Source organism: Salvelinus namaycush, chromosome 36 (genome assembly GCF_016432855.1).
Source record: "Salvelinus namaycush isolate Seneca chromosome 36, SaNama_1.0, whole genome shotgun sequence".
NCBI lineage: Eukaryota > Metazoa > Chordata > Actinopteri > Salmoniformes > Salmonidae > Salvelinus > Salvelinus namaycush.
This window is the reverse complement of record NC_052342.1, coordinates 15,499,803-15,571,891: the sequence shown is the minus strand read 5'-3', so window position 1 is coordinate 15,571,891 and position 72,089 is coordinate 15,499,803. Positions and strand designations below refer to the sequence as shown.

The 72,089-nt window shown below is 40.3% G+C and overlaps 3 protein-coding genes and 1 pseudogene across 3 annotated transcripts; all 4 read right to left on the bottom strand.

Moving 5' to 3' along the window:
- LOC120030266 overlaps positions 1–10,575 on the bottom strand; it is a 16,212-nt pseudogene extending 5,637 nt beyond the window's left edge.
- Positions 10,576–25,018: 14,443 nt separating this feature from the next.
- LOC120030582 lies at positions 25,019–26,930 on the bottom strand. Its single transcript, XM_038976005.1, has 6 exons — positions 26,888–26,930; positions 26,373–26,738; positions 25,842–26,192; positions 25,596–25,727; positions 25,309–25,355; positions 25,019–25,150 (listed from the first exon to the last, which is right to left on the bottom strand). The coding sequence occupies exons 1-6, from the start codon at positions 26,928–26,930 to the stop codon at positions 25,019–25,021; spliced, it is 1,071 nt and encodes a 356-aa protein (XP_038831933.1).
- Positions 26,931–45,601: 18,671 nt separating this feature from the next.
- LOC120030265 lies at positions 45,602–57,962 on the bottom strand. The gene is made up of 7 exons (XM_038975608.1): positions 57,926–57,962; positions 56,065–56,139; positions 55,550–55,912; positions 55,020–55,370; positions 46,061–46,192; positions 45,874–45,923; positions 45,602–45,751 (listed from the first exon to the last, which is right to left on the bottom strand). Exons 1-7 carry the CDS (start codon positions 57,960–57,962, stop codon positions 45,602–45,604), a joined length of 1,158 nt encoding a protein of 385 aa, XP_038831536.1.
- Positions 57,963–58,530: 568 nt separating this feature from the next.
- Positions 58,531–71,267, bottom strand: LOC120030264 (immunoglobulin alpha-2 heavy chain-like). The gene is made up of 4 exons (XM_038975607.1): positions 71,225–71,267; positions 70,711–71,073; positions 70,250–70,600; positions 58,531–58,535 (listed from the first exon to the last, which is right to left on the bottom strand). Exons 1-4 carry the CDS (start codon positions 71,265–71,267, stop codon positions 58,531–58,533), a joined length of 762 nt encoding a protein of 253 aa, XP_038831535.1.
- Between the last annotated feature and the right edge of the window lie 822 nt (positions 71,268–72,089).

Genomic DNA, 72,089 nt, shown 5'->3' with positions numbered 1-72,089 from the left:
AAGGACCAGGATTCTCATCTGTGGATCAGCAACTGAAATGATAAGAATTCTCAGGCTAGGTTGGTATAAGATGCCGTTGTACTTTATTTCTATTCTGTGGTACTTTCATGGTACATCATATTAATTCATTTCTGAAAGATTCTCACTTAAAATTACAGAATGAATATACCTTCTTCATAGTGCTCTGTAGGGTCCTTGTCATAATCTTTCTGACCTTTTGAACGATTAGGTGAGTTAAATATAATATTCTACTGTTATTCAAACTGTAATATGATAGTATTGTATCTCATTAAGTCAAAATATATCTGATACCTAGAATACATGTTTGTGCATTTGGTGTCATAGCAGACAGTTTATTGAAAAGATTACCTTGGACCTTCAGGACAGTCGCGTTGGTGAAGATGAAAAAGTTATCCAACATTCCACAGAAGTACAGACCAGAATCAGCTACATCCACCTCTGTGATTTCGAGAAGGGTAGTTATATTGGTGATTAACATTTTCATATGATTGACCTGAAATCCATTTTGATGATTAACAGTTGGCAAAGAGCTCCACATAGATGTGATGCACAGGGGTTCTGAGCTGTTGACTTGCTTGAACCAGCCAACGTGTCCTGGGGTTTGAAGGACATTGATGCACTGCAGGGTGACATTTTCCCCTGAATGGACCAACATTAAGGGCGGAGGAGAGACAGAAACAACATGGGTCAGATCTGAAAGAGAGAGAACAAAAGTTACAAAAGTGTTGTGAGTAAAACGTATTCTTCATGCACATTACATACACACCTAAACACAGTCACAACTATGTGAGAGACCAAATCTACTGATGAATCACAAAATCTGAACTGAGGATACAGTCACTTACAGAAGCCGTAGAGGACGAGAGCTGGTATATATATGCGTTCCATTCCGTGTTAAGATCTGCACTGCCAGACCATGAATGAAGGACTGAATCTTCAAATAAGAGAGATGAAAGTAATTTGAGATTATGGGCGGGACATAATGACAACCATCGCTGTATACGTTGACCACAGATAAAAACAATCTTATCACCAACAACTGATGTTCCACTCTTGTATTTGGTTTGATAGAGAGAATGATAAGATATTTTAATTATAGACTGTAGTTTATCATCATAGATGTTTGCAGAATTTTAAATAGTCAGAATTGATCAAATATTTTTCAACAGACCAGTTGGTCAAACATATTTTGTCCATTTTAAAGTAATAACCTTTGAAAAGGGTCTGGATGACAGTAAATATTCTAAATCTAAATCTGTTCTCACTTTGAGATTCCCCTCACTGTTGTGTTTATTTTATTTTAGTGGGCTGAAGGACCTCCTGGAGTGGGTAACTATTGGCTGGAATTGGTGATGGTTGGTGTAGGAGCAAAACTCATGACAATGATTACATTTCCAGTATCCACAGTATCCGGACTGTCCACTTTGAACTACTGAGACAGAATAACATGTATAAGGGGTAAAACATAGGTGAGCTGAACATAGGTAAAGGGACAGAGCTAGATAAACAAAGAGTTAAGCATTTGTCTACAGTAATGCATAATGTCAGCAGAAAACAGAACTAATACTGGAAACATATGTATGCAATAAATAAATTAATGTTTGTTATTATAACCTCCTGGAAATAGGGGGCGCTGTTTTCACTTTGGGAAAAAATCGTGCCCAAATTAAACGGCCTCGTACTCTGTTCTAGATCATACGATATGCATATTATTATTACTATTGGATAGAAAACACTCTGAAGTTTCTAAAACTGTTTGAATTATATCTGTGAGTAAAACAGAACTAATTTGGCAGAAAACTTCCAAACAGGAAGTGAAAATTCTGAAAATGGGGCTCTGTGTCAGGCCTTGCCTATTCAATTGCCTTATATTTATGGATCTGTATGGACTTCATACGCCTTCCACTAGATGTCAACAGGCAGTAGAATGTTGAATCGGGTGTCTAGCTTGATGTGAGACCGAATGAGAGCTTTTGGAGTGACAGGTCCGCCCTATTGGCAGTATTTAGCCGCGCACCAGGGAACCCCAAATTGTCTTCTGATATGCGTTAGGTAGACACAACGAAATGCTCCGTCTTGGAATTTATTGGATACATATGAGAAAAACATCATAAAGATGGATTTACAACCGAGTTTGACCAGTTTATTCGACGTTTATTGTGACTTTTGGAATTTTTCGTTCCATGCGCCAAGAGTTGATGGACATGTGCGCACCACAATGCTAGCCAAAGTTGTTAATTCGACAGAAGAAATGGACATTCTAAAACAAAACAACGATTTATTGTGGAAATAGGACTCCTTGCACTACATTCTGATGGAAGATCATCAAAGGTAAGAGAATATTTATGATGTTATTTTGTATTTTTGTGGAATATGTTGGCTCCAACATGGCGGAGAATTGCTGGGCGCTGACTCAGAATATTGCATGCTGTACTTTGTACTAAAGTTATTTTTAAAAATCTAACACAGCGGTTGCATTAAGAACCAGTGTATCTTTCATTTGCTGAACAACATGTATTTTTTAGTAAAGTTTATGATGAGTTCTTTGGTTAGATTACGTGACTGTCCAAAATTTCTCCGGACAATTTGGTGCATTATGGCGCCGTATTCACAATGTAAAATCAGGATTTGTAGCTATAAATATGCACATTTTCGAACAAAACATAAATGTATTGTATAACATGATGTTATAAGACTGTCATCTGATGAAGTTGTTCAAAGGTTAGTGATTAATTTTATCTCTATTTGTGGGTTTTGTGAAAGCTACCTTTGCGGTGGAAAAATGGCGTTGTGTTTTTGGATATTGTGGTGAACTAACATAAATATATGTTGTGTTTTCGCTGTAAAACACTTAAAAGATCGGAAATATTGGCTGGATTCACAATATGTTTATCTTTCATTTGCTGTACAACATGTATTTTTCATAAATGTTTTATGATGAGTATTTAGGTATTTCACGTTGCTCTCTGTAATTATTCTGGCTGTTTTGGTGCTATTTGTGACGGTGGCTGCAATGTAAAACTACGATTTATACCTATAAATATGCACATTTTCGAACAAAACATAAATGTATTGTATAACATGATGTTATAAGACTGTCATCTGATGAAGTTGTTTAAAGGTTAGTGATTAATTTTATCTTTATTTGTGGGTTTTGTGAAAGCTACCTTTGCGGTGGAAACATGGCGTTGTGTGTTTGGCTATTGTGGTGAGCTAACATAAATATATATTGTGTTTTCGCTGTAAAACATTTTAAAAATCGGAAATGTTGGCTGGATTCACAAGATGTTTATCTTTCATTTGCTGTATTGGACTTGTGATTTCATGAAATTATATTATATGATATCCCTGTGGCGCTAGGCTAGGCTATGCTAGTCAGCTTTTTTGATGAGGATGATCCCGGATCCAGGATGGGGGGTCCGTAGAGGATAAGCAGGGCCCCGCCACCATTATAATCTAGACCGAAGCAGATGTGGACGTTAACAAGCAAAAACTGAGACTGGAAGATAATGGTGGCGAAAGGCCAAGGGGAGTAATTATCCATATGGAGGGAGGTGGCTCTATGTGTTATGTAAAGAAGAACAACTATAAAGACAGAGCTCTGTGATAAGAAAGTTGGTCATCCCATGGAATCGCTCGGCTCTGTTACTTTGTAATGAAGTCTAACTGAATCTACAAGTTCCGGTGTCGGTGCAAATATTTGACTCACTATTTCCACAACATTGGCCAATAGGGGGGTAACTCTTCTTACTGCACTTATATATCAATGAATTTAGGAACTTTTGGGATTGCCAGGAGCAGTGGCTTTAAGGTATACTATGGGTGAGGTACAAGCCACTGCTCCTGGCAATCGCAAAAGTTCCTAAAGCAACAACAGCCATATTGCTTACACAACCTATGGTAGCCTAACACCATCACACTATCACCAAAACAGACAACAGTGACACATGAAAGGATGTGAGTTTGACAGGCCCGTGATCCTGAAAGGACAACGACCGTAATACCAGCTCACTCCATGTAGGAGAGTGCACTTCCTGTAAAACACTTAGACTGATAGAAAGACAGCAGTCACAAACAGGATGATGTTAAAGGTATAAGCAGTCCATTTACTAGGAAATAATAAGCCAATAGCTCCCAATCGTAAGATCACAAAAACACAACCATTAGGCTAAACATTTACAAATAGACATGTACAACTATTACTTCCCATTGCAAACATCATTATCACATTACGCACACACACTAACCATTGATCTAAAGTTTCACACGCATAACACATTATTTTCAAAGGGATAGCTAACAACAGCAAGTGAACTGCAATAAAAAAAAACAGTTCCACGCACCAGATGATGATTTGATCATTTGAAACAACTTCTTGTTAAAAGTTAATTTCGAAAATCATGAGGCTAACAATTTTGCATCATCATCTTCATTTTTACCAACAACAGCAGCCACCGCACACTAGCCTACAACAAAAACTAGCTAGCTTAGACAGTGGGAAAACTACTGCTTGCTATTGCACGGGGACCTGTTGGGCCTTAAAGAATGGCGGAAGTTTCCATAGGTTTTTGTAAAAATGGTCCCACCCATTACAAGTCAAAATGTGATTGGTTGATTCCACTGTCACTCCAAAATTCTGCTCTAATATGGTTGAATGGCAGGTGCCTTCTATCAAGCTTCTGATGGCATAGCCAATGTTGAGCTATCTAGCTACATTTCTCCCCAGAGACAACCAAAGGGAAACCTTGAATGGATATTTTTTCTCCACAGTTTTAACCGTTTCCTTTTAAACGCAAACAGAAAAAATGAAATCAGAATGTCATTGAAAAAATAATATAATCAGAATACTTTATAAGTCCTTGTGCCTTCTGTGGAGACTCCTTAAAGGGGAGTGGGTTGTGAAGATGATCATTTCTGTCCCATAGAAATGAAGGCCAGGCTTTTGTTAAAACCTCTACCACTTCTCTCTCCCGGATCCGGGATCCTCCTCATCAAAAAAGCTAACTAGCATAGCCTAGTCTAACGCCACAGGGATATCATATAATATAATTTCATGAAATCACAAGTCCAATACAGCAAATGAAAGATAAACATCTTGTGAATCCAGCCATCATTTCCTATTTTTAAAATGTTTTACAGCGAAAACACAATATGTATTTCTATTAGCTAACCACAATAGCAAAAGACCCAACCGCATATTTTCACCATTTTTCTACCGCATAGGTAGCTATCACAAAACCGACCAAATAGAGATATAATTAGTCACTAACCAAGAAACAACTTCATCAGATGACAGTCTTATAACATGTTATACAATAAATGTATGTTTTGTTCGAAAATGTGCATATTTGAGGTATAAATCATAGTTTTACATTGCAGCTACCATCAAAAATATCACCAAAGCAGCCAGAATAATTATAGAGAGCAACGTGAAATACATAAATACTCATCATAAAACATTTATGAAAAATACATGGTGTACAGCAAATGAAAGATAAACATCTTGTGAATCCAGCCAATATTTCCGATTTTTTAAGTGTTTTACAGCGAAAACACAATATAGCATTATATTAGCTTACCACAATAGCCAAACACACAAATGCATTTATTAACAGCAAAAGGTAGCAATCGCAAAAACCAGCAAAAGATATAAAATTAATCACTAACCTTGACCAACTTCATCAGATGACAGTCTTATAACATCAGGTTATACAATACACTTATGTTTTGTTCGAAAATGTGCATATTTAGAGCTGCAAACCGTGGTTATACATTGTGAATATGTAGCATCGATTCACCAAATTTTCCGGAGATATTTTGGACACTCACCTAATCTGACCAAAGAACTCATCATAAACTTTACTAAAAAATACATGTTGTACAGCAAATGAAAGAAACACTAGTTCTTAATGCAATCGCCGTGTTAGATTTTTAAAAATAACTTTACCATAACAAACAGCTAACGTTATAGCGAGACAGCGCCCGCAAAAAGGGCGGATAATAGGACTCAACATTTTCCACAGAAATACGAAATAACATCATAAATTGTTCTTACTTTTGCTGAGCTTCCATCAGAATCTTGTACAAGGAGTCCTAGGTCAAGAATAAATCGTTGTTTGGTTTTAGAATGTCCTTTTCTCCTGTCGAATTAGCAACCTTAGCTAGCCATGTGGCGCGAACATGTCCATCTTCTCTTGACGCATAGAACTTAAAACTCCAAAAGACCCAATAAACGTTGAATAAACTGATAGAACTCGGTTGAAAAAACCTGCTTTACGATGTTATTAACACATGTATCAAATAAAACCAGAGCCGGAGATATTAGCCGTGTATACCGAACGCTTATCATAAGACAATATGGAGGTGTTTAGGTAGAGAAAGGAAATTCTGGACACGTCATTCCAAGAGCTCTTGTTCGACCTCAGATCAAGCTAGACACCCCATTCCACCTTCCACTGCATGTTGACATCTAGTGGAAGGCGTATGAAGTGCATGAATATCAATAAATATTTGGCAATTGAATAGGCAGGCCCTGGAACAGAACATCGTTTTCAGATTTTTCACTTCCTGTCTGGAAGTTTGCTGCAAAATGAGTTCTGTTTAACTCACAGATATAATTCAAACAGTTTTACAAACTTGAGAATGTTTTCTATCCAATAGTAATAATAATATGCATATTGTACGATCTAGAATAGAGTACGAGGCAGTTTAATTTGGGCACGATTTTTTCCAAAGTGGAAACAGCGCCCCCATATTGACAAGAAGTTAATTAAACTTCATTCTTCATCCAAAAAGTGAAATTCTGACCTCAGCTTCATTACATTTGAAAACATAGAACTACATTTGATGTTCGCACAATTGTACGCATTTTTTCTACTTGGAGAGATAGTTATGTTTTATTTACTTTTATTTTGATGGCATTTTCAATATACATTCGTTTTTTTTACTCAGCCACGTTTAAGCATAGCCTTCATCAGCGAGTACAATTATACTTTCAATAAATAAATGCATCTTTATTGAAATAACATTTAAAAAATATTAAATTCTGGAAAATTACACATTACATACATTGTGGTATGTTAATATATTCAAACAACACTATTTCACAGCTGTTGCTTTATTGGAGCATACACAAATGTCTCCACCCTGCCCTCTCCCTCTTCCACACTCTGTTTATTGAGAAGCTCAGTGCAGCATAATTCTCTCTGTCCACGTTCAGATTCTAAAATAGAGAGAGATACATACTTCATCCACAATTACTAAATTACTCCAGCTACCAATATGAAGCAGGAGAATGTGAAGCAATTTAACATCATGCAAAATATGTAATGCAAAATTACTCACTTGGACTGAGGGTGAAATGTGCTTGGTCACCCCTAGATTAAAAAACAAAACATATACTTTTTGTGTATTATTGTTTGCCATTAATACATTATATAATATACATTTATATATCATGTATTTTGTATAATGCATGACAAGGATACACTTTAACACACTACTTAAATTATTGCAGAACTCTCCTCCACGAGATTGTCAGGAGAATGTTTGTTACTATCAGGATAATAATGATAGCAACAATGTAATGTAGTTCAGCAGTTCTGTTTTTTTCTCTTGAGAAGGTGAACAATATATACATATAATAAGGGATTTTTGTTAATGTTGGTGACCAGAAAAACACAAACACATAATTTATAACACTGTACCTACATTTGGAGCCCCGTGTGAGGATAAGATGTTCAGAACTTTTTTAGAGATCAGCTCTTCAAATGTCTTACCTTCATTGTCAGACTTGGTTCCTTTCACTTGAGTAGACTCATTGGCTAAAAAGAACCACGCAACAATTAGAAATTCTTAGTGGGAAAAGAAATCTGAATATTTATACTCAATGTTTTTTCTGTCTTGCATTCTCTTCCCATTTCTATACTGACCTTGAATCATGAGATAGGCACCATTTCCAAAATAGCATTCATTATACCAGAATATTCCACAATGATACGATCCAACATCAGTGAGGGCAAAGAGTCAGATTAAAGTTTATTTAATCCTTTGCAACATGAAATTGCACTTTTTAATAGTAGGTTGTTACAATGAGTCCATGTCCTTGGGTGTGTTTCAGCCATAACCAGGATAACACTGAGTCTAATGTGGAGAAGCATTCAAGGTTCACAGAACCCCCTATGGTCACTGGTTCTGTCCTCACAGGCTGAGATACATTCGGATGCATGCACACGTCTGGAACTAACAGGACAGAGTACATAGATGGAGAGGAAAATATCTGCCCACAGTGTAAACCGTTCAGAGGTAAAGGGCTCACTTTTTGCTAAGATTTAGACATAAAATAATCAATTTGCATTCTTATTTGCATAGGTGTTACAGTATGGGAGTTGTGCCAAGGTAGAGGACAATTTCAGTTACCTTACAGTCAAGGTTGGGGTCAATTCCATTTAAATTCCAGTCAATTCAGGAAGTACACTGAAATTCCATGTTGTTTACATTCTGAATCGATTGGAATTGAAATCAAATTGACCCACACCCTGCTTACAGTAAATAGCTAGTGAAACAAAGAGGAGAAATGGACTTGGCAGTTCATGCAGGTTACATACAGTACTTACAAGTGATATGCAGAATCACCATACAGATGGATAGTAGAATCATCTTGCAGTCCATCTTGAATATTTACTCTCCCCTGCCCTGACCCTAGTCCAGCTTGACTGATGTGGTATGTGATGCACTGAAGTCAGACCAGTAGGCTTCTTATAAGAAAGGCAGAATGTCACCTCTTTTCTCTGAATGGTGGCCGCAATAACAGTCTTCCTTGTTGGTGGGCGAACAGACACTGTACTTCTCACAAAGAGAGCATTCATTGTAAATAATATAATATATGATATATATATTATCTATGAGCTAGCACATTGTGGACCACACCTTTCACGTCGTTCATTATTTTCCACTGAACGCATAGCCCCTCTGTAACGATTGTCGTCGGGAGAAGGAGAAGAGGACCAAGGTGCAGCGTGGTAAGTATTCATAATACGTTTAATAAATACGAACACTTGACAAAATAACAAAGCGCACGAACGAACAAACGAAACAGTTCTGTATAGTGAAAACACAGACACAGAAAACAACTACCCACAAACACAGGTGGGAACAGGCTACCTAAGTACGGTTCTCAATCAGAGACAACGATAGACAGCTGCCTCTGATTGGGAACCATACCAGGCCAAACACATAGAAATACAAAACATAGAACAACATAGAACACCAGACATAGAATGCCCACCCAAACTCACGCCCTGACCAACCAAAATAGAGACATAAAGATCTCCAAGGTCAGGGCGTGACACCCTCGTTCATTATCCCTTACATATACGGTACCAGTCAAAGGTTTTGACACACCTACTCATTCAAGGGTTTTTCTTTAACTTTATTATTTTCTACATTTTCTACATCAAAACTATGAAATAACACATATGTATTCATGTAGTAACCAAAACAGTATTAAATACATCTAAATATACCCTTTGATTGATGACAGCTTTGCACACTCTTGGCATTCTTTCAACCAGCTTCATGAGGTAGTCACCTGGAATGCATTTCAATTAGCAGGTGTGCCTTGAGAAAAGTTTTCAAACAGTATCACTGTATAACATGAGACCACCGCACAGTAGTAAGTCCCAGCATCAGAGAGTCTGAAGTTCCTCTTGGGGAGGTTGTAGAGACAGCTCTGTGTAGGAGACCCAGCCTCAGGGCTCTTCTCACACTGATTACTCCTGTCTCCATTGTTGTATGTGTTCTCCTGCGTTCTCCTGCACAGGTCTCAGTGTGTATTGTACAGTTCAGAGTTACAGAGTCTCCTGGCTGGACTGACTCAGACTGAGGCTGTTGAAGCACAGACATGCTTCTGGACCCTGAACCTGACAAGATGGCCAATAAACAAATTGAATCTCTGGAATATTAACATTTGTTCAATTAAGATCTTAATCATCTGATTAAGATAATACTTCATACAGTATTTACACAGTATGTCTGTAAATTCAGATTAACACAAACAAAACAAAAATGGTCTCTTTACCTTCTACAACGAGAATGGCTCCTCCAAACTCCGCCTTATTGCTGTAAGAGCTCCCACAGTAGTAACTGCCTGAATCAGAGAGTTGCATGTTGAGATCCTTAGGTGACTCTTGTTTTGGCCATTTTCCACTGAGAAGCGAGGGTTATCCTTAAACTCATGGTAGAATGTTGCGTCCCTGTCAAACTTACAGACGGTTGAGAAGAGCTGAAGTTTACATCCCAACGTTTGCTTGTACCAGGAGAAATGCATGGCCATGTCACCTGCATAGAAGCATGGCAAAATCACTGTGTCTCCAATGATGGCTGACATTAATCCATTCTCTTAATGTATGGAAGACGACTCACCCCCTTCTAGAACATAAACTAGAGTGCATGAAAATATATTGGCTGTTACATACCTCAATTACAACTTGTATTGTCAAAGTGTCTGTAGAGCAATAATGGCGTACCTTTGGTCTCCAAATCAGGTGTGGACATCACATAAGCAGAGAAATATTAAAGATTGACTTATCCATCTCTAAGAGAAGTGGAAATATCAGACACAGTCAGCTCTTCACAACTTGGGTCTTGAGTGGAAAGAGTCCACCCATGTAGACAACGCTTCTACAATGGAGTTACAGGTGATTGGTCGAACTGGACCACCATCGAATACACAGTGTCTATGGGGCAATATTGCACTTCCTAAGGCTTCCACTAGATGTCAACAGTCTTTAGAACCTTGTTTGATGCTTCTACTGTGAAGTGGGGGCGAATGAGAGGGGAATGAGTCAGAGGTCTTCCAGAGAGCCACGAGCTGACCATGAGCGTTCACGTGATAGTTAGCTTGCGTTCCATTGCATTTCTGAAGACAAAGGAATTCTTCGGTTGGAACATTATTGAAGATTTATGTTAAAAATATCCTAAAGATTGATTCTATACATCGTTTGACATGTTTCTACGGACTGTAACGAAACTTTTTGACTTTTCGTCTGCACCTAGTAATCGCGCCTCATGAATTTTGATTACTGTGCTAAACGTGCAAACAAAAAGGTGGTTTTTGGACATAAATGATGGACATTATCGAACAAATCAATTTATTATATAACATTTATTGTGGAACTGGGATTCCTGGGAGTGCATTCTGATGAAGATCATCAAAGGTAAGTGAATATTTATAATGCTATTTCTGACTTCTGTTGACTACACAACATGGTGGAAATCTGTTTGGGTTGTTTGGGCTCTGATCGCTGTACTCAGATTATTGCATTTTGTGTTTTTTCTGTAAAGTTTTTTTGAAATCTGACACAGCGGTTGCATTAAGGAGAATTGGATCTAAAATTCCATGCATAACAGTTGTATCTTTTAGCAATGTTTATTATGAGTATTTCTGTAAATTGGGGTGGCTCTCTGCAAAATCACCGGATGTTTTGGAACTACAGAACATAAAGCACGAATGTAAACTCAGATTTTTGGATATAAATATGAACTTTACCGAATAAAACATACATGTATTGTGTAACATGAAGTCCTATGAGTGTCATCTGATGAAGATCATCAAAGGTTAGTGATGAATTTTATCTCTATTTCTGCTTTTTGTGACTCCTCTCTTTGGCTGGACAAATGGCTGTGTTTTTCTGTGACTTGACTCTGACCTAACATAATCATTTGGTGTGCTTTCATCGTAAAGCCTTTTTGAAATCGGACACAGTGGCTGGATTTACAACAAGTGTATCTTTAAAATGGTGTAAAATACTTGTATGTTTGAGGAATTTTAATTTAGGGATTTCTGTTGTTTTGAATTTGGCGCCCTGCAGTTTCACTGGCCGTTGACGAGGTGGGACGCTACCGTCCCACATACCCTAGTGAGGTTAAATTACGAGCCTTGTAAGTTAACTTCTTAGGTATAGGGGGCAGCATTTTCACATTTGGATGAAAAGCGTGCCCAAAGTAAACTGCCTGCTACCCAGGCCCAGTTGCTAATATATGTATATTAGTAGTAGATTTGGATAGAAAACACTCTGAAGTTTCTAAAACTGTTTGAATCATGTCTGTGACTATAACATAACCTATTTGGCAGGCAAAACCCAGAGGACAAACCATTCAGAATTTATTTTTTGAGGTCACTCTTTTCAATGGGATTTCATTGGGAATCCAGATTTCTAAGGGACCTTTCTGCATTTCCTATCGCTTCCACTGGATGTCAACAGTCTTTAGAAATTGGTTGAGGTTTTTCCTTTGAGAAATGAAGAAGTAGCCATGTTCAGAATGAGGCTCGAGTGAAGTGTACTGTTTGTTAGAGGCGCTTGACCAGAAAGCATGCTACACATTCTTTTCCTCACAGATCATCCCGTCTTCAATTTTATCGATTATTTACGTTAAAAATACCTAAAGTTGTATTACAAAAGTAGTTTGAAATGTTTGGACAAAGCTTACAGGTAAACTTTTGTAGTCATGTTGAGCGAGTTGGAACCGGTGTTTTTCTGTATCAACCGCACCAAATAAATGGACATTTTGGATATATATCGACGGAATTAATCAAACAAAAGGACCATTTGTGATGTTTATGGGAAATATTGGAGTGCCAACAGAAGAAGCTCATCAAAGGTAAGGTATGAATTATATCTTTATTTCTGTGTTTTGTGTCGCGCCGGGAGGGTTGAAATAGGATGGTCTGTGATTGTTTGCTGGGGTGCTATCCTCAGATAATAGCATTGTTTGCTTTCGCCGTAAAGCATTTTTGAAATCTGACACGTTGGCTGGATTCACAACAAGTGTAGCTTTAATTTGGTATATTGAATGTGTGATTTCATGAAAGTTTAATTTTTATAGTAATTTATTTGAATTTGACGCTCTGCATTTTCACTGGATGTTGGCCATGTGGGACATTACCGTTCCACATATCCCAGAGAGGTTAACCTCTTGACACTAGGGGGGCGCCATTTCGACTTTGTAATAATTCGTTCCCAAATTAAACTGCCTCGTACTCAATTCTTGCTCGTACAATATGCATATTATTATTACTATTGGATAGAAAACACTCTCTAGTTTCTAAAACCGTTTGAATTATTTCTCTGAGTGAAACAGAACTCATTCTGCAGCACATTTCCTGTCAGGGAGTGAGATTTCAGAAATCGAGGTCCCTGTTCTGAGGTCAGTTTATAAGTCCCCATGTAAGCCATCGGGCTACATGCACTGCATACGTCTTCCTCTAGATGTCAGTAAGCGGGGAGAATTTGAATGGAGTGGATTGCGCAATCTGTGGCCCTATATAAGACCGTGGAACGGAAGTACCGTCCTTTTCAACGGTGCGCCTGGCGCAAGAAGACATCACAATGGCGTCCTGCAAACGCTTTCGTTTTAGCAGTTCTATATCTCCGGTCATGTTTTTATTCGTTATAGGTGTTAAAGACATCATAAGGTAGTTAATTTAAACCGACTTATAGCAGTTTATAGCAGTTTATTGCGATTTTCCTGGATTTCTTTGTGATGCGCTTTCACGAGTTGGACACCTCTCCAGTGGGTGGCTAACATTAGCGGCTATTTCGACAGGACAAGAGGACATCTTTCAACCCAAAGACGATTGTTCTGGAGAAAGGACACCTTGCCCAAGATTCTGATGGAAGCTCAGCTAATAGTAAGCAGTCTTTATGCTGTTAATTCGTACTTATGTTGACAAATGTCAAATAATAATTCTGCCATGAATTATGGGGCGGTCTCGCTTTAGCGCACGCTGTATTGCGCAGTAACGTTAATTTTAAAAATCTAACACAGCGATTGCATTAAGAACTAATTTATCTTTCATTTGCTGTCCAACTTGTATTTTTTAGTCAAGTTTATGAATAGTTTTCGATTAGAATAGGTGCCTCTCCAAGATGGCGTCGGACAGATTGCTTGAAGTTTTGGCCACTAATCACATTGTATAACCACGATTTGTGCCGCTAAATATGCACATTTTCGAACAAACTCTATATGCATTGTGTAATATGATGTTACAGGACTGTCATCTGAAGAATTCTGAGAAGGTTAGTGAAAAAATTAATATCTTTTGGTGGTTTATACGTTATCGCTATGTTTGGCTTGAATCAATGCTGTTGTGATGTTTGCTATTGTGGTAAGCTAATATAACGCTATATTGTGTTTTCACTGTAAAACACTTAGAAAATCTGAAATATTGTCTGGATTCACAAGATCTGTGTCTTTCAATTGCTGTACGCTGTGTATTTTTAAGAAATGTTTTATGATGAGTAATTAGGTAATACACGTTGCTCTCTGTAGTTATTCTAGTCGCTTTTGTGAGAGTTGTGATGGTGGCTGCAATGGTAAACTATGATTTATACCTGAAATATGCACATTTTTCTAACAAAACATATGCTATACAATAAATATGTTATCAGACTGTCATCTGATGAAGTTGTTTCTTGGTTAGTGGCTATTTATATCTTTATTTGGTCGAATTTGTGATAGCTACTGATGGAGTAAAAAACTGGTGGAGTAAAAAAAGTGGTGTCTTTTGCTAACGTGGTTAGCTAATAGATTTACATATTGTGTCTTCCCTGTAAAACATTTTAAAAATCAGAAATGATGGCTGGATTCACAAGATGTGTATCTTTCATCTGGTGTCTTGGACTTGTGATTTAATGATATTTAGATGCTAGTATTTACTTGTGACGCTATGCTAGGCTATGCTAGTCAGCTTTTTTACTGATGGGGGTGCTCCCGGATCCGGGTTTGGGAGGAATTAGAGGTTAAGCGACATGAAAAAGCTGGCAACCTTCCCACTAGCCATGATCGGCTGAGATAATGAGTGTGCTGGACATGCCGAGAGAGGAGTTCGAATTGGTCAGCCATATTGAAGGCATCTGTCTATTTGAGTTGGTCAGTCTGTGTTGGTAATCCTGTTGAACACGGCTTTAAAAAAAATGAATTGTGTAGTGGAGCTGCATAAGTGTTGCTCTCCATTTTCTGGAGGATGAAGTTTTGAAAACAGAGGAATTAGAGCACGATAGCTAAAGAGATGGAGAAAACACCTGTCTCCAGATTACATCTTCAAACTAAGGGCAACCATGGTATGTCATTTCTGACAGAGAGACACATCCATGATGCGTGTTGATGTTTTCAGGTAAGATAGTCTAGCGTCAGCTAGCTACATTTTCAGATATTACACATTTCTAATTTTGAGTTTGGAGTGTGACTGTTTGAGGTTGTGGACAGGTGTCTTTTATACTGATAACAAGTTCAAACAGTTGCCATTAATACAGGTAACGAGTGGAGGACAGAGGAGCCTCTTAACTTCTTATGGCTGCAAGCCCGAGGCCGCCCACAATATGACAACAGCCAGCTCAAGTGCAGGGCGCGAAATTCAAAATATATATTTTTTAAATATTTAACTTTCACACATTAACAAGTCCAATACAGCATTTGAAAGATAAACATCTTGTCAATCCAGCCAACATGTCCGATTTTTTAAATGTTTTACAGAGAAAACACCACATATATTTATGTTAGCTCACCACCAAATAAAAAAGAGGACAGACATTTTTCACAGCACAAGTAGGATGCAAGTAGCATGCACAAGCCAACCTAACTAACCTAGAACCAACCTAAATAACCTAGAAAAAACTACCTCAGATGACAGTCCTATAACATGTTACACAATAAATCTATGTTTTGTTCAAAAAATTTGCATATTTTAGCTATAAATCAGTTTTACATTACTGCTACCATCACAGCTACCGTCAGAAATAGCACTGAAGCAGCCAGAGTAATTACAGACACCAACGTCAACTACTAATTACACATCATAAAACATTTCAGAAAAATATATGGTGGATAGCTAATGAAAGACAAAGATCGTGTGAATAGAGCCAATATTTCCGATTTTTGAAGTGTTTTACAGCGAAAACACAATATATCGTTATATTAGCTTACTACATTAGCTAGCACACAGCAGCATTGATTCTAGTCAAACGGTAGCATAGCACAGTTCGACAGATATATGAAAAAGCATCCCAAATTGGGTCCTTATCTTTGTTGATCTTCCATCAGAATGTTCTCCAAGGGGTCCTTTGTTCAGAAACGTCTTTATTTCGATCCAGAACGAACGATTTCCCTCTTGAATTAGCAAGCACACTGGCAGTGCGACGCTAACCTCTCCATCTTGACAAAATTCTTGCGTCGCATCACGTCTAAAGTCCAGAATAAATTTCAATAATATAATTAAACTATATTGAAAAAACATACTTTAGGATGATATTGTGACATGTATCAAATAAAATCGAAGCCGGAGAACATATTCACCTTTAACGAGCGTTTTCCAGGAGCCGAGTCCAGGTTCTACTTCGCGCCCAGAAAAAAAAATAAAGTGCGCAAGTCTCACTCCAAGAGGCTGTATTCAATCCCTGAACGAGATATTCAAGTCCTTTCTGCTCTCACTTCCGCATGACACCCAGGGGAAGGCGTATGACGTGTTTCTATGGTCCCAAGTGACATGCCCTTTTATAGACAAGCTCTTGAAAAGAGACCTCGCATTTGGAAATCTCACTTCCGGATAGGAAATGGGCTGCAGAAAAAGTTCTGGTTCACTTAGAGAAATAATTCAAACGGTTTAAGAAACTAGAGAGTGTTTTCTATCCAATAGAAATGATAATATGCATATTGTACGAGCAAGAATTGAGTAGGAGGCCGTTTGAAATGGCCACCTATTTTCAGGTTACTCAGTGCTGCCCCTTGCAGCCATAAGAAGTTAAAGAAGAAGTTACAGGTCTGTGAGAGCCAGAAATCTTGCTTGTTTGTAGGTGACCAAATACTTATTTTCCACCATCATTTGCAAATAAATTCATTAAAAATCCTACAATGTGATTTTCTGGATTTTTTCCCCTCATTTTGTCTGTCATAGTTGAAGTGTACCTATGATGAAAATTACAGGCCTCTCTCATCTTTTTGAACTTGCACAATTGGTGGCTGACTAAATACTTTTTTGCCCCACTGTATGTCTTAAAATACTATAAAGTCAGAGTTAATGGTTTGTATTTTTTCATAATTTGGGTTGGTGGCTGAAACTACTGATACATATGTCCTCTTTGGCCCTGTCCGGGGGTATCGTTGGACAGGGCTACAGTGTCTCCCAACTCCCGAATTTAAGTATGCTCTCTCTAATTCTCTCCCTCTTTTTCTCTTTCTTTCTCTCTTTCTTTCTTTCTCTCTTTCTTTCTTTCTCTCTCTCGGAGGACCTGAGCCCTAGGACCATGCCTCAGGACTACCTGGCCTGATGACTCCTTGCTGTCCCCAGTCCACCTGGTCATGCTGCTGCTCCAGTTTCAACTGCTCTGCCTGCGGCTATGAAACCCTGACCTGTTCACCGGACGCTACCTGTCCCAGACCTGCTGTTTTCAACTCGGTAGAGATACTGGGTGGCTACTTTGAAGAATCTCAAATATAAAATATATTTTGATTTGTTTAACTTTTTTGGTTACAACTGGTTTTGAAGTCTTCACTATTATTCTAGAATGTAGAAAATTGTAAAAATAAAGAAAAACCTTTGAATGAGTAGGTGTGTCCAAACTTTTGACTGGTACTGTATATATTCAGCAAAGCTAGGCCCCTGCAATGACATCCTACAGTAAATCAGAAGTGTACAAAATAGCCAGATCACAAGGACACAGTCAAGATCAAAGTGGAGTTCAGAGGAGGGGTGGGGCTTAACTTAGAATGATGCTGATTGGATGACCCTACTCTGTTACACCCTGTCTTGATGACTCACACTTGAGTAGATGGTTTCTTCCTCTCTCTGTTCTCTCCTCTGTCTCCTGGCCTGGTACTATTCTTGAACTTCAGGGCAGCATAGTTCAGGGCATCATTCCCATCCTGTAGCTACAGTATGGTGATGAAACACAGACTCACTCAATTAAGACTCTGGGTCAAATGTAATGGTGTAATATTTTGCTTTAATGCTCTTAAACAGTCTCATTCTTGATACAGCAATCCTGTTGACCTGTTGGTCTGACGTGTTGGCATGAGGATTCCAATAATGGCTCTGCTGAGAAGGGGTCCCCGCTAAAATATGAATTATAAAACATTGAAAACACTTGAAACATACTCTGTATGTCATTTTATTTTTAAAGTCAAATGTCTGCCCTGCTAGAGCTGCCCTGGTCAACTGTAAGTGCTGCTATTGTGAAGTGGAAAAGTCTAGCACCAACAGTGGCTCAGCCGCAAAGTGGTAGGCCACACAAGCTCACAGAACAGGACCGCCGAGTGCTGAAATGCGTAGCACGTAAAAATAGGATGTCCTTGGTTGCAAGAACCTCTGGAAGCAACGTCAACACAAGAACTGTTCGTCTGGAGCTTCACAAGCCTAAGATCACCATGCTCAATGCCAAGCGTTATCTGGAGTGGTGTAAAGCTCCGTGCCGTTGGACTCTGGAGCAGTGGAAATGTGTTCTCTGGAGTGTTGAATCTCGTTTCACCATCTGGCAGTCCGACAGACAAATGTGATTCTGGGCTTCCAACTTTGTGGAAAGAGTTTGGGGAAGGCCCTTTCCTGTTTCAGCATAACAACGCCCCTGTGCACAAAGCGAGGTCCATAAAGAAATGGTTTGTCGAGATCGTTGTGGAAGAACTTGACTGACTTGCACAGAGCCCTGACCTCAACCCCATCGAACACCTTTGGGTTGTATTGGAACTCGGACTGCGAGCCAGGCCTAATCATCCAACATCAGTGCCCGACCTCAATAATTTTCTTGTGGCTGATTGTAAGCATGTCCCCACAGCAATGTTCCAACATCTAGTGGAAAGCCTTCCTAGAAGATTGGAGGCTGTTATAGCAGGAAAAGCGGGACCAACTCCATATTAATGCCCATGATTTAGGAATGAGATATTCAACGAGCACGTGACCAGATACTTTTGGCCATGTAGTGTAGGTCACCATATCAGATGAACAAAAGTAAGGGAGAAACACACTACCTCCCATCTCAGATCAAATCCCAGGGTCTGGTTGGATAATGTCCATAGACAATGCTCAAACTGTAAAAGATCTGATCAAACATAATTTCTACCCATTATGGAGACAGTACATCTCATTATACTTTTCATATGCATACTACTAATCATTTAAATGGAATCAAAAGACTATGGCATGAAATTATTTGAAAAAGCATCCACATTTAAAATTTGTACTTACTGAAGTTGGTGTTTAACAAAAACATTGACCAATGTCTGATCTTCATTGTAATGTCAAACCTTTCTGCATTGTACAGTGTGAAGGTCTGACAACAGGAAACCTCTTTTATGATGACACTTTTCATGTAGCCGTCATACAGTAGGAGGGAACACTGAACTGAGAGACTTTATTGGCTGTCTGAACAGGAATAAAAGCTACTGTTTAGCAATTGTGTTTACCATAGTTTGAGCAGCCCGGACAGACTTTTAAAGAAGACAATCAAGTCAGAGTTATTAGATAAAGCTGATTAAATCGTGGCTTGATACACTGCTTATTGATTTGTGAAATAAAACGTATTAAGACCTGTTCTCTTTTGATGTTTGCACCAACAGTGAAGGATCCTATTCCCCTCTCTAGTGTCTCTATTACTGAGCCTATCCCAACCCAGCCCAGCCCAGAGGTTAAGTTAAGTTTCTCCCCCACAGCATATACAACCTCCAATTTTCTCTCTTGGTTTTCATCTTAGGCCTCCAACATGACATAGTATTACTAGATCATATAATTATGCAATAATTATGGAATTATAGCATGGTCTATTAATTTCAGACCTTTGTTGGTTGTCAATGTCCTTTTAAATATGGAATGGCTACATTTTTTGCCCTTTTTTAATGTGTTAGCCCATATACTCTAATTAACCTCAGTAGTGCCACTCAACTGTGTAAGTGTATTATGTATCAATAAGTGTATTATGTCTCTGTAATACTTTGTCTCTGTAGTACTTTGTCTTTGTAATACGTCTTCATTGACACAAATGTAACTAAAGTTTTTGAAAGAAAATAATAATATTATTTTGTCCAGCTGGTAATTCAACAGTTACAATACTCCAGATGACCCATAGAAGGTCTGTTGTGTCTAGAACATGTCTTGTCATTTACAGTATAAAGGTGAAGGGGGGAAGAGCAGAGTGCATTTTGGAAAACACCAACAGAATGAAACAAGTCTATTGTATGTCAGTCTCATTCCCTCTATATCCTTCACAGAAACATGCACTGACTGATGTGTAACACCCGAGAGTGCATGTCTGATTGGACACCAGTCAACCAGCCAACCAATACATGACACACTTCATCTAGTCTGTTTCACTCTCTGTTTAGTGTTTTAAAATTTGATTTGATTCTCATAGTTAGCAATCTATCAGAATGAGGATCCTCCTCTATTGGTCTCCTTCTGACAGAACATCCTGCAGTAGTCTTATAAGGATTGTCTGATTGTGAATATACTGAAAGTTCTCAGACGACATCATCATAAACCGGCCCCTCCCCCCTTGTCCATAGATCTAGAATAGATGGTGTCACACATTAGACAGTTAACTCAGAGAGTTCAAATAGGGTTAATCAGTAATTCTTTGTTGTTTGTAACTGATATAAGATAACTAATACTGTATATATACATCAGTCTAACTTTATAAAGAACAAATTGTTCTTGTGTAAAAATTGTGAGATGTAAAGCTTGAGATGTAAAGCTTGTGAGATTATGAGAACAACAGTGACACCACATAGACATCCTGCTTAAAACCACATAAAGACACAGAGACACAGAGAGCAGGTAGGAGGGTCCTGTGTGCACAAAGCCAGCAGGCCCACCTGACCAAAGCGTAGATACGACCTCGTTTTTTGCTAACAGAAGACCGCAGAGTGCTTGTGAACTTGTTCACTGTGTGGGGGTGTTTGTAAGTGACACGCTATCAACACAACTAAAAGAGGACAACACATTACAGAGGAGAGATGACTTGAATAAATAGGTTGTCTCCCATACTTATTCAACTACTCCCTGGAACTCAATACAAAACTACACGTCAACACAAGTCATTATCTTTGTCATATACAGATCAGATGCTACCAAATTGTTTTTGAGTATTTGTGACTCCTTGTTACTAAACTTTTAATGAATTAGCTGATGTTAGTAGTAATAATCTAGTGATGATGACACCCTATGCTGTTCGATGCATGTGACTTTATGACTCTTTAATGGGTTTATAACATGATATAGATGTGTAATAAGAATGTAATAACTATATAACCCATGTTTTAGAGTCTAACATACATCTTTGTTGGGCATTTGCATTTGTTTGACAGCTATTTCGACTACGCACATGAACCATCACAGGAAAGCAAGTTTTCAAAGATTCTTCATCAAATTAGTGAACAATTTGAACCTTTTGACAACTTCTTAAAGTTGCTGCGACTCTACTGGTGAAGCAGTCACAGGGACTTGTATATGCACTGCTGCTCCCTATTGAAAGATAAATGAATTGCAGTCCTGCAAGGTGGACTTATATATTCACATTCTGTCAATAGTTAACATTTTACATTTGAGTAGTTTAGCAGACGCTCTTATTCAGAGCGACATACAGGAGCAATTAGGGCTTTAAGGGCACATCAACAGATGTTTTCAAATAGTTGGCTTGGTAACTGGCCCAACGCTCAACGCATTTAATTAACCACAAGTTTACATGCAGTTTTGATAAAACTGCTCAGTCACAATGTGCACATTGTCATATTTGAAACCAGTCTCTCAACAATATAAAATATGTTGAAAATGTACTCAGATAAGAAGTTTATTTTTTTTCAGTCTTTTCTCAGTAAAAGAGAGTCGTGGTCTTAGGGGCCGATTCCGACCCAACTTAAATGGAACATAATTTCCTTTTTTATGCACCTTTCTCTCTAAGCGTCTTCTTACTTTGAACTTAAGCTTGAGAATAGCTGTCACGGCCGTCGTAAGGAGGAGACCAAGGCGCAGCGTTGGAAGCTTCTTTATTAAAAGAATGAACACTGAACAAAACAAACAAAATAACAAAACGAACCGTGAAGCTAATATGGATAGTGCAGACAGGCAACTAAACATAGATCAAGAACCCACAAAACCAAAAGGGAAAATGGCAACCTAAATATGATCCCCAATCAGAGACAACAATAAACAGTTGCCTCTGGGGCCTCCCGGGTGGCGCAGTGGTCTAGGGCACTGCATCGCAGCGCTAGCTGCGCCACCAGAGTCTCTGGGTTTGCGCCCAGGCTCTGTCGCAGCCGGCCGCGACCGGGAGGTCCGTGGGGCAACGCACAATTGGCCTAGCGTCGTCCGGGTTAGGGAGGGTTTGGCCGGTAGGGATATCCTTGTCTCATCGGGCTCCAGCGACTCCTGTGGCGGGCCGGGCGCAGTGTGCGCTAACCGAGGGGGCTAGGTGCACGGTGTTTCCTCCGACACATTGGTGCGGCTGGCTTTCGGGTTGGAGGCGCGCTGTGTTAAGAAGCAGTGCGGCTTGGTTGGGTTGTGCTTCGGAGGACGCATGGCTTTCGACCTTCGTCTCTCCCGAGCCCGTACGGGAGTTGTAGCGATGAGACAAGATAGTAATTACTAGCGATTGGATACCACGAAAATTGGGGAGAAAAGGGGGTAAAATTTATAAAAAAAATAAACAGTTGCCTCTGATTGGGAACCAATTCAGGCCACCATAGACATACATATACCTAGACTACCAAAACCCCTAGACTTACAAAACCCCTAGACAATGCAAAACTAGCATACCCACCCTTGTCACACCCTGACCTAACCAAATTAATATAGAAAACAGAGATAACTAAGGTCAGGGCGTGACAATAGCATGCTATTAATCCGCTATTCGTTTTGGGTGGAGATCAAAGAAAGGAAGGTGTGTCTACAGACACGCCATATTCTGACCTCATAATTTCACCAACTTTATGCACAATGAAAAGTTTAATAAGGTCCAGCAACCTATCATTTCTAAGTGGAACAACACCTACTTTAGAAATACAATTTTCCATACACTGTAATTTACAAATTGATAAGGGCTATTGTTAAGAGCAAGATATATTAGTAATATTTTGGGATAAAGGCATTGTAAATATACATTACAATTGTTTTATATCTATTCTAAATTATGATCGCTTGAGACAAATATGAAACCAGTCACATAGCAGCAAACTGAAGCATATCAACATATCACCTTTTCCAGAGTGAAATTCTGGCCTTTTAACTTGCAAATATGAAATGTCAAGTTAAAGGCTTCTGTAGTCATGTGCAAATGACAGTATAGCGCCAAACTTACCGAGTTGATTTATGATTTCTAGAGTGTTTATTAGATGCCCAAATTGTTCACTGAATTTTTTTACATTTGTATCGTGTTACACCAACATACATTTATAACTGTCACTTTAATGTCAGTTTCCTTACTTTTTTCATCATTCCATTACATCGTTAGTTTACCTTTCTTTCCTCTGTCACGTTCGTGTGGTTGTTCCTGAGGATCGCTAGCAATAGTGGATCATATTAGGCTAATGTATGACAAGTTTGGAAATAGTCTGGAACATTTAACCTATTTGAATCATTATGGAACACAGACTACGTGTAGCAGTTTAGACCTGGAGCCTGGCGACGACTGGACCGCTGTCATCACAGTTCCATGATAAGTGAGGATTATTAGGGTAGATTTATAGGACTACTGGTCAACCCCTATTGTACACTTCTCTCACCTTCCAATATTTCATGGATTGAACAATTGTATATGGCAACTGTCAGGATGAACCAAACTACTGTATTTTGATTCACCAATATATTTTGTGTGTAAAGGCTCTCCAAACTGGTTTTATTTTATTTATAAATTCTTTCCTCACCCTAAATAATATACAATATCATTTTTTTTTTTATCTACCAATTGGTGCTGAAAAGGAGATGAATATGTGTGTACTTACATTGCTTTCTTTGATCCCTAATATTATGAACAGTTCCCTCTATATATTCTAGTGAGACTGGCGAGAAATTCAAATAAAGGTACACCAAATTTAGGGATAGCTGTAAACAAATGTACTTAATACCTGATTGAATGAAAACTCCATAAGAAATTCAGCTGGCCAGTAAGCGGGAGGGTTTTCAGCGGTTGAATTGAATTTATTCAGCACACGCAAGGGATCCACGCCTGCAAAGCCCGTTACACACCTGCATGAGGTAAGTCTGAATAGCAACTACTGAGAAGTGCGTAGGAAAGGCATGCGTAGGAAAGGCTTGTATTGCCTAAGTCTGAAATAGGCCCTCAGTGACACGGGTGTGTTGTGGTTACAATGCACTGAGGTGTGTGTAGAGAGCGTGTGATGAGGACTGACTGTCATTGCTGGGGGTTAGAGATGAGTTTACATGAGTGGGAAATCTATTTAGAGTATTCAGAACACCACAGAGAGATGTGCTACAGGATACAGCTAAAAAATTAGAGATGACTGAAAGAGTTAGTCAATAGAATGGACTCTATGCATGCATATATGCACATATTGTCATCAGGATGAGCTAATGTTACATTGAGCATAAACCTCAATCTACTCTGATGTTGTTGCCCAAAATCAGTTGTGGGGTTATTGTTCTTCCCTGCAAACCTACCAGTGAAACTGCTGTAGAAATTTAAGATGAAGGGAAAAATCTGAGAGAAAATCACACAATACCTCTGTATGACAGCAGTTTAGTACTTTATTTAATCTGCACAACATTACCAATGTAAAAAGGAATTTGACAGAATACAAGGCATTGTAACACACTTCACTAATATATAAAGCTGTATACAGTGAGAAACACATACAAGCAGTTCAAGTTAATAAAGAGACAAAGCTGACGTTTCAGTCCATGTTTTCTTGTAAGACAATTACAATGACAACTTCACTGATATATTAAGTTTTATGAAGTGGGAAACACATAACATCAATGCAAGTTATTAAAGTCTATATTTCAGTCCATGTTTTGACGTCTCACACCAGAGTAAACAGTGTCTCTCTCCATGGTGCTCCTCTGTCTCCCGGCCTTCACTTTCTTGTGGACGACGTTCAGAGCGGCGTAATGGAGTGTGTCAACATCTTGATCCTGAGAGGAATAACAAAAATAAAATCAAAATATTTGGTATTAGACTAAAACATTAATGGCGAAGCAAAAAACTAAAGTGTACATTTTCATATTTTGATTAAATAAAAAAATAAAAACATTGATTCAGCAACAGCTCAACAAATGCTAGGTGTGTGTACCTGGTTATGACTGGGGACTGGCGGAGTACTTGGCTGAGGGGGCGTTCCTTTTAATCAAACATTATCATCATCATCATCATCATCAACAACAATAACTATAACATCATCATCAACAACAACAACAACAACAACAACAACAACAACAACAACATCATCATCATCATCATCATCAATAACATTATCATCAACATCATCATCATTAACATCATAATTATAATCAAACAATTTATTTGTCAAGTTTTATGATCAAAAAGTGTCAGCATATTGTGCACTTTGATAAGATTTACCTCTGCACTGTTCACATTCTCCCCTGCTGATCATATACATAACGCAACCAAGGACAATGACGAGGATGACACACAGACCCAACGCTACACCCAGACAGTACACCAAGAGAATCTGGTCCTCCTTACAACCATCTGTAGAAATACAGACAGTGATAGAGGAGATTCAGGACATTTAGCTCCACCAGACATTGAGTTTATTCACAGCACCATGAAAGAATATCAGAACATATCAGAAGTATCACTTACGGACAACATCCAGCTTGGTCCCGTTCCCAAACAGTATCTCCCCACATGAGGCCACAGCACAGTAGTAAGTCCCAGCATCAGAGAGGCTAAGGTTCCTCTTGGGGAGGTTGTAGACACAGCTCTGTGTAGGAGACCCAGCCTCAGGGCTCTTCTCACACTGATCACTACTGTCTCCATGGGTGTAAATGATTCCTGGATGGGATTCTCCTGAGACATGTCTGAACCAATAGACACTGTGTCCTCCTGCACAGGTCTCCGTGTGTATTGTACAGTTCAGAGTCACAGAATCTCCTGGCTGGACTGACTCAGACACAGACTGATGTATAACAGGCATATTTCTGGACCCGGAACCTGACAAGAAGGCCAATAAACACATTTCATCTCGCTAGCGTATCCCTATGGCAAGTGTTATAAATCAAAATTGATTCAATGAAGATCGCATCTTATTCAGTGAATGCATCATATTTACACTGTATACCAGTAAATTCAGATTTACAATAAAATTCATAATAGTAATAACTTTCTCTTTACCTTTTATAATGAGAATGACTCCTTGTCCAAACTCCACATTGTTTCCAAAAGCACTTCCACAATAGTATGTGCCTGAATCAGAGAGTTCCACATCTGCTATCATTAGATTATTTTTCCCTTGGCCACCTTCCACTGAGAAGCGAGGGTTATCCTTAAACTCATGGTAAAATGTTGCATTCTTGTCCAACTTATAGATGGTCGAGATGAGCTGAGGAGTATTTCCAAAAGTTTGCTTGTACCAGGAGAACATTATTCCCATGTCGCCTTTGTTGAAGCAGACCAAAACCACTGTGTCTCCAACGTTGGCTGACATGAGACCATTCTTCTGACTGATGGATGAGGACTCAGTCCGAGCTACTCCATGAACTAGAGAACAAGAAAATATGTTAGCTGTTACATACCTCAATTACAACTTTGGATTGTCAAAATGTCTGTAGAACAATAATTGGATATCTTGTGTCTCCAAATCAAGTTTGGACATCACATAAGCAGAGAAATATAAAATATTGACTTACCCATCTCTATGAGAAGTGGAAATATCAGACACAGTGCGATCATCTTTAAAGTTGTCAGCTCTTCACAACTTGGGTCTTGAGTGGAAAAAGTCCACCCATGTAGACAACACTTCAACAATGAAGTTACAGGTGATTGGTCGAATTGGACTGCATAGTATTTGTTTACGCCTCACTCAGGCATGACTGTGGTCTTTACGTCTATCTTGTACAGTTCAGAGTTTCAGAATTGTCCTACAGGTAGAATCTCATCATTTAGATTTGTCCAAATTGAGCACACATTTTTGAAGGACGGTTTCACTTATTATTTATCACTGCAGCTACTGTTGTCTAAGTGACTCAAATGTGTGGCCATTTTGGAATGTGCATGCTACGACACTGTCAACCACTCGGGCTTCTCTCACCACACAGTATCTTCATCTCACTAAAAACATTGATGAAAAACATATAACAAACACAGCAACGTAGTCTTTTTTTAGTGATCTCTCATTCATTCTTTACACTCAAATGAAAAGATGGATAGAATGCCCTCTCATGATAGTGTTATTGAGTAGGTCCATTGTTCTAGTGGCCTAACATCACACTCGAGCATAGAAGGTATTTAGATTGTCTGGTCGGCTTGCGTCACTGGACAGCTAACAGCTGGGTTTCCCTTTGTAATCTGTGATAGTTTGCAAGTCCTGCCACATTCGACGAGCATCAGAACCGGTGTAGTAGGATTCTATCTTGGTCCAGTCGGTGCTAGCGAAACAGTCGTTTAGCTTAGCATCCGCTTCATTGGACCACTTCCGCCTTGAGGGTGTAGCTGGTACTTCCTGTTTGAGTTTTTGCTTGTAAGGAGGAATCAGGAGGATACCGCTCCTGTCTCAGCCTCCAGTATTTATGCTGCAATAGTTTCGGGGGGCTAGGTTCAGTCTGCTATATCTGGAGTATTTGTCCTGTCTCATCCAGTGTCCTGTGTGAATTTAAGTATGCTCTCTCTCTCTCTCTCTCTCTCTCTCTCTCTCTCTCTCTCTCTCTCTCTCTCTCTCTCTCTCTCTCTCTCTCTCTCTCTCTCTCTCTCTCTCTCTCTCTCTCTCTCTCTCTCTCTCTCGGAGGACATGATCCCTAGGACCATACCTCAGGACTACCTGGCCTGATGACTCTTTGCTGTCCCCATTCCACCTGGTCATGCTGCTGCTCCAGTTTCAACTGTTCTGCCTGCGGCTATGGAACCCTGACCTGTTCACTGGATGTGCTACCTTGTCCCGGACATGCTGTTTTGGACTCTCTCTCTTCCGCACCTGCTGTCTCTAACTCTGAATGATCAGCTATGAAAAGCCAACTGACATTTACTCCTGAGGTGCTGTCATGTTGCACCCTCTACAACCACTGTGATTATTATTATCTGACCCTGCTTGTGATCTATGAACGTTTGAATATCTTGGCCATGTTCTGTTATAATCTCCACCCGGCACAGCCAGAAGAGGATTGGCCACCCCTCAGAACCTGGTTCCTCTCTAGGTTTCTTCCTAGGTTCTGGCCTTTCTAGGAAGTTTTTCCTAGCCACCGTGCTTCTACATCTGCATTGCTTGCTGTTTGGTGTTTTAGGCTGGGTTTCTGTACAGCCCTTTGTGACATCGGCTGATGTAAAAAGGGCTTTATAAATACATTTGATTGATACAGTTATGGTCATATTTAAATGGTGTGCCAGGGAGAGCTATGTATGCGTCTCTGTGTGTGGAGTAAAGGTGATCTAGAGTGTTTTAGCGTCTAGCTGCACAGGTGACATGCTGACAGATGTGAGGTAAAACGAATTTCAGTTTTCCCGCATTAAAGTCTCTGGCCACTAGGAGCTCCGCCTCTGGGTGAGCATTTTCTTCTTTGCTCATTGCCCTATCCAGCTCATTGAGTGTGGTCTTCGGTTTGTGGTGGTAAATTGACATCTATGAAAAATATAGATAAAAAATGTATTGGTAAATAGTATGGTCTACACATTACCCTGGGATATTCTAACTTAGGCGAGCAGAGCCTTGATAATTCCTTAATATTAGATATTGTGCACCAGCTGACGTTAACAAAGAGACACACACCCCCTCTCCTCAGTTTCCCCAAAATCACTTATTACAAATTCAATGCCGGTGACTGTTATCAGCACCTCACAACCCTGAGCTGCACACTCCACTCCTGTTCCCCCACGACTGGAACCTAAGAGTCTAGGGGGTACCATAAACCTGCCTCTCAAACTCGCCCTGATAGGTTGCTAGGGAGGTTACTAGGGGGCCGGACACTTGCCCACCCTCTTGACTATACAGGTCACACTGGCAGCGGCAGAGGCCCTGCCGTCCTCTGACTCTTCAGCAGCACCGAACCCACCTGCCGCTAACTCCGATGACTGGTCCAGCCCTAACCAGCCCTAACCTGGGCCCATTGTGGGCCCCAGCCACACCACTGTAACCAGCTGCAGACAGTACAGCCTCAACTGACCCAGCCATAGCCCTGGTCCCATTCGGGGTGTCCAGGATGCCTAGCTCCAGTCCTGGCCCTGCTACCACTGAGCTCAACCTCCCGACCTGACTATGGGGGACACACTACCTATTCCTGCTCCTGTGGTCCGAGCTGTTCCACCATCTACCCTGGACTCACCATCACTGCCTTCTGATCTGGCCCTGACCCTGGGTCTACCATAGGGGCTTGCAAGTAGAGATACTGGTGTGCAAAAGAGCAAGAGGGTAAGTAATAATATGGGGATGAGGTAGTTGGATGTGCTATTTACAGATTGGCTGTGTACAGGTACAGTGATCAGTAAGCTGCTCAGACAGCTGATGCTTAAAGTTAGAGAGGGAGACACAAGACTCCAGGTTCATGGATTTTTGCAATTCGTTCCAGTCATTGCCAGCAGAGACCTGGAAGGAAAGGTGACCTAAGGAAGTGTTGGCTTTGGGGATGACCAGTGCAAAATACCTGCTGGAGCGCATGCTACGGGTGGGTGTTGCTTTGGTGACCAGTGAGCTGAGATAAGGCCGGGCTTTACCTAGCAAAGACATAGATGACCTGGAGCCAGTGGGTTTGGTGATGGATATGTAGTGAGAGCCAGCCAACGAGAGCATACAGGTCGGAGTGGTGGGTAGTATATGGGGCTTTGGTGATAAAACGAATGGCACTGTGAAAGACTGCATCCAGTTTGCTGAGTATGATGTGTTGGGGGCTATTTTGTAAATGACAGCGCCGAAGTCAAGGATCGGTAGAATAGTCAGTTTTACGAGGGTATGTTCGGCGGCATGAGTGAAGGAGACTTTGTTGCGAAATAGGAATCATCAAAATGTGTTTTTTGGCAGAAATTCCTCCTGGAACATGTGAACTTTCATGTGCCTTATTAACAAACTTGTATGCCAAATTGTTAAATTAGGAGCCTATTTGGTTTAGCTACAGAAAAAGGCAGTAACCTTCTCGCTAGCCATGATTGGTTGAGATAATGAGTGGGCTGGACATGCCGAGAGATGAGTTCGGATTGGTCTGCCATGTTGCACGCTTCTGTTTATTTCAGCTGGTCAGTATGTGTAGGTAATCCTGTCTAATGCGGCTTCATTTGAAATATATTGTGTAGTAGAACTGCATAAGTGTTGCTTTCCACTTTCTCGAGGACTGAGTTTTAAAATCAATGGAATTAGAGTATGATAGCTAAGGAGATGGAGGAAACAGCTGTCTCCATATTACATCTTTAACTTCTACTTGCACACAATCCCGGATCCGGGAGCACCCCCATCAGTAAAAAAGCTGACTAGCATAGCCTAGCATAGCGTCACAAGTAAATACTAGCATCTAAATATCATTAAATCACAAGTCCAAGACACCAGATGAAAGATACACATCTTGTGAATCCAGCCATCATTTCTGATTTTTAAAATGTTTTACAGGGAAGACACAATATGTATTTCTATTAGCTAACCACGATAGCAAAAGACACAACTTTTTTTTCCCACCATTTTTTTCCTGCATAGGTAGCTATCACAATTTCGACCAAATAAAGATATAAATAGTCACTAACCAAGAAACAACTTCATCAGATGACAGTCTGATAACATATTTATTGTATAGCATATGTTTTGTTAGAAAAATGTGCATATTTGAGGTATAAATCATAGTTTTACATTGCAGCCACCATCACAACTCTCACCAAAGCAACTAGAATAACTACAGAGACCAATGTGAATTACCTAAATACTCATTATAAAACATTTATGAAAAATACACAGCGTACAGCAAATGAAAGACAAAGATCTTGTGAATCCAGCCAATATTTCAGATTTTTTAAGTGTTTTACAGCGAAAACACAATATAGCATTATATTAGCTTACTACAATAGCCAACCACACAACAGCATTGATTCAAGCCAACAATAGCGATAACGAATAAACCAGCAAAAGATATTAATTTTTTCACTAACCTTCTCAAACTTCTTCAGATGACAGTCCTATAACATCATATTACATAATACATATAGAGTTTGTTCGAAAATGTGCATATTTAGCAGCACAAATCGTGGTTATACAATGAGAATAGTAGCCAAGCTGCCAACAAAATGTAGGGAGAAATCTTGGGAGAGGCACCTAATCTAATCATTAACTAATCATAAACTTGACAAAAAAATACAGGTTGGACAGCAAATGAAAGATACATTAGTTCTTAATACAACCGCTGTGTTAGATTTTTAAAATTAACGTTACTACGACATACAGCGTGCGTTAAAGCGAGACCGCACCGAAATTAATGGCGGAATAGGAGTTTTACATTTTTCAACAGAACAACGAATTAACATCATAAATAGTTCTTACTTTTTGATGAGCTTTCATCAGAATCTTGGGCAAGTTGTCCTTTGTCCTGAAGAATTGTTGCTCGGTTGTAGATTGTCGCCTTCAACTTTGGAATTAGCAGTAAACATTAGCCATGTGGCGAAGACGTGCCCAACTCACTATAACGCAGCACAAAGAAAATTCCGAAAATCGCAATATACTGATATAAAATGATATAACTCGGTTTAAAATAACTACATTATGACGTTCTTAACACCTATATCGAATAAAATCAGAGCCGGATATATCTAAGGCCTATAACGGGAGCTTTCCAGAACGCCATCCTGAGGTCTGTCTTGCGTCATGGCGAATGTTGAAAAGAGTGCACCCCCGGTTCCAAGAGCCCTTATATGGCCTCAGATCTGCCTAGCAACTCCATTCCAATTCTCACTATTTGCTGACATCTAGGGGAAGGCGTATGCAGTGCATGTCGACCAATAGAAGACATGCAAATTAATAAACTGACCCTAGAACAGCCTGCCTGATTTCAGATTTCTCACTTCCTCACAGGAAGTTTGCTCCAACTTGAGTTCTGTTTTACTCACAGATATAATTCAAACGGTTTTAGAAACTAGAGAGTGTTTTCTATCCAATAGTAATAATAATATTGTACGAGCAAGAATTGAGTACGAGGCCGTTTGAAATGGGCACCTTTTATCAGAGCTACTCAATACTGCCCCTGCAGCCAGAAGAAGTTAACTTGGCTTTCGAAGACCTAAGAAAGGCAGGGTAGGATAGATATAGGTCTATAGAAGAGGGGGATGAAGAGGGGGATGACCGTGGCCGCTTTCCAATCTTTGGGAATCTCAGACGATACAAATGAGAGGTTGAACAGGCTAGTAATAGGGGTTGCAATAGTTTCGGCAGATCATTTTAGAAGGAGAGGGTTCAGATTGTCTAGCCCGGCTGATTTGTAGGGGTCCAGATTTTGCAGCTCTTTCAGAACATCAGCTATCTGGATTTGGGTGAAAGAGAAATGGGGGAGTCTTGGGCGAGTTGCTGTGCGGGGTGCAGGGCTGTTGATCGGGGTAGGGTTAGCCAGGTGGAAAGCATGGCCAGCCGTATAATAATGCCTATTGAAATTCTCAATTATAGTAGATTTATCGGAGGTGACAGTGTTTCCTAACCTCAGTGCAGTGGGCGGCTGGGAGGAGGTGCTCTTATTCTCCATGGACTTTACAGTGTCCCAGAACCTTTTTGAGTTTGTGCTACAGGATACACATTTCTGCTTGAAAAAGCTGGACTTAGCATTCCTAACTACCTGTGTATATTGGTTCCTAACTTCCCTGAAAAGTTGCATATCACGGGGGCTAATCAATGCTAATGCAGAAGGCCACAGGACGTTTTTGTGCTGGTCAAGGGCAGTCAGGTCTGGAGAAAACCAAGACTATATCTGTTCCTGGTTCTCCACTTTTTGAATGGGGCATGCTTATTTAAGATGGCCAGGAAGGCACTTTTAAAGAATTACCAGGCATCCTCAACTGATGGGATGAGGTCAATATCCTTCCAGGATACCCGGGCCAGGTTGATTAGATTTGGCCTGCTCGCGGAAGTGTTTTACAGAGCGTTTGACAGTGATGAGGGGTGGTAGTATGACCGCAGACCCATTATGGATGCAGTTAATGAGGCAGTGATCGCTGAGATCTTGGTTGAAAACAGCAGAGGTGTATTTGGAGGGCAAATTGGTTAGGATGATATCTATGAGGGTGCCCGTGTTTGGGGTTGTAGCTGGTGGGTTCATTGATCATTTTTGTGAGATTGAGGGCATCAAGCTTAGATTGTAGGATGGCGGGGGCTTTAAGCATGTCACAGTTTAGGTCACCTAGCAGCACTAGCTCTGAAGATAGATGGGGGCAATTAATTCACATATGGTGTCCAGGGCACAGGTGGGGGCAGAGGGTGGTCTATAGCAAGCGGCAATGGTGAGAGACTTGTTTCTGGAAAGGTGGATTTTTTAAAGTAGAAGCTCGAATTGTTTGGGTACAGACCTGGATAGTAAGACAGAACTCTGCAGGCTATCTCTGCAGTAGATTCCAACACCGCCCCCTTTGGCAGTTCTATCTTGTCGGAAGATGTTGTATTTAGGGATGGAAATTTCATGGTTTTTGGTGGTCTTCCTAAGCCAGGATTCAGACACGGCTAGGACATCCGGGTTGGCAGCGTGTGCTAAAGCAGTGAATAAAACAAACTTAGGGAGGAGGCTTCTAATGTTAACATGCATGAAACCAAGGCTTTTACGGTTACAGAAGTCAACAAATGAGAGCACCTGGGGAGTAGGAGTGGCGCTAGGCACTGCAGGGCCTGGACTAACCTCTACATCACCAGTTGAACAGAGGAGGAGTAAGATAAGGGTACGGCTAAAGACGAACAGAACTGGTCGTCTAGTACATTCGGAAAAGATAGTAAAAAGAGCAGGTTTCTGGGCACGACAGAATAGGTTCAAGGCATAATGTACAGACAACGGTATGGTAGGATGTGAGTACATTGGAGGTAAACCTAGGCATTGAGTAATGATAAGAGAGATATTGTCTCCAGAGACATTTAAACCAGTTGATGTCACCGCATATGTGGGAGGTGGAACTAAATGGTTGGTTAAGGTATATTGAGCAGGGCTAGAGACTCTACAGTGAAATAAGACAATAATCACTAACCAGGACAGTAATGAACAATGCATATTGATATTAGGGAGAGTCATGCGTAGTCGAGTGATCATAGGGTCCAGTGAGTGGTTGGGCTGGCTGGAGACACGGCGATTCAGACAGCTAGCAGGCCGGGGCTAGCAAGCTATCAGAAGGGCCTTAGAAGGACTTCGCGATGGAGCAAAGTCTGTTTTAGCCTCAGCATGCGGTGACGTCGATAGACCAGTCGTGATGGATTAGAGAGTTCCGAGTAGCAGAGGTGTCCAAGTCCAATTTAAAAAATAGGTAGAGTGGCCCAAGAAATTGGCCGATGGATATATTCAGCTAACAGTCCAATATGCTCTAGACAGCTAGCAGGCCGCGGCTAGCAACTAGCGGGCCGCGCATAGCAGGCTAGCAGATGGGTATTCAGGGGACGTCGTGGCATAGGGGCCAGTTGAATACCCCATCGGTAGTCCAGTCGTGAAGGATCGGCAGGGTTCCGTGCCCGGTACCGGCAGTAGAAAGGGTCCGAGTATTGTAGCCCAGGAGTGGTTGATGGGCCTCTTCAGCTAGCCGGGAGAATGGGCTTAGCATGGGCTAGCTCCAGGCTAATTGGTGCTTGCATCGGTTCAGACCTTAGCCAGGAGTAGTCACTCGGGTTGCAGCTAGCTAGCTGCGATGATCCGGTGAAAAGGTTCAGAGCTTGCGGTAGGAATCCGGGGATATGGAGAGGAAATTGGTCCAGTATGCCCTGGTTTGAGTCACGTTGTACAAACTGGAGAGAGCTTTCCGAGCTAAAGGTTAGCTGATGACCGCTAGCAGTGGTTAGCTGACTACTAGCTAGTAGCTAGTGAGCTGGCTAGCTTCTGTTGGGGGATTCCGGTTCCGAGGTAAATAAAAATGCTTTAGAAAAAACAGATCCACACCACATTTGGTGAGGCGGGTTGCAGGAGAGTATTTTGAAGTTGAGGTTTATAAAAATATAAAAAAGATATGCGAAGAAAAACATATATAAAGATATATACATGGGACATGACAAGACGAAGGACAAAGACATCTGACTGCAACGCCATCTACACATATGTGACCGACCGGCTCAAACCAGTCTGATGTAGCAAAATTTGAAATTGTGTTTTTTTACATTGGATAAAAGTAGAGACCCAGAGATAGAAAATGGTATATCAAACACTACAGTTGAGGAACAATGGTAAAGTAAATCTGCTTTGGAAGTTGATAAACTTGTAACCTCACTTCTGAGAAAATGGCCTTGGAATGTGTTGGTACTACTGCTGGAGAGCCCTTCTTTAACTACACCGATTCAGCATCGTTCACACCCTCTTAAGCTTTAGCCTCACCCATATCTTTAAGGGTTGATTAGAGTATTCTGTCCTAACAACAGCAGTCAAGCACCCAAGCTAACTGGCTAACGTTGGCAAGGTTGCTAGCTACTTCCAGACACACATTAGAGAACAGCTCACTGACCATTTTACAGGCCTAGCAGAGCTGGTTTGGCTATTTATATGTTATCCAGAGTGTTGGTGACGGCAACTGTGCTGCTGGCAACAATTTGCGCTTTTTTGCCGACGTTTACTGACACAGGCCATATTCAACGGGTATTTTGCATTCGTAAATTGGTCAGTTATTGTGCACTCTGGCACACTCAGACGAGAGTGCTCTGAATTCGGATGTTGTGTGTTGTGTGCCTTTGCGTTGTGTGCCTTTGTTCAGGAAGGAGAGCTTCGCGCCACTTGGCTAGTGCGCTTGCTAATTCAAGAGGGAAAAAGGACGTTCTAAATCCAAACAACGATTGTTCTTGACAAAGGACCTCTTGTACAACATTCTGATGGAAGCTCATCAAAAGTAGGACCCATTTTATGATGCTATTTCATATATCTGTCGAACTGTGTACTATTAGTTTTGCGCCCAGGTTTTGGGCACTCGCTCGCCATAACGTAAGCCTTATGTCGTAATGAAGTTATTTTTAGAATTCTAACACTGCGATTGCATTAAGAACTAGTGTATCTATCATTTCCTATACAACATGTATTTTTTAGTAATGTTTATGAATAGTTATTTGGTCAGAATATGTGAGAGTCAGAAAAATATCCGGACGTTCTGGGAAAAAGATGCTACTTTAGCACAATGTGTAACCACTGATTTCAGCTCTAAATATGCACATTTTTGAACAAAACATAGATTTATTGTATAACATGTTATAAGACTGTCATCTGATGAAGTTGTTTCTTGGTTAGTTTGGTTGGTTCTTGGTTAGTTAGGTTGGCTTTGTGCATGCTACCTGTGCTGTGAAAAATGTCTGTCCTTTTTTGTATTTGGTGGTGAGCTAACATAAATATACGTGCTGTTTTCGCTGTAAAACATTTTAAAAATCGGACATGTTGGCTGGATTCACAAGATGTTTATCTTTCAAATGCTGTATTGGACTTGTTAATGTGTGAAAGTTAAATATTTAAAAAATATATATTTTGAATTTCGCGCCCTGCACTTGAAGTGGCTGTTGTCATATTGTGGCCGGCCTCGGGCTTGCAGCCAGAAGAAGTTAATGTGTGAAAGTTACATTTTTCAAAAAAATATTTTTGAATTTCCCGCGCTGCCTTTTCAGCGGAATGTTGTTGTGGGGTTCCGCTAGCGGAACTTGTGTCCTAGAAAGGTTAACCGTCCCACCTCGTCAACAGCCAGTGAAATTGCAGGGCGCTAACCTTTGATGATCTTCATCAGATGACACTCATAGGACTTAAAATGTTACACAATACATGTATGTTTTGTTCGATAAAGTTCATATTTTTATTTAAAAATCTGGGTTTACATTGGTGCGTTATGTTCAGTAGTTCCAAAACATCCGGTGATTTTGCAGAGAGCCACATCAATTTACAGAAATACTCATAATAAACATTGATAAAAGATACGTGTTATGCGTGGAACTATAGATATACTTCTCCTTAATGCAACCGCTGTGTCAGATTTCAAAAAAAAAAAAAAGCACAAGATGCAATAATCTGAGTACAGCGCTCAGACACAAAACCAAGCCATACAGATAACCGCCATGTTGTGGAGTCAACAGAAATAGAATTATAAATATTCACTTCCCTTTGATGATCTTCATCAGAATGCACTCCCAGGAATCCCAGTTCCACAATAAATGTTTGATTTGTTCGATAAAGTCCATCATTTATGTCCAAATACCTCCTTTTTGTTCGCACGTTTAGTTCACAATCCAAACTCAGGACGTGCGGGCAGGTCCAGGCGAAAGTTCAGAAGAAAAGTCATATTACAGTTCGTAGAAACATGTCAAACGAAGTATAGAATCAATGTTTAGGATGTTTTTATCATAAATGTTCAATAATGTTCCAATCGGAGAATTCGTTTGTCTGTAGAAATGCGATGGAGCGCAAGCTAACTCTCACTTGAACGCGCATGACCAGCTCATGCCACTCTGGCAGACCTCTGACTCATTCAGCTCCCATTCCCCCCTCCTTCACAGTAGAAGCATCAAACAAGATTCTAAAGACTGTTGACATCTAGTGGAAGCCTTAGGAAGTGCAATATGACCCCATAGACACTGTATATTCGATAGGCAATGACTTGAAAACCTACAAACCTCAGATTTCCCACTTCCTGGTTGGATAGTTTCAGGTTTTTATTTTGAAAAATGAGCAAGATTTTTTAAAAGTAGTCAGGTGTCCTCTGATTAGTTCCTGCGCGCGAGAGGGTTAGCTCTCCATTTTCTTTCTCTCTTTATTGAATAGGTTATGGTCCGGTTGAAATATTATCGATTATGTTTGTTAAAAACAACCTGAGGATTGATTATAAAAAAATATTTGACATGTTTCTACGAACATTACGGATAATTTTTGGTATTTTCGTCGAACGGAACGAGGCTTTGGTTTTCTGAACATAACGCGCAACCCAAATGGCGTTTTTTTGTTATAAAAGTAATATTTATCGAACAAAAATAACATTTACTGTGTAACTGGGAGTCTCGTGAGTGCAAACATCCAAAGATTATCAAAGGTAAGCGATTCATTTTATTGCTTTTCTGACTTTCTTGACCATGCTAATTTGGGGCTAGCTGTTGTAGCATTGATTGATAAACTCAAAAAAGCTTGGATTGCTTTCGCTGCAAAGCATATTTTCAAAATCTGACACGATAGGTGGATTAACAACAAGCTAAGCTGTGTTTTGGTATATTTCACTTGTGATTGCATGATTATAAATATTTTTTGTAATATTTTTGAATCTGATACGTTTGGGAATTTTCTTCTGCCTTTCAGGACCGGAACGAGGCTGTAGTTTTCTGAACATAACGCGCAACCCAAATGACGTTTTTTTGTTATAAAAGTAATATTTACTGAACAAAAAGAACATTTGTTGTGTAACTGGGAGTCTCGTGAGTGCAAACATCCGAAGATTATCAAAGGTAAGCGATTCATTTTATTGCTTTTCTGACTTTCGTGACCATGCTAATTTGGGGCTAGCTGTTGTAGCATTGATTGATACACTCACAAAAGCTTGGATTGCTTTCGCTGCAAAGCATATTTTCAAAATCTGACACGATAGGTGGATTAACAACAAGATAAGCTGTGTTTTGGTATATTTCACTTGTGATTGCATGATTATAAATATTTTAGTAATATTTTTGAATTTGGCGCCCTGCAATTCAGCGGTTGTTTACGAAAATGATCCCGCTAACGGGATTCGTAGCGCAGAGAAGTTAATTTGGGCACGCTTTTAATCCAAAATGCCGAATGCTGCCCCCTAGTGAAGTTATATGCAAGTAAAACTAAATGCATGCTATTCAACCAATCTCTGCCCGCACCTGCCCGCCCATCCAGCATCACTACTCTGGAAGGTTCTGACTTAGAATATGTGGACAACTACAAATACCTAGGTGTCTGGTTAGACTGTAAACTCTCCTTCCAGACTCACATTAAGCATCTCCAATCCAAAATTAAATCTAGAATCGGCTTCCTACTTTGCAACAGAGCATCCTTCACTCATGCTGCCAAACATACCCTCGTAAAATTGACCATCCTACCGATCCTCGACTTTGGCGATGTATTTTATAAAATAGCCTCCAACACTCTACATAACAAATTGGATGCAGTCTATCACAGTGCCATCCGTTTTGTCACCAAAGCCCCATATACTACCCACCACGGCTGGCCCTCGCTCCTCGCTCCTGGCCCTCGCCAAACCCACTGGCTCCAGGTCATCTACAAGTCTCTGCTAGGTAAAGCCCCGCCTTATCTCAGCTCACTAGTCACCATAGAAGCACCCACCCGTAGCACAAGCTCAAGCAGGTATATCTCACGGGTCACCCCCAAAGCCAATTCTTCATTTGGCTGCCTTTCCTTCCAGTTCTCTGCTGCCAATGACTGGAACGGACTGCAAAAATCACTGAAGCTGGAGACTCATATCTCCCTCACTAGCTTTAAGCACCAGCTGTCAGAGCAGCTCACAGATCACTGCACCTGTACATAGCCAATCTGTAAATAGCCCATCCAACTACCTCATCCCCATACTGTATTTATTCATGTATCTTGCTCCTTTGCATCCCAGTATCTCTACTTGCACATTCATCTTCTGCACATCTACCATTCCAGTGTTTAATTGCTATATTTTAATTACTTCGCCACCATTGCCTATTCATTGCCTTACCTCCCTTATCCTACCTCATTTGCACACACTGTATATAGACCTTTTCTACTGTAGTATTGGCTGTATGTTTGTTTATTCCATGTGTAACTCTGTGTTGTTGTATGTGTCAAACTGCTTTGCTTTATCTTGGCCAGGTCGCAGTTGTAAATGAGAACTTGTTCTCAACTAGCCTATCTGGTTAAATAAAGGTGGGAAAAAAATATGTGGGGGAAACACGTACATTTTAGTCAGTCATACATTCCTTGTATATCATTAACAGAAACATGCACTAACTGATGTGTAACACCCGAGAGTACATGGCTGACATGACACCCCAGCTTAACTAATGCATGTGACACATTTTATCTAGTCTGTTTCACTCTGGTTAGTGCTGTTCTCATAGGAAGCAATCTATCAGAAGAGGATCCTCCTCTATTGGTCTCCTTCTGACAGAGCATCCTGTAGTAGTCTTATAAGACTTGTCTGATTGAGAATTACTGAAAGATCGCCCATGACATCATCATAAACGGCCCCTCCCCCTGAGCCGATGAATCTAGAATAAATGTATCACACATGAGACAGTTCACTCAGAGAGTTCAAATAGGGTTCATCAGCAGTTCTTTGTGGTTTGTAACTGATTTCAGATAACTAAATATATTTTAGAGTCAGTTTAATAAATAACTGTTTTGCTGACTGTAAACTGTCAGGGGCAACATGAACAACAAGAAAAGACAGTGAGAACAACAGTGACACCACATAGACATCCTGCTGAAAACCACACAGAGACATAGAGACACAGAGAGCAGGTAGGAGGGCCCTGTGTGCACAAAGCCAGCAGGCCCACCTGACCAAAGCATAGATACGACCTCGTCTTGTGCTTACAGAAGACTGCAGAGTACCTGTGAATTTGTTCACTGTGTGGGGGTGGGTGTGAGTGACATGCTATCAACACAATTAAAAGAGGACAACTCATTACAGAGAGATGACTTGAATAAATAGGTTTTCTCCCATCCTTATTCAACTACTCTGGAACTCGATACAAAATTACACACAAACACACGAGTCCTTGTCTTTGTCATATAGAGAGCACTCTGCTACCCATTTTATTTTGAATGATTGTGTGGCTCCTCCTGGTAACTAAGCTACACTTTATATTAACTTAGTTGATGTTAGTAGTAATGATCCAGTGATGATGACTACATAACCTGATGGATGCAAGTAACTCTATGATGCTGAAATGGATTTATAACATGATATAGGTGTGTATACCCATGTCCTAAAGGTGTATATTACCTTTTTATAGATTATTAACAGCAACACAATGTATTTGTTGGGCCTTTGTTGACAGATATTATAACTACACACATGATCTATCACAGGAAAGTACATTTTCAATGATTCTTCGTGAACAATTTGAAAATGTTGACAATTCTAAAAGTTTTTGCCAACTCTACTGTTCAGGCAGTTATGGGGACTTCCATGTACAATGCTTCCTCCTATTGAAAGATAAATTAAGTGCAGTCCCTCAAGCTGCACATATGCATATTCAGATTTGTATTGTTTGTGAAAACGTCTCAGTTACAATGCGTACATTGCAAAGCATAGGTAACTGAACTAAATTAATTTCACCCCGTAGCACCCACTTCTGTCATCATTAAGTGCTTTGAGAGGCTAGTTAAGGATCAGACACCCTTACCTTACCTGATACCCTAGACCCACTGCTATTTGCTTACCGCCCCAATAGATCCACAGACGATGCAATCACCATCGCACTGCATACTGCCCTATCCCATCTAGACAAGAGGAATGCCTTCGTCAAAATGCTGATCATTGGCTATATATCAGCCTTCAACACCATAGTACCCTTTAAGCTCATCATTAAGCTCGGGGCCCTGGGTCTGAACCCCGCCCTGTGCAATTGGGTCCTGGACTTCCTGACAGGCCGACCCCAGGTGGTGAAGGTAGGAAAAAACACCTCCACTTCGCTGATCCTCAACACAGGTGCCTCACAAGGGTGTGTGCTCATCCCCCTGTACTCCCTGTTCACCTATGACTGCGTGGCCACACACACCTCCAACTCAATCATCATGTTTGCAGATGACACAACAGTAGTAGGCTTGATTACCAACAATGACAAGACAGTCTACAAGGAGGATGTGAAGGCTCTGACGGAGTGGTGTCAGGAAAATAACCTCTCCCTCAACGTAAACAAAACGAAGGAGCTGATCGTGGACCTCAGGAAACAGTAGAGGGAGCATGCCCCTATCCACATTGCTGGGATTGCACAACTGAGAGCATCCTGTCGGGCTGTATCACTGACTAGTATGGCAACTGCACCGCCCGCAACCACAGGGCTCTCCTTAGGGTGGTGCGGTCTGCCCAACCCATCACACCAACCCATCACTGCCTGCCCTCCAGGACACCTACAGCACCCAATGTCACAGGAAGGGCAAACAGATCATCAAGGACATCAACCACCCGAGCCACGGCCTGTTCACCCCGCTATCTTCCAGAAGGCGAGGTCTGTACAGGTGCATCAAAGCTGTGACCGAGAGACTGAAAAACAGCTTCTATCTTAAGGCCATCAGACTTTTAAATAGAAATCACTAGCCAGCTGCCACCCGGTTACTCAACGCTGCACCTTAGAGGCTGCTTCCCTATATACATAGACATGGAATCACTAGTCACTTATATAATGTTTACATACTGCTTTACTCATCTCATATGTATTTACTGTATTCTATTCTTCTGTATTTTAGTCAATGCCACTCCAACATTGCTCATCCTAATATTTATATTTTTCTTAATTCCATTCTTTTACTTTTAGGTTGTGTGTATTGTTTTGAATTGTTAGATACTACTGCACTGTTGGAGCTAGGAACACAAACATTTCGCTACACCCGCAATAACATCTGCTAAATATGTGTATGTGACCAATACAATTTGATATGATTTGATATTTAGATTATCTTTTCAACAATATCAGCTCTCTTCAAAATATACTCAGGTAAGAAGTCTATTTTTAGTACAGGCTTTTCTCATGAAGAGAGTGAGTTGTGCTCTTAGTGACATGGATGTTTGTGGTTTAGATGCAATGAGGTGTGTGTAGAGAGCACATGGTGAGGACTGATGGTCATTGCTGGGGGTTAGAGATGAGTTAAACTGAGTGGAAAATCTAATTAGGGCCGGAGAGATGTGATGCAGGAAACAGCTTAAAAAAGAGTTTAAGACAACTAAAGTGTTAGTCAATAGAATGTACTCTATGCATGATACTATGTGCATCATGTAATCAGGATGCAATGTCCCTGCAAACTTCAAAATCACATGCACCGAATACAGGTGTAGACCTTACGGTGACGTGCTTACTTACAAGCCCTCAGTTTAAAGAAAATGATCTAAAAAAAGAAATAAAAGTAACAAATAATTAAAGAGCAGCAGTAAAAAAACAGTAGTGAGGCTGTATACAGGGGGTACCGGTACAGACTCAATGTGCGGGGGCACCGGTTAGTCGAGGTAATATGTACATGAAGGTAGAGTTATTAAAGTGAATATGCATAGATTTTTTTTTAGCTAGGCAAATCAGTTAAGAACAAATTCTTATTGACAATGAAGGTCTAGGAACAGTGGGTTAACTACCTCGTTTTTTACCTTGTTAGCTCGGGAATTCGATCTAGCAACTTTTCGGTTACTGGCCCAACACTAACCACTAGACTACCTGCCGCCCCATAGATAATAACAGAGTAGCAGCAGCGTAAAATAGGGGGGGGGCAATGCAAACAGTCTGGGTAGCCATTTGATTAGATGTTCAGGAGTCTTATGGCTTGCGGGTAGAAGCTGTGTAGAAGCATCTTGGACCTAGACCTGGTGCTCCAGTAATGCTTGCCACACGCTAGCGAAGAGAACAGTCTATGTCTAGGGAGGCTGGAGACTTTGACAATTTTTAGGGCCTTCCTCTGACACCGCCTGGTATAGAGGTCCTGGATGGCAGGAAGCTTGGCCCCAGTGATGTACTGGGCTGTATGCACTACCCCATGTAGGGCCTTGCCATACCAGGCAGTGATGCAACCCATCAGGATGCTCTTAATGGTGCAGCTGTAGAACCTTTTGAGGATCTGAGGACCCATGCCAAATCTTTTCAGTCTCTTGAGGGGAAATAGGTTTTGTCGTGCCCTCTTCACGACTGTCTTGGTGTGCTTGGACCATGTTAGTTTGTTGGTTATGTGGACGCCAAGGAACTTGAAGCGCTCAACCTGCTCCACTACACCCCATCGATGAGAATGGGGGCGTGCTCGGTCCTCCTTTTCCTGTAGTCCACAATCATCTCCTTTGTCTTGATCACGTTGAGGGAGAGGTTTGTGTCCTTGCACCACACGGTCTGTTCTCTGACCTCCTCCCTGTAGGCTGTCTCGTCATTGTCGGTGATCAGGCCTACCACTGTTGTGTCATCAGCAAACTTAACGATGCTGTTGGTGTCGTGCCTGGTCGTGCAGTCATGATTGAACAGGGAGTACAGGAGGGGACTGAGTACACACCCCTGAGGGGCCCCTGTATTGAGGATCAGCGTGGTGGATGTGTTGTTACCTACCTTTACCACCTGGGGGCGGCCCGTCAGGAAGTCCAGGATCCAGTTGCAGAGGGAGGTGTTCAGTCCCATGGTCCTTAGCTTAGTGATGAGCTTTGAGGGCACTATGGTGTTGAACGCTGAGCTGTCATCAATGAATAGCATTCTCACATAGGTGTTCCTTTTTGTCCAGATGTGAAAGGGCAGTGTGGAGTGCAATAGAGATTGCATAATCTGTGGATGTGTTGGGGCAGTATGCAAATTTGAGTGGGTCTAAGGTTTCTGGGATAATAGTGTTGATGTGAGCCATGACCAGCCTTTCAAAGCACTTCATGGCTACAGACGTGAGTGCAACGGGACGGTAGTCATTTAGGCAGGTTACCTTGGTATTCTTGGGCAGAGGGACTATGTTTCTCTGCTTGAAACATGTTGGTATTGCAGACTCAGACAGGGAGAGGTTGAAAATGTCGGTCCACGTCCTGGTAATCCGTCTAGCCCTGCAGCCTTGTGAATGTTGACCTGTTTAAAGGCCTTACTCACATCGGCTGCGGAGAGCGTGGTAACACAGTTGTCCAGAACAGCTGATGCTCTCATGCATGTTTCATTGTTACTTGCCTCGAAGCGAGCATGGACGTAATTTAGTAGGCTCGTGTCACTGGGCAGCTCTCGGCTGTCCTTCTCTTTGTAGTCTGTAATAGTTTGCAAGCCCTGCCAAATCCAACGAGCGTCGCAGCCGGTGTAGTACGATTCGTTCTTAGTCCTGTATTTTCACTTTGTCTGTTTGATGGGTCGTCGGAGGGCATCGCGGAATTTCCTGAAATCCATGGCTTCTGGTTGGTGTATGTACGTACAGTTTAACTTGAAGAATATGATTGAAAATCAGACAATACATCTAAATTACAGTGAATGTATGTTTTATTTAATCTAAAATGCACAACAGTATCACAACAGTAATGTAAAAAGGACAGAATAGAAGCAATTGTAATACAATTATAGTGATAAAAACACAAGAAAAGAAAAAGCAATGCAAGTCTTGAAGGAGGTATATCTATGTTTTGGCCATGTTTTGGCACCTCACCCCAGAGTACTCCGTGTCTCTCTCCATGGTGCTCCTCTGCCTCTGGGTCTTTGGCTTCTTGTGGATGACATTCAGAGCAGCGTAATGGACCGATGTGAGTGTGTCATCATGTTCTTGATCCTAAGAGAAATAGCTAAATAAATTCCAAAGACATCAGGAAATGACCTGATAATTTGATAGAAGGATTAGTTTAAAGTTAATCAAAGGCATACTCAGAATAGTTCACTATTAGGTCTGAATACCTGGTTATGAGAACTGGGGACTATCGGACCACTTGGCTGAGGATGCTTTCCTTTTAGACAAACATCATCATCATCATCATGATCATCATCAGTATACAATGGATTAACCCAGTTTTTTTTACTAAAACATTTAATGTATACTGCACCAACAGTTTAAGCATATATTGTGGACAATGATAACGCTTACCTCTGCACAGCAAAGAGGTTTTCTTGGTAATCTTATACATAACACAACCAAGGACAATGATGATGATGACACACAGACTCAACGCTACACCCAGACAGTACACCAAGAGAACCTGGTCCTCCTTACAACCATCTGTAGAAATACAGACAGTGACAGAGGAGATTCAGGACATTTAAGCTTCACCGGACATACAATATTAGAAACATTTTGAAATATCACTTAAGGTCAATGTAAAGCTTGGTCCCGTTCCCAAACAGTATCTCCTCACATGAGGCCTGTCCATGTCTCGGAGATGGTCAACTCCACTCTTCACACTCTAACGTTTAGTCTCAGTAAAGTCCTTACTTAAGGTTAAGGTTGTTGGAATAAGAAATATTATGAGTGTGATAAAATGATGATGCCATGAGAAGAGTCTTCTGTCCAACAGTTTGCTTGAACCAAGTGACACTGATCATCGAATTTGATCGACAAAGTGAGAGATACAGTTTGTCGCAGGTGTGTAACCATCACAGCCGTCTCGTTGGATTACATCCTTGTTAAGTGAACAACCTGTGAAGAAAACATACTAAATAAAACAAAAACAAAGGTAAAGTACAGGATTATACATAATTATCATTATTCAGACTATATAGCCATTAAAATGTATTCAAAAAGACTATGATATAAAAAAGTAAAAGGATCCACATTAATACTTATGACTTACCAAAAGTGGCATAAAACAAAAAGATACTGTATGTAATCATACATTTTATGTCCTTTCTGCACAGTATAGTGTGTTGGTCTGACAATGGGGCACCTTTTATATGATGACACTCATTGGGTAATCATTATGAAGAAGGCGGAAACTCTGAACTAAGTGATATTATTGGCTGTCTGAACAGGCATAAAACATCTGATAAAAACTACAATCTAACATGTGTCCTGTGGCATAACATAGTTAGAGCAGCCCTTCAACTGATGTAATGTCAGAGTTACTGGTCTGTATTTTTTCATCATTTGGGTCAGTGGCTGAGACTACTGGTACATATGTCCTCTTTGACATACACATGGGGTTTACATTGTATTTCTCATTTCATGTCTGTAGAATGCAGTTCAAGCTTTCAGGAGGACGTGAACTCTGGTGAGGTTGGCACCTTTTTTACCTGGTGCAAATAAGTCATTAAACTTGAAAAGAAAAACATGTTATTTGAAATATCACACAAGCATAAGGGCGGGTTACAGAGTTCCATGGTACAACTATTATCATCATAAGGAAGACTTCAGACATTTGCTAAATCATTATATACATTTTGTTGTACGTTTCCACAAAAAACAAATGTATCCACTTAGTCAACCTCAGCCGTTGCCGTTGCTGAGGATTTGAGACTTCTGAAACCTGACTTCTGAAACAATTGCTGGACAAGTATGCCCTGCACCTGAGTTATTTTACATTTATATTAGGCATGCCCCTGCAATGGCATTCCACAGCAAATGAGAAATGTATATAACAGCCAGTTCTAACTGGAACAGTCAAGATCAAGGTTGAGTTCAGAGGAAGGGTGGGGCTTAACTTGGACTGATGCTGATTGGATGACCCTTACATGTCACATTCTGTCTTGATGAGTCAACCAGAGTAGATGGTTTCTTACTCTCTCTGTTCTCTCCTCTGTCTCCTGGGCTTGGAATAATTATTGTCAGTGAACTTCAGGGCAGTATAGTTAAGGGCATCATTTTCACCGTGGAGCTAAGGGGATGAAACATAGACTCACTTAATTCAGACTCTAGGTCAAATCAAATGCTATAATAATTTGCTTTAATACTCTTATCCAGTCTCACTCTTGATACAGCAATTCTGCTAACCTGTTGGTCTGACCTGTTGGCGTGAGGATTCCCATACTGGCTCTGCTGAGAAGGGGTGCCCGCTAAAAGACGAATGACAAAACATTTAAAACACTTGAAACCTCTTCTTGTTTAATATTTGAAAGGCATACTACCATGTCTTATTTTTTGTTGTTGATTGTGACAGAAAAGGTAGAATACTACCTCAGTAAATGGAAGCAGCAGTTAATCAAGACATATCCCAGATGGTCAGCGACCAGGGACACATACTTCGTTAACACCACGACCAGCTGGTTCATTTGGGAACGGCTATGGATAAGGGCCTCCGCGTTCATCAGCAAGTGGACATTACTCAAGGGGCGTCATCTACAAACAGTGGAGATTTCTCTACCACAGTACCCCATCCCTTCCAGCAGTCCATCCTGGTCAGCAATGCTGTATTGTCCCTCCCGGACAAATATGATGAGACTCCATCGAAATGCTATGGCTTCCTACTCCAGTGCTCCCTCTATTTTACTCATCAGATGTGAGCCCCACCACGGAGATGTCCAAGGTTGCCACGGTTATTTCTCTGCTGACCAGACGGGTGTTGGAGTGGGCCATGGCCGTCTGGAGAGAGGAGAGGATGAGCTGGGTTCCTATGAGTGGTTCATAGTCCTGTTCAGGGGGGTCTTCGACCATCCACCTGAGGGCAGAGAGGGGGGTGAGCGCCTACTCCAACTACGGCAGGATGGCCAGACCGCTGCAGAGTAGGCGCTCACCTTTCAGACAGTAGCAGCATCCAGCGGATGGACTGAGCCGGCGCTCCGCACCCTATTCAGAAGAGGATTGTGCGAAGAGGTCCAGACGGAGTTGGCATGCCGAGACGACAACCTATCCTTGGACACCCTCATCACAATGGCCCTCTGCCTTGATTACCTGCTTCGGGAGCGTCGGTACAACCGCTTGAATCGCCTCACTCCCTCCTCGGTTGACCATTCTGAGTCAGAGCCTGAACCCATGGAGGTGGCGGCTCCACGCCTCTCCATAGACAGCTGGGGCTCTGTCTTTATTGCGGACAGGAGGGACACCAGCTTCAACGGTGTCGGGTATGTTCTAACCGGTGATCCACGAGAGCAGAGGGACAGCCACGTGATCATCCATCTCCTGGGCTGGCGTGAGTATTCCATCATCATCACTTTCCGTCAAACCTTTCCTAGTATCAATTGCACTGGGTGGCTGTACTTCATGTGTTGTTTTTACAGTTCTAGTGGACTCCGGTGCCATGGGGAATTTTTTGGAACGGGCCATCGCCCCTCCCTTAACATCACCTCATACCTGCTCTTCTCTCCTTATCCGGTTCAAGCGGTTGAAAGTCAACCCCTAGGATTTGGGAAAATCACACACATCACAGAGCCACTCACCCTTACCGTGGAATCCATACATCAAGGAAGCCTTCCCTTCCTCATCATCACTGCACCCATGCACAAGATGATCCTCGGCCTCCCATGGCTTCAACATCATAACCCCACCATCTCATGGCCGAGCATAAAAATAACTGACTGGGCACCCGAATGTCGGAAGACCTGCTTTCCCTTCCCTGTGGTTCCACATCAGTTGAGAGTCCTGTGGTTGCCCTTCAGCCAACATCCCGGAGGTATACCAGGATCTTCGGGAGGTTTTTCCTTCCTTATCGCCCCTGGGACAGTGCTATGGACATGCTTGCAGGCTCTGCGTCTCCGCATCTACCCTCTGTTGGAGGCTGAAACTAAGACTATGTAGGAGTACATCCAGGAGGCTCTCGAGCAGGGTTTAATTCACACGTCCACCTCCCCTGCCTTGGCACGCTCCTTCTTCGTGACCAAGAAAGACGGAGGGTTACGGGGCCTGTTTTTTTGCCAAGTTGGACCTGCGGAGTGTCTACAATTTGATCTGCTTTCAGTACGATGTCTGGTCACTACGAGTACTGGGTGATGCCTTTTGGATTAGCCAATGCTCCGTCAGTTTTCCAGGCATTCGTCAATGAGGTGTTCTGGGACATGCTTGGATTCCAGGTGGTCGTGTATATTGACGACATCCTTGCCTACACATCTACCTTGGAGAATCACATCGCTCACGTACAAGTAGTCCTGGAACGCCTCCTGGCCAACCACCTGTACGTCAGAGCGGAGAAGTGCCAATTCCATCAGGAGGATGTCTTCTTTTTGGGTTACCAGATCGGCCCGCAAGGAGTCATGATGGATAAGAAGAAGATGGATGCTGTCAGGTTATAGCCAGTCCCAACCACCATAAAGGGGTTACAACGTTTTTGGGGATTTGCAACTTCTACAGCTGATTTTAATTGTTGAGTTTTTTTATTTAACTATTTAACTAGGCAAGTCAGTTAAGAACAAATTCTTATTTCCAATGACAGCCTACCAAAAGGCAAAAGGCCTCCTGCGGGGATGGGGGCTGGGATTAAAAATGAAAAATAAATAAAATATAAATATAGGACAAAACACACATCACGACAAGAGAGACAACACTACATAAAGAGAGACCTAAGACAACAATTTAGCAATGCAGCAACACCTGACAACACAGCATGGTAGCAACACAACATGACAACATGGTAGGATCACAACATGGTAGCAGCACAATCATGGTACAAACATTATTGGGCACAGACAACAACACAAAGGGCAAGAAGGTGGAGACAAAAATACATCACACAAAGCAGCCACAACTGTCAGTAAAAGTGTCCATGATTGAGTCTTTGAATGAAAAGATTGAGATAAAACAGTCCAGTTTGAGTGTTTGTTGCAGCTCGTTCCAGTCGCTAGCTGCAGCGAACTGAAAAGATGAGCGACCCAGGGATGTGTGTGCTTTGGGGACCTTTAACAGAATGTGACTGGCAGAACGGGTGTTGTATGTGGAGGATGAGGGCTGCAGTGGACATCTCAGATAGGGGAGAGTGGGTCTTTCGACGGGTATACAGAGATTACCAGTTTACAGAGGAGTATAGAGTGCAGTGATGTGTCCTATAAGGAGCATTGGTGGCAAATCTGATGGCTGAATGGTAAAGAACATCTAGCCGTTCGAGAGCACCCTTACCTGCCAATCTATAAATTACGTCTCCGTAATCTAGCATGGGTAAAATGTTCATCTGAATCAGGGTTAGTTTGGCAGCTGGGGTGAAAAAGGAGTGATTACTATAGAGGAAACCAAGTCTAGATTTAACTTAAGCCTGCAGCTTTGATATGTGCTGAGAGAAGGACAGTGTACCGTCTAGCCATACTCCCAAGTACTTGTATGAGGTGACTACCTCAAGCTTTAAACCCTGAGAGGTAGTAATCACACCTGTGGGGAGAGGGGCATTCTTCTTACCAAACCACATGGCCTTTGTTTTGGAGGTGTTCAGAACAAGGTTAAGGACAGAGAAAGCTTGTTGGACACTAAGAAAGCTTTGTTGTAGAGCATTTAGCACAAAATCTGGAGAGGGGCCAGCTGAGTACAATACTGTATCATTGCATATAAATGGATGAGAGAGCTTCCTACTGCATGAGCTATGTTGTTGATGTAAATTGAGAAGAGTGTGGGGCCTAGGATCGAGCCTTGGAGTACTCCCTTGGTGACAGGCAGTGGCATGTTCATTATCATTAAACTCACTAACTGCCCCTGCTTCCTGACTCCCTGTGTCTATGTTACAGTAGGTCCCAATGTCCTTTTTCTTTGTGGCAGAAATATTGAGGTGAAATGTATTTTTGCCAGCCATCACAGTGAATCACCCATCATCAGATTTATTGTAGAATAGCACATCACTCAGGTACTTAGCAAGAAGATTTAGCAATGTACTGAAGCACTGATGTTGTACCATACCATGTAGTTTATGTTCTCACTTGTCATGTGGCGTTCAATAGTCACATTGTCGCCCAGCTTTGCTTTCTGAGAAGACGTGGGATTAACAATAACTGGTGTTTGAGATGCTACTGAAAAAACAACTATATTTACTGCATTTAAAACATTTACCAAACGCCTATGGTGAACACTTTAATTGTATAGTAAACATGTATAACATTAGTCAATTGAGCTAGATGTTACTTCCATGCTTTCCAGAAAAGTGAGGAGCTTATGAATCTTTTATGCTCCTTCAAGGGATGAGACTGACCTGTGTAAAATGCAGTCTCTCTACAGAAAAGAGAGACTGGTTCATCTCAGGTACCGTCTGTTTTTGATGGTCAAATTTGATTGGCTGAACACTCGATAGGCCGCCCAGTAGGCCACGAATGGAACAAACACTGTCTTCTTATGTTGTTGTACAGCTTGATTCTGTGTTGCACAACTTTATCACATAGCAAGTTTGAATATGTGGATGTTCAGTTTTACTTTTTAAACAATGTCACTACTGTTGATATGTCCTTTATTAGGTCTAACTACAGCTCATACTGTCTACAATACTATGTACTGCAGCTGGCCAACAGAGGGCTTGTCCACCCAAAGTAAGAGACACAACAGCAAGAGGCAGTGGATCCTTTACTTAATGTTTTTCTTGCCATTGTGGTCCATGGGAGTCATACAGTAGTTGGGACCTGGTTGGCCACATGTTATGACACTGTCATCCTCTAGGGCCTTTATCACATCCACACAGTCACTTAGTAACACAGAGAAACAATTTATTCTCTAATGTATTGACAGATAAAATCCCTCGCGTTATATAATTAGAAGGAGGCTCTTTCTTCAGATGATGATGATACTTTACATCACACTTTAAACCACGGTTTGTGTTTAACTACGGACTTCAGATCTCTAGGTCAAATGACCTAATAAATAGTTAATTTAGTTTTTTCACAGATTTCAGTAGACTATATATAGAGAACTAGCTGCCTCATAAAAATAGTGTTCTATTGTTGATAAAAAGGACAACATGAAGAGTAAAAGAGTATGTGATACAACTGACTGACACCACTGAGACATCCTGCTGAAACCACACAGAGAGAGACAGAGGGAGAAAGAAACACATAGAGAGAGACAGAGAGAGACAGAGAGAGAAAGAAACACATAGAGAGAGACATAGAGGGTCCTGTGCAGAAGGCCAACAGGCCTTAACAAAGTGTAGAAAGCTACAGCCTTGTGTATTGTTCACAGCAGACCGCAGAAAACCTGTAAATATTTTGCTGTGTATGTGAGGGTTTGTGTGGCATGCAATCTGTAGGCCTATGTCTTAAAGAGAAAACAAATAAGAAAACCTCCTACACTATAACTGGCCTGTCCTCCTTTTGTGGTGGGGGCTGTTGTGCCACTTTCACTATGAGTAATTATGTTGAAAGGGGCCTACGTTATTTACTGTAACATGATGCAAGGGACTACCTGACTTCACATAAATGAGAAGACATTGACCTTTACATTGTAAGCACTGTAGCACTGTGTAGAGACCATTGGTGCACTAAGGGGTGTGAACAGTACGGTGGCCCTGAGAGGAAAAGTAGAGTGCAGTTTGTTGCTGCAGGTCAGTCTTCCTGTGTTAAAGGTCTATGAAAGGTTAGTTTCCAATATTGGAAAGTCACTGTAACACCCTCCACTATGACCAGAGAGGAGTGTGAACAGAATGCATGAGTTCAAATTATTAAAATAAATTTGGTTTAACAGTTGAAAATGATTTATTTATTTTTCTTGACAAATACAAATCAAATGTAAAATAAGTTTGACAGAGAAGCAATGCATGAAATTATGCAAACTTTGTATTACATAAAAAAAGATTCAACAACTGATTTCATAACCTTTTTCCGCATATCCATTCATAGAAATAGCTAACGAAGCTAGAGGAAAGTATTTCATTCATCCAGTACTACTTGTCAATCCCTGATCTGTTTTACCTGTATTTGTGCTTGTCGCCACCCCCCTCCAGATGTCGCCCATCTTCCCCATTATCCCCTGTGTATTTATACCTGTGTTCTCTGTTTGTCTGTTGCCAGTTCGTTTTGTTCATGAAACCTACCAGGATCTCCCGGGTGGCGCAGTGGTCTAGGGCACTGCATCGCAGTGCTAGCTGCGCCACCAGAGTCTCTGGGTTCACGCCCAGGCTCTGTCGCAGCCGGCCGCAACCGGGAGGTAGCGTCGTCCGGGTTAAGGAAGGGTTTGGCCGGTAGGGATATCCTTGTCTCAGTATGTAAAAATGTAATAAAAATGTATGCACTCTACTGTAAGTCGCTCTGGATAAGAGCGTCTGCTAAATGACTAAAATGTAATGTACCAGCATTTGTTCCCCTGCTCCTGTCTATTTCTTGCTCCTGTTTCCTAGTCCTTCCCGGTTTTGACCCTTCTGCCTGCCCTGACCCTGACCCTGAGCCTGCCTGCCGTTCTATACCTTGCCCTACCTCACTGGATTATTGACCCCTGCCTGCCCTGACCCTGAGACTGCCAGCCGTTCTGGACCTGTTGCACCTTCTCTGGATTACTGACCCCTGTCTGCCTTTGACCTGTCGTTTGCCTGCCCCTCTATTAGAAATAAACTTTTGTTTCTTCGACACTGTCTGCATCTGGGTCATACCTGAAACGTAATACTACTGTCTAATTCCAGAGTACATGACCACCGTCTCTTCCTCCATATTTCCTCTCTGTCTTCTAGACCTGTTCTTCTTGTTGCTCAGAGGCAGAGCAACGTAATGGAGACTGTCTGCATCTTGGCTCTGTGAAGAACAAAATTGTTTTGTTGATATTAAGTGTATTACATTTTGCACAATTTGGTAATGCAAGCCAAGTCTAATAATGTGTATGTGTATAAGACATGCAACATAAAAAAAAAATCCTCTTACCCCTGCATCTAACCGGGAAATTGTAGAATCTCTTGTCTGAGAGACCAGTTCTGAGAAAAAATACACAAAACACTGTAGATACTGCCACGTCTTCCAGTTTATCTACATCTAGAGATGGTGACATCAACGAAAAGCAACTTTTAATCACTTACCACTGCACTGCAGACATGTTGTCTTCTTCATCTTGTAAATGATGCAAGCAAGGAGAATGATCAAGATGAACGCAAAGGCCAATACTACGGCCAGGCAGCATACAAAGAGAAGAGGGTCTACACTCCCGCCTGCTGAAATTTTAGAAAAAATTGAAGAAACTCAGAATAGCAACCATATGTATAGGAGATATGAACAACAATGGAAGCTATTTAACCTACCCTCAATGTCCAGCTTGGTACCGTTCCCGAACAGTATCTCCCCACATGAGGCCACCGCACAGTAGTAAGTCCCAGCATCAGAGAGGCTGAGGTTCCTCTTGGGGAGGTTGTAGACACAGCTCTGTGTAGGAGACACAGCTTCAATGCTATTTTCACACTGACCACTCCTTTCTCCATGGGTGTAAATTATTCCTGGATGGGATTCTCCTGAGCCATGTCTGAACCAATAGACACTGTGTTCTCCTGCACAGGTCTCAGTGTGTATTGTACAGTTCAGAGTCACAGAGTCTCCTGGCTGGACTGACTCAGACACAGGCTGATGTATAACTGGCATTTCTTTGGGACCTGAATCTGACAAGAAGGCCAATAAACCAATTTCATCTCTCTAGAACATCTCTGTAGCAAGTGTTGTAAATTAAAAAGTATTAAATCAAGATTACGTTTGATTAAGAGAATATATCATATTTACACTATATATCTGTAAATTCAGATTTACAATTTTTTAATCATAATAATAACTTTCTCTTTACCTTTTATGATGAGAGTGACTCCATGTACAAACTCTACCTTGTATCCATAAGAGCTTCCACAATAGTATGTGCCTAAATCAGAGAGTTCCACGTCTGTGATCATTAGATAATTTTTTCCCTGGCCACCTTCCACTGAGAAGCGAGGATTATCCTTAAACTCATGGTAAAATGTTGCATTCCTGCCATACTTAAAGATGGTTGAGATGAGCTGAGGAATATTTCCAAAAGTTTGCTTGTACCAGGAGAACATTATTCCCATGTCGCCTTTGTTGAAGCAGAGCAAAACCACTGTGTCTCCAACGTTGGCTGACATGAGACCAATCTCCTGACTGATGGATGAGGATTCAGTCCCAGCTACCCCATGAATTAGAGAACATAAAAATATATTAGCTGTTACATACCTCAAATACAACTTTGGATGGTCAAAGTGTCTGTAAAACGATAATAGGATACCTTGTTTCTTCAAATCAAGTTTGGACATCACATAAGCAGTGAATAAATAAAGATTGACTTACCCATCTCTACAAGAAGTGGAAATATCAGACACAGTGCGATCATCTTTAAAGTTGTCAGCTCTTCACAACTTGGGTCTTGAGTGGAAAGAGTCCACCCATGTAGACAACACTTCAACAATGGAGTTACAGGTGATTGGTCGAACTGGACCACGTCATTTTTGTTGACGCCTCATTCAGGCACGACTGTTGTCTTTACATGTATCTTGTACAGTTCAGAGTCACAGAGTTGTCCAAAAGGTAGAATCTCAAAGTTTAGTACAGATTTGTACAAATTGAGCACACATTTTTAAAGTATGGTTTCCCTTATTCTTTATCACTGCATCTGCTGCTGTCTATGAAATTCAAATGTAACCTTTTTGGACCATGCCTCTATGCCACTGTCATCCACTAGGGCTTCTATCACCACACAGTCACTTCACTTTACCTCACCAAAAGCATCTACGAAAAACCCATAACAAACACAGCAAACACAATACAGTAGTCTTCTTTTAGTGATCTCTCATTCAGGATGTACACTCAGTAGAATAGATGGATAGAATGCCCTCCCATGATATTGTTATTGAGTAGGTCCATGGTTCTAGTGGCCTAACATCACACTTAAAATCAGGGTTTGTGTTTGATTGAGAATACGGTACTGATCTCTACATCAGCTTACATAATACATAGCTCACAGATTTCAGTTGACTTGGTATAGATAAACTGCCTCATCAAAATTGTTTGTTTATTGTTGCAAAAATTGTCAATTTGAATTGGAAGTAGTATGACCTACAGTATGAGAGAACTAAGAGTTCTGAGAAATCTGTCTGAAAACCACAGAAATAGAGAAACAGAGAGAGAGAGAGAGAGAGAGAGAGAGAGTGAGTGAAAGGAGCAGAGAGACAAAGGTATTGTGTGCCTGAGGCCAGCAGGCCCTAACAAAGCATAGAGACATCCTCATCTTGTGTTCATCACAGACCACAGAGTAACTGTAAATCAGTTGCTTGGTGTGTGAGGGTGTATAAGTGGCATGAGAGGAGAAAACCATTTTCAACACTACAACGTATAGATGCCTGAGTATGGCCCAAATAAAAACATTCAACTTCCTTTGTCTTGATTATTGTTGAAAGCTTTATTCATCTTATCACAAGCAAGTCGATATGAAATGGCAGAGAAAAAACACATTTAATTTATTAGTTGCTACAGTTAAAATAACAAAGCTAATACAGTTAATTCAGAGCTCATGAATTTTAATTGATGTCTGTTTTATTGTTCTACTGTCTGATTCCAGAGTACACCGTCTCTTCCTCCATGTTGCTTCTCTGTCTTCTAGACCTGTTCTACTTGTTGCTCAGATTCAGAGCTACATAATGGAGACTGTCTGGCTCGCAGGCCTGTGAATAACAATGATAAAATGGAGGAGAATATTACTAACTATATGTTATTATTAATTTGAACTGGAACCATTTTTAAGGAATTCTACTTACCCGTGTATCCAAAGACGAGACTGGCTGGACCTCTTGTTTGAGAGATACAACCCCTCACTACTGATACAACTGTAAATGGTGATATCAAAGAAGAGCAACTTCAAAGTATACGTCACTTACCTCTGCACTGCAGACATGCTCTCTTGTTCGTATTGTAAATGATGCAAGTCAGGACAATGATCAGGATAAGAGAGACAGCCAATGCTACTCCTATGCAGTACACCAAACGTAGAGAGTCTGCTCCATTGTCTGTGAAAATAAATATGGGGATATAAGTATAGTAACTATATAGATGATTGCATGTTTTCTTATGTGATCTAAATAAGTAGTACTGTGTACAGTTTTACACAGTAGATTGTACAATAGATATTAACAAAACTGTAAGATGTATTACCTACCCTTGATCTCCAGCTTGGTCCAGTTTCCAAACAGCATCTCCCCACATGAGGCCACAGCACAGTAGTAAGTCCCAACATCAGAGAGGCTGAGGTTCCTATTTGGGAGGTTGTAGACAGAGCTCTATATAGGAGACCCAGCCTCAGGGCTCCTCTCACACTGATCACACTGATGGGTGTAGTTGATTACTGGATGGGATTCTCCTGAGCCATGTCTGACCCAATAGTCTCTGACAAGAGAATGAGTAAGATAATTGCACTATTTTCCTGCTAGATTAATTAATTTAGCATTTTATGAACACTCGCATGTGCCGAAATGAAAGAAGCCATTTAAGTTACCTTTGACAGCTAAAAGAGTTCCTTCTCCAAATTCATTGTCATTCACGAATAAAGCACTCTACAATAGTATGTAGCTGAGTCCCCTGACTCTGTCTTGGAGATGGTTAGGTTAAAGCTGTCAACTCCTCTCTTCACACTCAGGTGTTTAGTTTCCAGGGAAGTCCTTGATAAAGTTGTTGTATAATAACTATGTTGATTGGTGTGAAGTGATGATGTCATGAGTAAAGGTGTTTGTCCAACAGCCTGATTGAACCAAGCAACATAGGTCATCAACCTAGATGGACAAAAGCAAGTGAGAGTCACACTACCTCCCAGATGAGTTACTATCACCAGACCTGGTTGTCCATAGTAAATGCACCAACTGTAAAATACAAAAAAAGAAAATTGATCAGAGATGTAGATGGAAAAAAAAAATCACATGCAGTTGAAGTTGACACAATGCAAAGTTGTTGTGCCTCCAACTTTGACAGATACTATAGACAAAGGGCTGGCTGGGACTGTGACACAGACATAAACATGATCTAGACACAAAAAAACATTACTTATTCAAATATATTAGCCATTATCCAAAATACAACCATTCCAGTGTTGGATATAGATGCCTCAAAGTATCTGTGAATAATACTAAAATACCTCTTGTATTTTTTAGGAAGCACATAAACAGAAATATGAAGGTTTAACACCCATTTGTTTGAGAAATAGAAATATCATACACAGTGACATCATCGTTGAAGAGATTATCGTGTGTGGAAAGAGTCTACCCATTTGAATAACACTTCAACAATGGAGTAAAAGGTGATTCGATCAACTGGTAGGCATAGGGTGTTTCTCAATATGCATACTACTGTGCTCCATACTCTCATGCTCCAAGTGGATTCTCCTAGGACGTTCTCTTGAGTATGTTCTTGTGAGGACGAGAGTGTGGAGAATGCATTAAACATTACATTTGAGAAGCACTCGCACTCCCCCTACTGTATTACCTCATGCTGTATCTCCCCATTCACTGAACCTTCTTCCAGCCAGGACAACGGCAACAATTGACGAAACAAGATCTACACAAAGCAAACGTTTTACTTAACGATTATCAGCTACATGTGTGACTCGTAATAATCTATCTTGCCAGATAGGCAAAAATGACCTCAAACTAATATTATGCAAGATAGATGTCAATTACAGTTGAAGTCGGAAGTTTACATACACTTAGGTTGGAGTCATTAAAACTCATTATTCAACCACTCCACAAATTTCTTGTTAACAAACTATAGTTTTGGCAAGTCGGTTAGGACATCTACTTTGTGCATGACACAAGTAATTTTTACAACAATTGTTTACAGACAGATTGACTGACTCAGACACGGGCTGCTGTAAAACTGTGTTGCTGTTGGACTCTTAACCTGAAAAGAAGCATCATGTCAATAACACTTTTGATTATCTAGAAACACAAATTCAACTCTGGACCTTAAAGTCAGTTCCTTAGCTTTTTTCATCGTTCACCTCTAATTAGTGACTGATTTTGACCTGGAACCCCAGGTGCGTGCAATAAATGATCAGGTAGAACAGGAAACCATCAGGCTCTGGATCTCGTAGGGTAGAGTTGAATTCAACTGAACCAGAACATTCCTGCCTCACGTGTGGAATCATGATATCATCTCATTATGAAAATTCTAAAAGAGGCAGTACATTTGGTTATCGCAATTATTCATTCATTTAGCGATGCTTTTATTTAGCTATGCTTTACTCCCTTTATCTATAAATACATATTTTAGACTTTCTGAAAATAAGAACTCTCTCTGTACCTTTTACAATGAGAATGGCTTCATCTTCAAAGCGCACCATGTTGTTATAAGCATTTGCACAGTAGTATGTTGCTGAATCAGACAGCTGCATGTCTGAGATCATTTGGTGGTCTATTCCTTTGCCGCTTTACACTGAGAAGCGAGGGTTATCCTTAAACTTATGGTAAAACATTTCATCAATGTTATACTTATTAAAGGTTGCTAAGATTTGAGGAAATTCTCACAATGTTTGCTTGTGCCCCAATAATTGAATTCCCATGTTTTCGTCTTTGAACCAATGCAAAGTTACTGTATCTCCAACATTGGATGACCCGAGGTGTATCGGTGAGGATTGTGCCGCAGTTAGAACATAATCTAGAATCAAAATGTAAATATTGCTTCTACAAATATATTAGCAGTTCCAGTGCATTCGGAACGTTTCAGACCGCTTGACTTTTGGTGCTTGTGCATTGTATTTGGGCAGAGGTAATGAACAAAGGCTGAGTGCAAGAATTATTAGATAGGGAACAAGAGGCATGTGTCTGCTGATAGATCCTAATTTATTTTATATTACATTGTCTTCTATATTTACTGTTTTATATCATTATATTCTCTTTTTGTGAATATACAGTTTTTTATTCTTACAGATTGAAAGTAGTGTTAGGTTTAAGCTCTTTGTGTATGAAAAGTGTAATTATCAATTAGACTGCAGTAGACTTGGGGCGGCATGTAGCATAGTGGTTAGAGTGTTGGACTAGTAACTGAAAGGTTGCAAGGACAGATCCCCGAGCTGACAAGGTAAAAATCTGTCATTCTGCCCCTGAACAAGGCAGTTATCCCACTGTTCCTAGGCTGTCATTGAAAATAAGAATTTGTTCTTAACTGACTTGTCTAGTTAAATAAAGGTTAAATAAATGAAAAGACTGTAGGAACGTGCACTCCCAATAACTCAAGGCCTCTCCTGACTGAATCACAGCACTTCAACCTGCACATATGCATATTCACATTCTGTATTGTTTGTGAAATATTCTTAGTGACAATGTGTATGTTGTCATATTTGGATTATATTTTCAACAATATCAGCTCTTTTCAAAATATACTCAGCTATGACGTTTATTTTTAGTTCGGGCTTTTCTCATGAAGAGAGTGCGTTGTGCTCTTAGTGACATGGATGTTTGTGGTTTAGATGCACTGAGGTGTGTGAAGACAGTGTCGTGTCTTTACTATCATTAACTGAAGACTTTTAGTTTTTATCAAAGATTCTCTGTAATTAGCATTTCGTGATGAACTAATCAAGCAAATGTAATTAACTAGGAAGTCGGGGCACCAAGGAAAATATTCAAATTGCAAAGTTATAATTTTCCTAGTACAGCTTTTCAGATATTTTAATATCTGATCAATTAGTCTTCTGATTAATGAATTCTTCTTTACCTCACGTTAGTTTCATTACAAACGTCGTAAATTGTTGGTTATCTGCAGGAACCCAGTCTTCACTATGAGTCATCCATACATCAATTGTCTTAAATCATTTATTTACTAACTAAGTAATTCACAGAAATGCATAAACAAACAGTAGATAGTTACAAGGAAATGATAACGGAGTTTCCCTAGTGGGATAAACCGGTATCACGGCTTGGTGGACTCAAAGGGAAGTGGGGGTCAACTGAGATGAAACAATACAAAGTTGATAATTATAACAATTGAAATGCTAATCCTTTGCACATGAACACTCACTCATTCGGGAACAACTGCAATCAATATATATATTTATGCTCAGTGTGTCGTCGGGATCTCTGTTGAAAAGTTTGTTTCTGTTGGAGAGCCTGTCCGCCCTCTCTCTTTCTCTGTCGCGGTTAGAATGGATAGTTCAGAGTGACATTCATTCATGTCGTTATAAAATAGATGTTTTGGCGGTTGTCGGTCTTCGCGTTCAATGATACCGAATTCCTAGCTGCAGACTAGTAATTCATATCAGAGACTTGTTCTTATTCTGTCGGTATCGATAGTCTAAGAGTTTAACTTCTCTAGGGTCTGTGGGACGGTAGAGTCCCACCTCGTCAACAGCCAGTGAAACTGCAGGGTGCCAAATTCAAAACAACAACAAAAAATCCCATAATTTAAATTCCTCAAACATACAAGTATTTTACACCATTTTAAAGCTACACTTGTTGTAAATCCAGCCAAAGTGTCCGATTTCAAAAAGGTTTTACGACGAAAGCACACCAAACGATTATGTTAGGTATGAGCCAAGTCACAGAAAAAGACAGACATTTTTCCAGCTAAAGAGAGCAGTAACAAAAAGCAGAAATAGAGATAAAATTAATCACTAACCTTTGATGATCTTCATCAGATGACACTCATAGGACTTCATGTTACACAATACATGTATTTTTTGTTCGGTAAAGTTCATATTTATATCCAAAAATCTGAGTTTAGGCAAGACGCTACTGTCTCACTTGGCAAAAAGCCTGAGAAATTGCAGAGCGCCATATTCAAATGAATTACTATGAAAATTACTATAAAAATCTAACTTTCATTAAATCACACATGAAAGATACCAAATTAAAGCTACACTGGTTGTGAATCCAGCCAACATGTCAGGTTTGAAATACGCTTTTCGGCAAAAGCATACGATGCTATTATCTGAGTATAGCACAATAGTAAACAAAGAGAGAAGCATATTTTAACCCTGCAGGCGCGACACAAAACGCAGAAATAAAAATATAATTCATGCCTTACCTTTGACGAGCTTCTGTTGTTGGCACTCCAATATGTCCCATAAACATCACAAATGGTCCTTTTGTTCGATTAATTCCGTCGATATATATCCAAAATGTCCATTTATTTGGTGCGTTTGATCCAGAAAAACACAGGTTCCAACTTGCTCAAACGTGACGACAAAATATCTCAAAGGTTACCTCTAAACCTTGCCAAAAAATGTCAAACTACTTTTGTAATACAACTTTAGCTATTTTTTAACGTTAATAATCGATAAAATTGAAGACGGGATGATCTGTGTTCAATACAGGATTAAAACGAAATGTAGCATGCCTTCTGTTTGATTGAAGCGCATGTCCAGGACACTTGGAGTGACTCGACTTGATGAAATATGAAATATTAGAGTCCTTGGATTACCAATAGTACTTTAAGTTGTTAAACTGGAATGATAACAAGGACTAAACACAACATGAACATCCTTCAACTTCTCTCTCTCTGGTCTGGTGTAACAGAACAACTGAGATGACGGTCAAGAGACAAAGTGAAGTGACAGAAATGTGTATCTACATGCACCACAGGAGGCACAACTTTTAGGTTGGATCCATGGGTTGTTTGAAGAGGAAGTGAGGCTGAAAAAATGTCCCACCTTACATACAGATACAGTATGTGGGTGATTATGCAACTAAGGGCACTTCCATGTCCTCAGGTCAATTTTGGGGATTTTATACAAATAAAACAAATACAAATATTTGTATGTTAAGTTCACACTGGAATCACCCCATACTTTTTTAAACACCTTTCTATCAAGTATTTTAGCTACTTTTTGAATGCATTTTATACCTCAATTTCACTATTTTGCCCTTGTCCCTGACCCAGATTCTAAGCTTCTTCTATGTTTTTCTATGAGAAAACATTTATAATTACGCATTATATAATGGTATGTACTACAGAAATAATAAATTAAATTAAATATATATATCAATATTTATTGTGCGTATGCCCTTTATATTGTTTTTTACACAACATATACCTGTCCTGGTGTCATTTCCACCACTGAGGACAAATTCTTCATTTAATAAAGTTTTTTCAAGAGAATGTTAATTTAGTTACCCTGGAAACATTGTGACACTGAAGCACATGGTTGCAGTGGACAGTTGTTCCAGATGTGATGTACTGAAGTTTAAGAAAAGTCAAGGTAAATATTGCTTGTGTAGAGAATATTCTAATTGTCAGTCATTTCCAAACAGGCTATAATTTCTTTCATTTGTGGTAGAACTTTTGATTTTTTTTAAAATATTTTATGTATTTAAGGTAAACGATATGCTAGCTGTAATACTAATCAAAGCATGCTAAGCTGTCTGTCAATTTTCTCCAGAAACTGTAGAAATGTAATTTCCGTCACAGTCATTTCCATCACAAACTTATGTGTGGTGGAAATGACAAAGTGGTGGAAATGACACAAATCCATTATCTTATTCATTTTTACTTAACATTTTTTTAACTTTAGGCTCATTTAATCATGTTTTAAATTAATTGAATCTAGAAAATGCTCCAAGGTGTGCACAAGTTAAAAACTAAGTAGTATTTGTCTTTATTTTTAGAAGATGCCACATAACTTCTTGCGAATATAGGGGGTGCTGTTTCGACTTAGCATAAATTGGTCTCCAGATTAAACTGCCTAGTACTCAATTCTTGCTCGTACAATATGCATATTATTATTATTATTGGATAGAAAACACTCTCTAGTTTCTATAACCGTTGGAATTATGTCTCTGAGTGGAACAGAACTCATTCTACAGCACTTTTCCTGACAGGGAGTGAGATTTCAGAAATCTTGGCCTCTGGTCCCAGGTCAGTTTTAATGTCCCTGTGAATGCTATGGGGATACAAACACTGCCTACGCCTTCCTCTAGATGTCAGTAAGTGGTGACAATTTGAATGGAGTCGATTGCGCAATCAGGGCCTGTATAAAAGACCAAAGAGCGGAAGTACATGTCTTTTCTTCCCTGCGCTTGGCGCACGATGGACGTCGGACTGGCCTCTTTCCAAGCTTTGGTTTAGCCAGTAATATATCGCCGGTCATGTTTTTACTCGTTATAGGTGTTAAAAACATCATAAGGTAGTTAATTTAAACCGTTTTATAGCAATTTATATCCGTTTAGTGCGATTTTCTGGCATTTCTTTGTGACGCACTTCCAAGAGCTGGGCACTTTTTTAGTACATGCCGAACGTTAGTGGCCATTTCGACGGGACAAGAGGACATCTTTCGACCAAAAGACGATTAGACCGGAGAAAGGATACATTGCCCAAGATTCTGATGGAAGATCAGCTCATAGTAAGAACTATTTATGATGATAAATCGTTGTTCTGTAGAAAAATGTTAAACGCATATTCCGCCATTTTCTTTGGGGTAGCTTCGCTTTGGCGCACTCTGTATTGCACAGTAAGGATAATTTAAAAAATGTAATTCAGCGATTGCATTAAGAACTAATTTGTCTTTCAATAGCTGTCCACCCTGTATTTTTTAGTCAAGTTTATGAATATTTATTCATTAGACTAGATCACTGTCCAATATGGCGCCCGACATTTTCAGGCCAATTTTGCTACTATTCTCATTGTATAACCACGTTTTTTTGTGGCTAAATATGCACATTTTCGAACAAACTCTATATGTATGTTGTAATATGATGTTACAGGAGTGTCATCGGAAGAATTCTGAGAAGGTTAGTGAAAAAATTAATACATTTTGGTGGTGATAATGCTATCGCTCTTTTTGCCTTGAATCAATGCTCGGGTAACGTTTGCACATGTGGTATGCTAATATAACGATTTATTGTGTTTTCGCTGTAAAACACTTAGAAAATCTGAAATATTGTCTGAATTCACAAGATCTGTGTCTTTCCGTTGCTGTGCGCTGTGTATTTTTAAGAAATGTTTTATGATTAGTAATTAGGTAATACACGTTGCTCTCTGTATTTATTCTAGTCGAGTTGTGATGGTGGGTGCAATTGTAAACTATGATTTCTACCTGAAATATGCACATTTTTCTAACAAAACCTATCCTATACAATAAATATGTTATCAGACTGTCATCTGATGAGGTTTTTTCTTGGTTAGTGGCTATCAATATCTTTATTTGGCCGAATTGGTGATAGCTACAGGTGGAGAGAAAAAATGGTGGACAAAGAAAAATGGTGTCTTTTGCTAACGTGGTTAGCTAATAGATTTACATATTGTGTCTTCCCTGTAAAACATTTTACAAATCAGAAATGATTGCTGGATTCACAAGAAGTGGATCTTTCATCTGGTGTCTTGGACTTGTGATTGAATGATATTTAGATGCTAGTATTTACTTGTGACGCTATGCTAGCTATGCTATTCAGCTTTTTTACTGGTGGGGGGGTGGGGGGTGCTCCCGGATCCGGGTTTCTGAGTCGGTAGAAGATAAAACAACCCAGAGGTCACAGACATATAGAAACAACATTTTAAAAAAACCTATATGATACCAGGAGCATCTGCAAAAAGACAGGGAGAGATACTGGAAGAAAAAAGAAAAGGGAGAAGTGAAAGAACAAAGAAACAAGAGATGGCAATGGAAATATAACCAACGGAATAGAAGACAGACTTTAAAGAGAACAGTTGCAATGGAGACCTACCTATCAGCCAACACACCACATCAGTCACCAGATGACTTGTAGCCAGAACATGAGGCTAACATACCTGCCCCTAACTTACCTACCCCTGATGCACACACTGGTACCCCTTCCTCATCGTCTGCAACATGAATGAGAAGTTGAATACTTACTGGAAGGAAAAAGGTTGGAAGAGGTCGCTCAAAAGCATACAGAGATCTTAGTATGACAAATGTCAAACTTGCTAATGCTTTACGGAAAGTGAAAAATACAAAAAAAAGGTATGATCGACTGATGAACAAAATGAAGAGACAAGATTCCCCAAAGATTCCCCAAAGACAAAGACAGAACAGCAAATGAAGGGAACTCCGAAGAACTTGAGAAGGATTTTATTGTTTCAAAATGCCATCATTGCAGAGTTAAAACAAAAGTATGAAAAAATGTGCAGTGCCAAAGACAAACAAGTGGCTTCAAAAATGCTCAAAGGCAACATCCTGAGAAAGTATGGCCTGGTCAAAGCCGCAAACAGAGAATTTGGATTTTCAGCAAAAGCAATGAGGGCAAATGAAAACAGGCCATCAAGTCTTCAATACTCCAGGAAAAATCAGTGTAACAGAATTAGCACTGCCACAGAAGAGAAAATCACTAGATTCTATGAACGTGATGACAACAGCAGAGCAACAACAGGGAAAAATGACACACTAACGAGGAACAAGAAGATAAAGCAGAAGCACTTCTTGAATGGCACAATTCAGAACCTTTATCAGAAGTTTAAGAGGGAATATTCAGAAATTCAAATTTCCTACTGTGAATTCTGCAAAACACGTCCTTTTTGGGTTGTCAAGCCAACAGTCCAGGATAGGGACACATCTCTGCAAAACCCACGCTAACCTCCAGTTCATGGCAGACAAACTACAGTATCACAAAGTGATCAGCTGCAGCAACGTTGAGAACCTTAATGAGTCGTTGTGCTGTGAGAAACTTTTTGAGTCTTTGTGCTGTGAGATCCTGAAGAAAGAGTGCATGTATAGAGAGTGCTCCCCTTGCCAAGCAAAAAGAGCTTAAAACATCTGACTTTGATGCTGGTGAGAAGACATAGTGGTTTGAGTGGAAAAACAAAGCTGAAGAGAGAGAAAAGCAAAACAAAGAGGGAAACATGGAGAAGTTCCCTGTGCATTTGACAGTAAAAGAAAAGGTATGTGGCACACTGCAAATTCTGTTGGAGGACTTCTCCAAAGGATTGAAAGAGAAGTTGGGGAAACACGTGTACAACATTCGAATACTCAACTGAGAGAATTAAGAGAATCTGGGGAAAGAGGAGATCATTGTGCATATTGACTTTGCAGAGAACTACCTGTGTAAATACACCAGTGAAATCCAGGCAGTTCACTTTGGTGATTCTCACAAGCAGGTGACCCTCCACACCTGTGTTGGACATACCACAAATGATACAGTTTCACTTTGCTCACTGAGCTCTTCTATGCGGCATGACCCCTCTGTTATCTGGGCCCATCTCTCAAAAACATTGGCCTACTTCCTTGAGCTCTACCCATCAGATACTGCTGTACACTTTGTGAGTGATGGGCCTACAACTCAGTATAGGTCTGAAATGTTTATCAATGGTTGTTGTTCAAAATGTTTGTAATAATATATTGTTTTTATACGATTTTTTACATAGATGTCATTTCCACCACACCTTGTAATTTCCATCACAACCAATATTTTGAGGTAAATGAGTATATTATGTATAATTTACATACATTTATTTGATTTAGATATGGAAATCGTATGGTTGTTAATCTCATCAAAAGGTTGGATGGAAAATAAATGTTTTCAGCTGTCACCAAGGCAAGTTTATACATTCAGGCGTCATGTTGAATTATTCATATTAGGAAAACCTTGAAAATCACTTTAAATAATATTCAATACAAGTTTATGTACAAATGTATAAGAAATCCGTTATAAATCAATTGTATGATATTTCATTTTCAACTGAAATTGATGTTTAATGACGTGATGGAAATGACATTTGTGTATGTGTCACGATCGCCGTAATGAGCGGACCAAGGCGCAGCGTGATTGAAGTTCCACATCTTTATTTCGGTGAAACTTTAAACATAAACAATAAACCAACAACGAAACGTGAAGAAGTGGTGCACATCCTCAAACACAAAGCAATATCCCACAAACACAGGTGGGAAAAATGGCTACCTATATATAATACTGGTAAAATGGTGTTTGAATAAGTTTTAATTTCTGAAAGTTTGCACGGCCAAAGTGCCCGAAGTTGCATAATCACCCGTGTATTCATCGATGAATCACTGCGTCTCTCTAAAAATGCATACGCTATCAAGAAGGTGTATCTTCAAATGAAGTCAGAGTTACTGCTTTGTATTTTTTCATCATTTGAGTTGGTGTCTGAGACTAGTAGCACATACAGTGCCTATAGAAAGTCTACACTAACGTTGGGTTTCTTCACATTTCACTGTGACACAAAGTGGGATTCAAATGGATTTAATTGTCATTTTTTTGTCAATGATGTACACAAAACACTCATGTCAAATTGGAAGAAATTCAAACATAAGATTAATGGTAAGAATTGGGCAAGTCATTAAACATATGAAATAAAATCATGTATGTTGAACCATCACACGCATATAGGCAGGTTACAGTGTTCCATGTTACAACTATTATCATCAAAGGGAAGAGTTCAAACATTTGCAAAATCATTATATACATTTTGTTGTACACTTCTACAAAACAAATGTATCCAGTCAGTTACCTCAGCCACTATTGGTGAGTATTTGAGACTTCTGAAACCATCCTAGTGTCAGATTTCACACTTGCTGGACACTTATGCTCTGCATCTGAGTGATTCTATGTCGTTATTAGGAGAATATGCCAATGCAGTGACTGTCTCTACAGCTAGAACCGACTATTACATTTTATAACAAATGAGGAATGTACAAAACAGCCAAGTCACACAGACACAGTCAAGCTCAAAGTGGAGGTCAGTAGGGCTCAACTTAAAATGATGCTGATTGGAGGACTGCCACATCCTGTCTATATGACACACCAGAGTAGATCGTTTCTTCCTCTCTCTGTTCTCTCCTCTGTCTCCTGGGCTTGGTACGCTTCTTGTCAGTGAACTTCAGGGCAGCGTAGTTCAGGCCATCATCGTCACTGTGGAGCTGTGGGGATGAAACATAGACTCACTCAATTCAGACTCTCGGTCAAATCTAATGCTGTACTCTTTTGCTTATTCAGACCCACTCTTGACACAGTGGAACTGATCCAGCTAACCTGTTGGTCTGAGGTGTTGGAATGAGGAATCCCATAGTGGCTTTGTTGAAAAGGGGTCCCTGCTAAAAGGCAAATGTCAAAACATTCAATATATTGGAAATCTTTTCTTGTTTACTAATAAAAACACATACTGCTGTGAATGTCATATTTTCTGCTTCAAAATGAAGTAGGCCAGAGAGGGAAGTGGTAAAAGGAGGGCGAGCCTTCACCCTACTTTATGATCTATAACTATTATTACTATTAGTATGAAGACTTTTACTGTACCTGCACAGTGTTCACATCGTGACCTCTTCATTCTCACACAGAGGATAATGTTGACACTCACACTCAGAATCACAGTAGTTGTCAGGCAAGATATAATGATGAGGAAAATAAGATTACTCTGATCACCCAAAAGGTCTGAAAGTTAAAAAACAAGGCTTGATTATTTTCTATATTTATTTATTCCTCAATGCATTTGACATAAAAGTTAGCTATTAAAGTTATATCATTTGAAATCTACTATATTTCAAACCATTTGAGAGAAAAGTAGTGCTGTATTTTGGTTATGCACAACTTACCTTCAACATCCAGCTTGGTACCATTCCCAAACAGTATCTCCCCACATGAGGCCACAGCACAGTAGTAAGTCCCAGCATCAGAGAGGCTGAGGTTCCTCTTGGGGAGGTTGTAGACACAGCTCTGTGTAGGAGACCCAGCCTCATTGCTCGTCTCACACTGATCACTCCTTTCTCCATGGGTGTAAATGATTCCTGGATGGGATTTTCCTGAGCCATGTCTGAACCAATACACACTGTGTTCTCCTGCACAGGTCTTAGTGTGTATTGTACAGTTCAGAGTTACAGAGTCTCCTGCCTTGGCTGATTCGAACACAGGCTGCTGGAGCACAGACATGTGGTTGGACCCTGAGTCTAAAGAGAGTGAGTAAGATCATGGTTTGTACATTCTTTACTGCTAGATTAATTAATTTAGCATTATATGAATGCACTTCAGTACCAACATTTAAAAAAACTCAAGTTACCTTTGACAATTACAACAGTTCCTTCTCCAAATGTGGCTTCCCTCGCTAACAAACTAACACAGTAGTATGTAGCTGAGTCCCCTGACTCTGTCTTGGAGATGGTCAGGTTACAGCTGTCAAATCCTCTCTTCACACTCAAACGTTTAGTCTCAGTAAATTCTTTGTTAAAGTTGTTGGAATAAAAACTATTTTGAGTGTGATAAAATGATGATGCCATGAGAAGAGGCTTCTGTCCAACAGTTTGCTTGAACCAAGAGACTCTGATCAAATGAGATCGACAAAAGCAAGTGAGAGATACACTTTGTCCCAGTTGTGTAACTATCACAGGGTCTGGTTGGATTACATCCTTGTTAAGTGCACAACCTGTGAAACAAACAAAGTAAATAAATCAGACAAAGTTATAGTACAGATTTATACATTATTATCATTATTCAGACTACATAGTCATTCAAATGGATGAAAAAGACCATGACATAAAAAAGCAAAAGAAACCGTATTAATAAGTCTTACTTACCCAAATTGGCGTAAAACAATAAGATTGTCCAATATATAATCATAATTTCCTTTCTGAACTGTATAGTGTGTGGGTCTGACAATGAGGCAACTTTTATATGATGACACTCATTGGTTAATCATTATGAAGTAGGAGGAAACACTGAACTAAGTGATTTTATTGGCTGTCTGAACAGGCATTAAACATGTAATAAAAACTACAATCTAACATGTGTCCTGAGGCATACCATAGTTAGAGCAGCCCTTCAAATGATGTAATGTCAGAGTTACTGGTCTGTATTTTTTCATCATTTGGGTCAGTGGCTGAGACTACTGGTACATATGTCCTCTTTGACGTACACAGGGGTTTACATTGTATTTCTCACTACATGTCTGTAGAAGGCAGTTCAAGCATTCAGGATGAAGTGAACTCTGGTGAGTTTGGCACCTTCTTGACAAAATAAAGATGTGATCCTTTGATACCTGGTGCAAATAAGTGGTAAGAATTGGGCAAGTCATTAAATTAGGAAATAAAAACATAGTTATTGAAATTTCAAACAAACATGAAGGCAGGTTACAGAGTTCCATCAACTATTATCATCAAAAGGAAGAATTCAGACATTTGCAAAATCATTATATATATTTTGTTGTACACTTCTACAAAAACAAATGTATCCAGTCAGTCAACCTCAGCCACTATTGATGAGGATTTGAGACTTCTGAAATCATCCTTGTATCAGTTTTAACACTTGCTGGACAATTATGCTCTGCACCTGAATGTTTATACATTTATATTAGGCGAAACTAGGCCCCTGCAATAACATCCTACAATAAATGAGAAATTTATATAATAGTCAGTTCACACTGCCTCTGTCAAGATCAAAGTG

What these genes read in the sequence shown, in the direction of transcription:
- LOC120030264 (XM_038975607.1), bottom strand. Translation starts at nt 71,267, where the DNA reads ATGATTATATATTGGACAATCTTATTGTTTTACGCCAATTTGG. An exon ending in ATTGTTTTACGCCAATTTGG is followed by an intron (nt 71,074 to 71,224) that starts GTAAGTAAGACT and finishes TTTGTTTCACAG; the next exon opens with GTTGTGCACTTAACAAGGAT. An exon ending in AACTGTTGTAATTGTCAAAG is followed by an intron (nt 70,601 to 70,710) that starts GTAACTTGAGTT and finishes CACTCTCTTTAG; the next exon opens with ACTCAGGGTCCAACCACATG.
- LOC120030265 (XM_038975608.1), bottom strand. Translation starts at nt 57,962, where the DNA reads ATGCTGTTTGGAAACTGGACCAAGCTGGAGATCAAGG. An exon ending in TACCAAGCTGGACATTGAGG is followed by an intron (nt 46,193 to 55,019) that starts GTAGGTTAAATA and finishes GTATTTCTACAG; the next exon opens with ATGGTTGTAAGGAGGACCAG. An exon ending in TCCCCAGTTCTCATAACCAG is followed by an intron (nt 45,752 to 45,873) that starts GTATTCAGACCT and finishes TATTTCTCTTAG; the next exon opens with GATCAAGAACATGATGACAC.
- LOC120030582 (XM_038976005.1), bottom strand. Translation starts at nt 26,930, where the DNA reads ATGATCGCACTGTGTCTGATATTTCCACTTCTCATAGAGATGG. An exon ending in AGTCATTCTCATTATAAAAG is followed by an intron (nt 26,193 to 26,372) that starts GTAAAGAGAAAG and finishes CCTTCTTGTCAG; the next exon opens with GTTCCGGGTCCAGAAATATG. An exon ending in AGAATGTGAACAGTGCAGAG is followed by an intron (nt 25,356 to 25,595) that starts GTAAATCTTATC and finishes TTTGATTAAAAG; the next exon opens with GAACGCCCCCTCAGCCAAGT.